The sequence below is a fragment of the Lactuca saligna genome, chromosome 3 (assembly GCF_052625555.1).
Source record: "Lactuca saligna cultivar CGN05327 chromosome 3, ASM5262555v1, whole genome shotgun sequence".
Lineage (NCBI taxonomy): Eukaryota > Viridiplantae > Streptophyta > Magnoliopsida > Asterales > Asteraceae > Lactuca > Lactuca saligna.
Genome location: NC_136419.1, coordinates 51,463,905 through 51,535,993, shown reverse-complemented (window position 1 = coordinate 51,535,993; position 72,089 = coordinate 51,463,905). Strand labels below are relative to the sequence as shown.

Sequence of the window (72,089 nt, the reverse complement as noted above, 5' to 3'; positions counted from 1 at the left end):
ATGTATGTTTAATGTTTAATTGTATTATTTTTACGTATTTATATATTCTTTACATATAAATAATACAATTAAACATTTAATATACATAAAAATACATAAACATCTATATAAGAAAACTAAAAAAATACATAAACATGCAAAAATATATATAAATTCATAATACATAAAAAACACATAAAACACACAAAAAATATGTAAAATACTTTAAAAAAATACATATAAATACGTAAAAAAATACGTTTATACATGTAAAATACATAAATATACAAAAACATCTATATAAAAAACTTTAAAAAAAAATACGTATACATAAAAATATGTAAAATACTTAATGTCACACCCGAAAACCGAGAACGACGGAAACGTTAAGAGGCGGAGGACGTCATGTAATGTATCACAACAATGCAAAGTAGTAAACAAGCAACAACGTCATATATTTCATTAATAGTATAATTTTAAGTACATGTGAGTTCTTTCATAATATATATCTACATAACAAATATTCAAAATAAAAGATGAGTCTTGACTGCTCCGTCTTCACAAAACCTGGTCGTCGTACCTGTCTGTGACCTGAGAATACAAGTTATTTTGAAAGCGAGTATCAGCAATAAAGCTGGTGAATTCATAAGTATTTATGTGACTTTGATTTGTAAAATTGTAATGAAAGACCTGTAAATGTTTGAAGGAAAGTTTGTATCAATGAACAGTTTGTAAGTAATTGTAAACGTTTGAAAACCCTAGAAAATCCCATATTTTCTACTAGTATAAAAAGTAGCCTTCTACCAAGATCCGACTGTTTTGAATGTTTGCTTTTAGAAATCCAATATTTGTTCATAAGTGGGTGGTAGTCTAAAAGTCCCAAAACTGAAATGCAATAGTATTTTTCATGTCTAAAATAGTACATTTGTATATGTAATAAATTGTTAAGGCAATTGATAACCCCGTAAATCAACGTGTTCTTAATACTCCATGCGAGCTTTATAACCATACTAATGACCCAGACAGCCTGTAACAACGTTCTTCAGGCGTTGGAAAGTTATGACGTTTGTCACCCCAAGTCTGCCGACCTAGCCGTAGCTAACAACTTAGGTGTGGGATTGTCAATCCCGTATAGATCTATATACAAGTATCACGCTCCCCCTACAAGGGATTATGGTATATAATACAGGACTTAAAATGCATGCTCGAAAGTACGTGAAATGTCTCACATCACTTAGTATAAAACAGATTTACGTATGAAAATGTCTATTTGTTCTTGTATATGAAAATATTTCTATGCTATAGTACTTGTAGTATGTAAAATTTCATGAATAGCTAGTAAACTATCTATGTAATTGTATCTCTTCATATAGTATGTAATGTGTTCATATTTCATATAGTATGTAATGTATGAGTATAGACTCATGAATGAACTGACTCTTGTGTGATTCCTTGTATTTGGAATAGTAAGTAGTATCTCCTAACTATACCTATTATAGTTACTAGTATTGTACATGTATAACCGAAGTATGCCTTTGCTACCCAAAGGTACTGAACCAACTGACGGAACTTTTAAGTTTATATATGTATACATGATATATATAACTAATATTTAGACGGCATTCAGACGAATAACTGATGCCCTAAGGCCACATCCCAACGAGGAAAAGGAAATAAAGCGAGCTAGCCGTCCTAAGTCCTTTAAACATTACTTATATAACTATGCATATATGGGCATGCATTTTACAATATAAAAGTATAAAAGAAGTTTTGTAATACCTTTGAAAAGATTAATAACGAAGAAATGATGACTTGATGTCAGTGTATAAGATGATTTGAAAGTAGTTTGTTTGATAAGAACAGTTTAAAGTATCAGAAATCCTTTGTTTGAAACACAATTGTAACAGGGTTTAAAAGGAAACAAACAGTATGTAAGACAGTTTGATAACGAGTTTTAAACATGTATAAATGCTTGAGAAATTCATTTGAAGTAATATGTTTGGTAAAACAGCTAAACGTGTAGTAAATCCATTTGTATACTAGTTATAAATCTCATATGATTGATTAATTAACAGCAAGTATAGCAAAAGATTTATGTTTTTCGCACGAGGATAATCATATGTTTACTTGTATTCCCCCCCCCCCCCTAAAAGAGTATAAAAGCATTTATAAAGTATTTGAAAAATATAGTTGTAGGGCTATGAACTTACTTGATAGATTGAAGAAAGCGAGACGAAAACCGAGCAGAACTTCTACTCGAGAAAGCGGATTTCTCGGGATTCTCAGGAATATCGGGAATCTCGGGAGCGAAAAACTTCCTTCCCAACTTGGATATGAAAACCGGGACTTCGGGATGGCTCCGAGGGTTTAAACGCAGAGCTTCGGCCCAAGGAAGAAAAGAATTGAGCAAAAATGGTCGGCACCCTCGCATCCTTTTATAGGGGCTGAAAGCCTCGCATACGCGGGGCGTACTAGTGAGGGAACGCTAGGCGTACGTAACATCATCGCTTACCGCATCCTTGGACGGAGCATCGAAGCGACGTGGACGAACCGGAGCATAGCATCCGAGTACGTTGGGCGTAAATCGTCTCGGTGTGTGTGCTACGGACTTTGTAAAATCCGTAACTTTCGCATATGAGCTCCGATTTTGATGTTCATTATATCCACGCGAAGGTGAGAAAATACTCTACAACTTTCATGTAGACTTCATCGGCTAATTTTTAATTATATATTTTTAATAGGCTGGGACACAAAAAGTCCGTTTAAAATCCATAACTTCTTCATCCGATGTCCGTTTCTGTCAGAATTTTTACCGTTGTGCTACCATTGACGAGATCTTTGATTCTCGTTTAGGTTGTGTCGGCCATAAATCACTCGATCACTGTTTTGAGTTTTAGCTGTCTACTGCCACTTCGGAATTTAGAAAAATCATAACTTCCTCTTACGAAGTTAGATTTGGACGTTCTTTTTATGTATGCTCACGGTTTAACGAAATCTACGACTTTCGTTTAGACATCTAAGGCTAAAAATTATTGTATTGAAACTTCGCGTTTTACGTCTATCAGCGTTGTCGGTTTTTGCTGCGAATCTTAGATTGGTCATAACTTCTTCGTTATAACTCGGATTGTAGTGTTCTTTATATGTACGAAAACCTTGATACGATTCCTACCACTTTATTTAACTCGAATAAGATTTTAGGAAAGTTAAATTTTGACCTAAGTTTAACTGGTGTTACATTATATTGTCTCGAAATGTCGGGTTGTCACACTTAAAAATAGAAATAAATAAGTAAAAATATACGTTTATACATTTAAAATACATAAAAATACGTAAATATATACATAAAAAAACATTAAAAAAAATACAAAAAAACGTAAAAATAAATATAGATATGTAAAAAATATGTTTATACATTACATAAAATTTTGACGAAAACTGCAAAAAAATCGCATTATTTTCGAAAAATTAACAATTTGGTCTCATGACTTGATGAACAGGTCAAAAAGGGCTAAAGTGAATAAATTAATAGGTTTCTTGGTCTTTTCTATTCAAAATGTAAAAAAGTCATGACTTTTTTATTTAAAAAATAAAATTTAGGACTTTATTAAAAATTTGACCAAAATATTAAGATTTTTCTAAAGATACCCAAAAAATAATTAAAAATTACAAAAAATAATTGTTGACCGGTTGAATCCAAGCCTCGAAATTCAATTGGTCGTCAACCTCTGTCGTAACCACCGCAAATAGCCACGACCACGACTCACGACGGCACACCGGGATGGTGTGCACGATCGTAGTCCGTGGCCACATATACCACAGATAGATTCGTGCTTTGTATACTTTTTGGCCTAATTGTCAAGTTGTGTATGAATCTTCACATGCACAACAAATTAAAATTCTGTGTATGTAAATATTCTGGATATGAGTTCAATTTCAAACCACGCACAACGTTATTTGACCATATTATTGGTCTTCGTCGTTACCCTTAAAATCAATCGAGCTTAGATCATTTATTATAATGGGAAACTCTTTTATGAATAAGATGGCTTCTTTTTATCCTTACACGATTTTGATTCTTTTGACTTATTGAACTTTTATATCTTTTGGGTTTGTACAATTCTAGATAGTTCATAAAGAGGGTTTCATTTTGCTTCTTTGTGGTTTTATGTCTATTGGAGTGGTGATGTTTTATCCACATTTCAACTACAAATTTGAATGAAAATATTTATTAATTATATATTTATATTTTATATCAACTGTTACACGTACATCTTTGACCTCCAATTTTAGACATTGACTAAGATGGATGTAGGTACACAGTGGAAACTTGACACCAGCCTGGTCACTTAAAAAACAAAATATATGCATAATATTACATAATATAATATGATTTTTAAAGGTAGACTTTTAAGTGATTTATAGCTATAATGAAACTTATATTCAAACGTCTTATGAACAATAAATGCCGATGTCCATTGTCCAATAATACCTAGCTAATATTTGTGAAATATGTAATCGATAAACGTATAACAAAAACCTCCGTTCAGATTTATATTTAAAGACTTCAATTATATCCAATGATGATGAAGACTATATAATTGTGTTATTTTATTATTTTAGGTTTGTGTTTTTTCAGTTGGGAGTGATATATTTTTTTTACTCTTTTATGTAAAAAAATCTAAATTTTCAGTTTAATTTAAATTAACAAAGAATTTAATTGTTGTTGTTCTTATTGTTTTTATTTAGTATATTAATTGTTTTAAAACTAATAATTATTATTTATATTAATAAATATATATTTTTTTAAAGATATGTATAACAAATTGAAAGACGGCCCGAGGCGAGTGACAATACGGAGGAGGTGAAATGTCGATCCACACATAATATTATAATTATACATAAAAGATAAAAGATGAATATAACACATAGGTTTCATGTATGTTAGAATAATAATTTGGTTAACGTTAATGAAAACAATCTAACTTGTATTATGTTGGGAAATATAAATGTAAAAATCAATATTTTTACTCATATATTTTGAACCGGAATATTTGTAATTTACAAGAACGTTTCATGCTAATCAACATCAAAAGTAATAAATATGAAAATATATATATATATATATATATATATATATATATATATATATATATATATATATATATATATATATATATATATATATATATATGAGGAAAATATAGATATTTGAGTTAGTAGTTATAAAATACAATACTGTTAACTGTTATTATGTGTGATGTTAACAATTGCTATATATGTGCATAAAATTAAAACCTTCTAGAAATTTTTTGTAACAATTCAAAACTAAATAATTATACAAACATAAAATATCTTACCAAATAATTCAAATAAATCATAATAAAGTATATCAATCAAAGTTGTAGTGAAATTAATATATAAATAATGCCAACTTAAAAAATATTACTAAATTTTTAGAAGTATAGTATGAAAAATGTAAATAATAACGAAAAATAACGCTCTTGTTTTGACAATACTACATTTTAATAACATTACGAGTACAAAATATACAAACAAATATACTAACATATAACCAAAGCAAATCATAATAACGATTTTTTATAAATAATAACCGATGATTTATCGATAACACAACGGAATTTCACTTAGGATGACCACGAGGGTGACTAATAGGGATGTCAATGGGGGCAAACGGGATGCGGAGTGCCTACCCCCGTTCCCGCCCCTGAAATTAAAACGGGGTTAACCTTGTAACCGCCCTGTCCCCACCCCCAATATTTTTTAAAAAATTTCCCCAAACGGAACTGGGCCCCCACGGGAACGGGGTTCCACGGGACTTTTTGACATCCCTAGTGACTAAGGTAGTGTTTGTTTTTTGTCTGCAAATCTGTGTAGCCTCTTTTGTCTGCGCTGCGCAGACCACGCGCAGACATTAGCCTTCGCAGATTGTTTGTTTTTTTGAAGACTACAGACCTAAAAATGTCTGCGGGTCCTCTTCTTGGCGCATATATGAATCAGAGTCTTCTAACATTTGCAGACATCTTTTAGCCTAAAAAAACATATATATCTTTATTTTTATAAAGTTTTTTTTTTTTAATTTATATTTTTTCCAACTTTATTAATGATAAACAATTTGAAAAAAAATACAAAGCTTAAAAAAAACGTTCGATTATACAAACATGATATTTTTGACAAATTTGTAAATAAAGATTTATTACAATAATAGTTGTTGAAGTTTTTCATATAAATATGAAAAAAAAAATCATAATATAATCTTTTTTTTTTGCCAAATTTTGTAAAATATTATTTAATACAGTATCGTTAATTTCTCTAAAAAATACTTATGGTACGTTTTTAATGGATTTAATTGAAAAAAATTGAAGTTCATTTCCGTCCATTTATTTATCAAATTTTTTGATTACTAATTATAATGTTTAGTTATAACTTTGCAACCAAAGTTGTTGGTTTTTATCAAATATATACGTTAATTCATACTATTTTTTTTATTTTTTATACAATAATACATAAAAGTTGATTTAGATTCGTTAATTATTTATAAAAACTCATAAAAATATTAAAAAATCACTTTGAAGTAAAAAAAAATCAGTTTATTTATATTTCAATTTATTTTAGTAACTCGCAGATGTTAAAAAACAAACAGTCTTATTTTTTCAGACTGCAGACGTTTGATCTACCTCTTCTACTGCAGAGGTCTACATATATGGTTCGCAGACTGTAGACATTTTGCCTCAGAAAAAACAAACAACACCTAAAGCATTGTTTGTAAATGTACGACAAAACGTTTTTATGTATTAAATAAAATCAAAATGATGAATCACCTCGAGGAAGTCTCTTTAAGGTTTGACAAAACCGTTGCAGTTTTTGGTTGGGAGAATTGGAGGTACCGACAATATATGGAACATTATTCCCTTGTATGTGATACCACATAAATTCATGGTTCAAACTTCAACGGGTTATCTAAGTTCCACACTTCACGACTATGCATTCGTTATTTGTAAGTTACACATATATACTTGTATTATAGTGAGTTGAAAGAGTTGAAATTCCAAATGCTTATGAATAAAAGAATAAAAAACTGCACATATGGTCACTGTGGTTAGTTTAAAATTGTCATTTTGATTCAAAAAGGTTTGGACTAGCATCAGAAGTTCAATCTTTTTCATTTTGTTACGATTTTGGTCCAATTTGATTTAAACTTTTTTCAAATGATAGATTACCCTTATTAATTTCTTTTTCTATTTCTTTTATAATTTTATTGTATTTCTTATTAAAAACTAAATCAAAAAAATATACAACTACATCCTACCCCACTCTCATACCTCTAGAAACACTAACACAATCTCTCTCTCTCTCTCTCTCTGTTGGACCAACACCTCCTACCGACCATCGTCGTCGGACCACCACCACTTGACGGACCACCATCGTCTGTTGTGTGACATCCCCAATTTCACGGTCAGAAAATACCGATTGGTTTATGCTTTATTTGAAAATCAGAGTATCCTTTTGAGAAATATGTTGCGAAATTTGTTCTCAAAAATATAATAAGTAAATTATTAAAGCATTCCCGAAGGAATGAGTTTTCGTTATATTAAAAACACTGGGATGTCATTGTTAATACAGTATATAAGCATAAACAGAAATAGTACATGTCTTACAATATCTATTATTCTAATGGCATATAATCCATAAATCTCTCATTAGATTGACACTCGTGTGCTCTTTTACCACTACATTTAATGCGAGCAACTGAGTGGGTCAGGCTTGGGAGCCTGGTAAGCACATAGGGTTTTCAACCAACAATAACTAAGTTTATTAACTTTATCAAATCATTCAACCCGATTACCCGTTATCCTCACTTTCTGTCCCTAAAGCATCTAATTCAAAGGACCTAGCCCAATGATCATCATCGAAAGGGGATTCCACAACAATATATGTCAATAAGGAAACCATAGGGGGGACGGAGTACATCGGTGAACACATCGTTCACAAACACCTACGGGTTGCGAGCCCGCTAACGTTCCACTAGATAGTCTAGAATAGTTTGTGGTCATCATCTATACTTCGCTATATGACTAAATCAACTTAAACATCAAGTCCTCTCATCATTTATTTCATCAACTATATCATTTACCCATCTTTACCTATCATAATTATATGCATAAAATACATATATTGTTTATTACAAATAAAACATGTATATTTTGTTCATCTAGCATAAATATCACGAACACAAATAATATTACACATAGCACGTAATTTATATTAAATATTTCATATCTATGTGTTATATGAAAGTAACTCTGCACTCACTTGTTAAAGTAATGACTCCAAACTCGGGCAGCGCTTCGCTTCTAACAAATTTATTTTCCTTCGACGAAACTTAATATCATTATCACTAATTAGTCTAATATTTATTGCGACTAACTATTAGCTCAAGGTCTATGAGCTATATTTTTTATATGTGTTAAACAATACTTTTCAACTACTATGTACAGACAGGAGTCATACATGAAATATCGGAGGGCATGAGCATTTTGACATTTAAGTTGTTCTGAAATCCAACAACCCTATGCGACCCTTCAAACTAGATTCCCTGTACTGCGAGCAGTTAAAAGGTATTATAATAACACTTTGTATAATTTATAACGTTTAGCACATATATTGTTTATAGGTTCATAATAACGATAATGAACTTAAACATAAGTTATACTTAAAGTAAGGTAAGCACAACTCACTTACAAAGGGGGTTAGCTAGGAGCTGGGCTCTGCGGGGGCAGAACTTCTGAGCCGAAAGATCTTCTTCTCGGAGCCTTCTCTCGCTCCAGGACTCGCCTCTAGTACTTAGGAAGTACCATTGGTAATTTAATACCATTAATATTATTTTAGTGTAAAAGGATTAAATTTTTTGATCAAAAGTGATCTTGTTGAATATTGAACAAGTTAGGATGGTGCAGGAGTGCACACTTGTTCAAGTTTTTCAAGATTCAAAGTACACTGTTATTTAGGGGTGAAACCCCTAAATGAATGGGGTCCGGGGGAAACACCCCTGGGAGCGGGGTCTAAGGGGCATCAAAGAGCCCCTAGTTGGGGTCGAACTGCCAGGTCAGCGCGAATTTTTTATTTATTTGGGGGTATGTTGCTATATAAAAAAAATAAATCCAAAATACAATTTTAGAAAGTTGACCATTTTTTCCCTAAGATCCTTTTTATGACAGGTATTAGTAGTTTTGATGATAGTTTGTAACTGTCTTGTGCCAGTTCTACACAGGAATCGTATAGCCATTTTTTGTCATTTTCTGGTACATCTTCTTGAAGAACATTTTTCACATACATTCTCTGATTTCGTTCTTTGAATTTCATCCAATTGAGTGTTCGATCTATACCATCGAAATACTTCAATTTGATAGTGAATCATGACTTTCAGAGCGTCTAACCAATTTGTTTATCCCCTATTTCTAGCAAGTACTAGGGAAGGGGAGGGGTTAAGAGGAGTAATTGAGAGAGAAAGAATGGGAGATGTGTGAAGAAAATGGAAGAACCTCGCATCTATTTATAGGCTGCATCAGAGTATGCTGCACATACGAGGGCCATATATTAGCATCCGAAGCGAAGCCGTGGAGAGAAAGCGAGGGATGAGATTTAGCTTCGTGTCGGTCCTCGCATTAGCTTATGCTTAACTTCTAAATTCCGTAACTTTCGCATACAAGCTTCGTTTTTGACATTATTTATATCCACGCGTAGGTGGAAACGTAATCTACAACTTTCGTTTAGCTTCGGCTAATTTTGATTTTATTTTTAAAGTTATATTTTAACAGGCTTAGACAGATAAAGTCCATTAAAAATTCATAACTTTGTCATTCGACGTTCGTTTTCATCTGTCTTTACATCATTGAGTTCCTATTAATGAGATATTCAATTCTCGTATAGGTTGTGTCGGCTAGAAATCGATCGATCTAAAATTCAAATTCCGGATTGCATACTACTATGCCAAATTTTAGAAAAATCATAACTTCTTCATACGAAATCAGATTTGGACGTTCTTTTTATGCATGCTTTCGGTTTAATATATACTACAACTTTTGTTTAGATCGCTATAGCTAAAAAGTATTTTATCAAAAATTCATTTTTTACGATTCACAGCGTCGTGTTGTTTTAGTCGTAAAATTTCGACGTGTCATAACTTCTTCGTTATAAGTTGGATTTCAACGTTCCTTATATCCTCGAAACCCTTGTTACGACTACTTTAACTTTCTTCTTAGATATTGGATCTATCTATTATTTTGTTTTTGATGCATAATTTTATTATTATTTTATTACATCGTTATAATCACGTACATTGCACATAAACCGCATAATACTCAAATATTAATTCTTCATTACTTCAAAATAGGTTATAATTTTTTACCATAACTATTACATCATTATAATCATGTTTAGCCTAGAAACACAGATGTTACATGCCGACCTATCCTAGTCATCGAAGACTTTTTGTTCGCCAGACCACCAAAAAACCACCTCCGGCGACGTAGATCTGAATTTCCGACAATGTAAATCTAAACTACTGCTATCTACTGGTCTTTTCCTTAAATGCCATCACTGTCGAAAAACCCTAGATCTCCGGTGGAACCCTACCAGATATTGAAACCGATTTGTCGATCTATCTCGAGGTGACAACGATGCCATGTGATGACGACACTACCGGAGAATATGGATGGTGGCGATGACTCGATTTTCAAACCATGTCAACGTAGATTTGAGAAAGGGGCATCATAGATCTAAAAAATAGGGCAACTCGAAGCTAGGGTGGCGGGCTACGTTGCTGTCAGAGACGATCTGCAAATGACCGACACTTTTTCGTCTTCTTTTGTACAAATCTGAGGTGGTTTCAGGTGGCGTTCCAATGGTTGTGACAACTCGAGGGGTGTTCCAGAGACTGGTGGTCAACGGTGGGTTTTCTGACGGCGGTGCCATGTACGGTGGTGGTGGTGGTGGTGATAGAGACCGATAGCCGACAGTGATGATATATAATGGTGGCAACAAGGGTTTTTTTTAAATGTGTTGTAAGTGTTCTTGAGTGTTTATGAATGTGAGAGGCGGGAGGGTTTTTTTTTTTTTAAATTATAAAAAAACAGGAAGGGAAAAATCTCTCTTTTATTTTCTTTTAATTAGAAAACTATTTAATTAAATAAAAAACTGAAAAAAGATAAAAGTATGGGTAAAATCATCATTATAAAAAAGTTCAAAGCAAATTAGATCAAACTCGTAATAAAATGAAAAGTTTGGACTATTGGTGTTAGTTCAAACATTTTTGGACCAAAGTAACAATTTTGAGCTAACCATATGGACCATTTGTGCAGTTTTGTCATAAAAGAATTATAACTGAGAGTTAAAAGAAATTACTTTTTTTAATAGCGAACTTTTTTTAAAAGCGACCAACGGGAGGCTGGAACGCAAAAGAGTAAAAAAAGAGGAAAAAAAAAAAGAAAGGAAATGAAAACTAAGTTCGAAATTCAAACACAACTAGAGAAAGAAAAAGATATGCAAAAGAACACCAAGTCTTCGAATACTGGTGTAAGTAGCCAATAATCACAGCACCATGAATATGTAGCCATAAGAAGCTGTGTGAGCACTATTAGAACATTCACGATAAGTACTTGAATTCCATCAAGCATCTTAGAAGTAAGAGATGATAAAGTTTGTCACTTCCAAGATACAACCAAGTCTGAAGCAATTAAGTCACAAACCCGCCAAGTTCCATGATTTCCAACAAGGGGGTAAAATTGTCCATTCACATCACATCAGTGTAAATAATGATTTATAAAATCAGCATCAAAATATTTGCATATATATGAAGTGATCTTAGCAAGTCTTAATCAAATAACTCTCAAGACTGCCAAGTTACATGTCTTCTAGCAAAGGCTAAAATCATTTATTCCTTTATTTTTGGATAGACTGCTATCCTCCGATCACGCAACAACAGGTATATGTAAGTGTAGATGTTATATTACACCTGGTATAAGATTGAAGGTTCAATTGTGATCGAGTGAGCAGGAAAGAGTTTCGATAAACCATATATCGAGAACTACAGAGAACTAGAACATGAATACACCAACATGGTCAAACAGGATGAACAAGATAGCAAAAAAGAACACACACCAACATCAAGTATACATCCCCCCACCCTACCCCAATGTACACGAAAGAACACATCTAAAAAATGTTTAACTGCAACACAAGCCTATATATAGATCTTCCTCGAGAATTGAAACACACACCAAACCAACACTAGCTGCAGTAAACATAACACCAAAGAACACCAAGATTACCCAGTCCCATCCCACCCATCCACTTAGTGAACCGTGAAAGGGAATAAAAACCATTTTTACCAAACCAAAGATAGCCCTCTACCTCTGTTTTTTCGCTAGAGGAACGAAGTTGCTTTTATTTTAGCAACAAACTTACCTTGTGATGTGAAAGTCAAATTAAAAACAAGATCATTTCTTACCTTCTATATGAACCAAATAGTGTCCAGAATAACAGCGTGCATGATTTTCTTTTGCAATGGAGTTTGTATAAAGCAGTGTGAAGTAGATAAGAGTTGTTCCATTGAAACAATCTCAAAAGTCTTTATTTTACACCAACCTTCCAATAATGCCCAAACTTCTTTTACCTATCGACAAAATAGAAATAGATGAATTTCTGTCTCTTCCTCAACACCACAAAAAGCACAAAGAGTATAGGGTAAAGTGATCCTACGTTTTCAAATTTCTACCATGGAATGTAAACGATTAAGTACCACACACCATCCCAAAAAATTAATTTTTATAGGTACAAAGGTGTTCCAAAAGTGCTTGAATGGTGGGTTAGTATATAAGTACGATTCTTATAGGCGGTGTAAGGAACTAACTATGAAAGTACCCGATGTATCTGCCAACCATTTCCATCTATCTTCAGAAAAGGTGAGGTTAGTATCCTGCAAGATTAAATCACAGCAAGATAATTCAATTTTTTCCATATCCGAAGATGGTGATCTTTCCCAGCTCCATTTCCATTCAAGTGTATCACCAATTTTTTGATATCTGTCAGAGAGCACACATTGTTTGCTTTAAAGGCCCATTCCCAAACTAATTTTAGAATCAGAAAGAAGTCAGATTACCCTTACCCAAATCTTTTTTGATTAGCTCAACAAATTGAATTTTGTACACCGCAAAATCCTTGGTAACACTTACAATGTTTTTTTCCATACACATCGGATTTCTAACCTGACGGGGAAGAATTTCCATACCCGCTTCGTGTAACATCCCAAGTTCAGAAGCAAGAGTTCAGGGGTGTAAAGTGTACATTGAGGGAGCTACTCGACGAGTTGGTGCGGTTACTCATCGAGTCGGAGTAGGATTTGGTCGCAAGTTAAGTCACCAACTCACCGAGTTGGTAGCTGGACTCGACGAGTTGGTTCTGGGAAGAGAAAACCCTAATCTTAGGGTTTTCACCCTATTTAAAGGATCTATTGCCCACCCCTCAACCCCTTATGACCCTTTTGAGATCCAGAAACCCTAAATCATGAGTGAGATTCCTTGGAAGCATTTTGGAGCCTAGATAAGTGATTTTGTGAAGAGATCTTGAAGATCAAGAAGCTTGGATCAAGGAGATTTGTGGAGTGTGACATCCCCAAAATCACGGTCAGAAAAGACCGGTTTTGTTTATACTTTATTTCAAAATCAGAGTTATCTTTTAATAAAAGGGTTGCGGAATTTGTCCCAAAACAATAATATGATAAAGATTTATCAAAAGCATTTCCATAGAAATGTATTTCATTAAAAGACTCGGGATGTCATGTTCGTACGGATCAAAAGTATAAACAGTACAATATAAGCCTTACTACATTATTTCATATCTACAGGCCTATATCCGTAATCCCTCGTCCAAAACATCACACCTATGCTCATGCGCCACTACCTGTAATGCATAAAACTGAGTGGGTCAGGCTTGGGAGCCTGGTGAGCACATAGGGTTTTCAACCCACAATAAATAAGTTTATTAATTTCATCAATCAACAATAACCCGATTACCCGTTCCCGTTATCCTCACTTTACGTCCCTAAACACCTATCATAAGGGACCTAGCCTAAGGATCATCATCGGGACGAACACTACTGCTAAGGGGATTCCTCAGCAATAAATGTCCTAATAGGCAACCATGTGGGGGATGGAGTACACCGGTGAACGCATCGTTCACAACACCTACAGGTTGCGAGCCTGCTAGTGTTCCACTGGACTGTCTAGAAGAGTCCGTGGTCGTCATCTATACTCCGCTAGATGACTGGATCAACAACAACAACATCGAGGCCTCTCATCATTTTATCACACATCACCTATTACATCTACCCATGTTTTACCCCAACATTTTCGTAGATATAAAATACATATACAGTTTAAATCATTGAAAACATGTATAACAACGTTCATCTAACGTAGATAGCAAGTATTCAGATAATATGCACACATAGCACGTAATTTATATAAAATACTTCATATCTATGTGTAAGCTGAAAGTAACTATGCACTCACCGGAAAAGGTGGTGATTCCGAACTCAGACAGCGCTTCGCTTCTTAAAAAGAATTTTTTTCTTCGACGAAACCTAGTATTATTACCACTAGAGTTTAGTTTATTATTCGTCGAGACTAATTAATAGTCTAGCTATTATTATTATTATTATTATTATTATTATATAAGCGTCAAAAAAATACTTATATAACCCATAATAATAGCCCAAGTATTTATTATAAGTTCCTAATAACGTTACTATAATTAAATAAAAGTTATATTAAAAATAACGTAGGCGTAGCTCACTTACAGCGGGTTTTATAGAAAACCGGGCTTTGCTTGGAGCAGCGTTCCCGAGCCGAAAATCTCTTCTTCTCAGAGCCTTCGAGCACTCTGGGGCTTCCGCCTCGTGCTAGGGAGGTTCCCTAGGCTTTTCGGGGGATTTCGGGGCTAGAGAGAGGTTCTAGAGAGAGAGAGTAAAGAGAAGAAAGAATGGGAAAGGTGTGAAGAAAATGAGGGTGGGAGAGGTGGTATTTATAGGGTGAAATGTGGCTGAACTTGGTGCCACATGTCACCATCTGGTGGCAAGCCTTGGGGAGAAAGCAATGGCCAAGATTGTGCCACATCACCCATTTTCGCACAACACACTTCCGACTTCTAAAATTCGTAACTTTCACATACGACCTCCGTTTTTGACGTTCTTTATATCCACGCGTAGGTAATAATAAGATCTACAACTTTCATTTTGACACCGTCAGCTAATTCTCGACCGATCTTAAATTTAACAGTACAAGGAGATTATACTGTTAAACGTCTGCGTAAAATTAATAACTTCTACATACGGACTCTGTTTTTGTCTGTCTTTTTACCGTTGATTTCCTATTAATGAGATCTTCAACTCTCATTTACGTTGCATAAGCCAAAAACCGCTCGAACTAAAATTCGAGTTTCAGGCCGTGCACTGCTAAGCCGAATCTTAGAAAAATCATAACTTCTTCATACGAAGTCAGATTTGGGCGTTCTTTTTATCGATGTTCTTAGTTTAACATATTCTACGACTTTTGTTTAGATTGCTAAGGCTAAAAAGTCTTCTATCGTAAATTCACTATTTACGTCTCCCGGTGTCGTGTCGGTTTTGCCGTAAAACTTCGGTGGGCCATAACTTCTTCGTTATAGCTCGGATTTCGGCATTCTTTATATGTACGGAAACCTTGAGACATATTCTACAACTTTATATAGAGATATCGGGATTATCTCACACTTTAATTTTGACACTCATTTTTATTCTTTATTAATTATACATTTATAATTAAATAATAAACACATAAACACACATAATTCACATAATAATCAAATATTTCATATTTATTACTTCAAAAAGAGTTACAATAGTTGACCTAGACTATTACATTGACAAAACTGCTTAGCCCTGAAAACCCGGGCGTTACATGGAGCTTCGGATTATTCTTCAGTGGGAGGTCGTTTTGGAGGTAATGAATCATTATCTTGGCCTTCTCCTTTCTAGATCCATCTTTAATGGAGTTTTAGGGTTTTTTTTGGTGATAATATGATGATATTTTGGTGCAAGAGTTAGATATGGAGTTGAAACTCCAGATCTGAGTTCTATTTGGATTTAATATGCAAAAAGCCCTTTGAATTGCTATGCAAAATCCATCCCCCATGAATTAAGTTCCTTTATAGCTTGGTTTTTGAATTTTGGGACATGAAGGCATGTAAAGGTAGAAACTTTATGTTGCTAATGCACTCTAGGGACCCAGATATATTGTTTGGAGCAAAGGAGTAGCTCTGTATCTTTCGATTATGGGAATAGCCATATGAACTCGACGAGTCTGGGAGATGACTCGGTGATTTGGGTCAGGGTTTGGTTCGATTAAGTTTCAAGTGAACTCGGCGAGTCTGGGAGATGACTCGGCGAGTTGGTCTGGGGTTTCAGGCACTGAGTCACGTAGTGACTCGGCGAGTCGGTTGGGAACTCAACGAGTCGAGTCGTTTATGGTGGGTTTCAGAGTTAAGTGAACTTGGAGAGTCACCAGGTTGACACGGCGTATAGGGTCAACCAGTAAGGTTGACTTTGACCAAGAGGTGACCAGTTGACTTTTGAGGGTATGTTGGTAATTCTGGTTCTGATGGTTATGGTTTCATTGGAGTAACAGGTGGTGGTGTTCGTGGTAGTGATCGGGAGTTTTGATTCTATCTCTCTAGCTCGGCAAGTGCAAGGTGACTTATCCTCACTATATCAAAAGGGTCAAAGGCACCAAGGTCGGACCTTTATCGGATGGGAATCCGGGTATTTGTTTGATATGTTATTGAGTTGCTAGATCTGCATCCTGGTAATTAGGATGGTATTATGTTAGCGACCCGTTAGGTCGGTATCCTGGTTAGGATGTTGTTATGTTGTATGATCTGATAGAACCGTTTGTTTGGCTGAGGCTTGTTATGTGATTACCTGTTTTATGTGTACATGGTTGTTTGACTAAGGTTGGGTTGAGGTGGGTCCTGCTCTGTGCTGTAGGCCAACATACCCAGGGTGGACCAATCATACTGTAGACTCAGAGGGTGGACCAGTCACATTGTAGACACGAGATGCATGGTTGTTCTATATTGCGATATGTTATGAGTGTGGTTATATGTGGTTGGTATTTTGGGGGTAACTCACTAAGATTTCGGTCTTACAGTTTCAGTGTTTTGTTTCAGGTACTTCAGGAGATCGTGGCAAGGCAAAGGTGGGATCGTTTTGCTCCTCATTTTTACACTGACGTTTCTGGGATACTCTGATAATAAACAAACTGAAAACCTTTTTGTAATAATTAATGGATTTGGGTTGTTTTTGAAAAGTTTAAATTTATTGGAAATTTTATGGATGTTACAAGTTGGTATCAGAGTCTTGGTTTGAGTGAATTAGATGAACATTCGTGTGAATTGATGTGCACAATAGTACCCACTAATTTTATAATTTATAACCTAACTAACTTAACTAACTAAAATGCACCTACGCAGTGTACCTAGTCGAATTATAGAATAGTTGGGTAAGTCGGGTGTCGATCACAGGGAATGGTGTTTACTAATTAATTTATATACTACTAAATTAACCTAATTACTAGCAAAGGAAGGGTTTTTTTTATCTAATTTTACAAGTTTAGATGAACTTAATTCTTTAACACAAACTCAATCAATAAACAGAACACTTCTGTTAGTTCGAATTCGCTTTCACTCAATGGTTATACATTAGCTATGACTATTACTGTTGGTTACCGATTAATGAAGTATTATAAATTTAGTTCTAAATCTACTAATTATTAATCAATTCATGTAAATCTATGTATGGTCACACAATAGTTAACACAGAATCAATTATTAAATAAGATTGGAGCCATGAAAGATTGAATAATCAAAACACAATTCCAATCATAATATGAGTTCTCTAGCACAACTTAATTCAATGATTTAATTACTTATCTAAGATTGGTTTGATCTTAGCTCTAATAAACTAGTGTTCACTATATTATTAGGTATTCAAATTCATGCAGATTTGTATTCACTAACTACACAGAACAAGAATTTAAAGCAATCAAATATTTAATTTAAGCATGCTAGGTAAAATCAATCAACACAAGCATATTACCAACAAGTAAAGTCAAATCTAATGCATTAAAACCATGAGTTCCAGCTTCATCTAGCTAACAGAAGCAACTAGATTTAGTTGGACATACTAACAACTAAACAAACAAAAACCATAATCAAAGACATGTTTAATTGTACCAAATAAGTAAACTAAATTAAGGATCTTCTAATCTTTTGGTGTTGAAACCCTTTTCCAGAACCTTACTTCTACTGTAAATTGTCTCATGGAACCTTCTTTCTTTAGCCAAAAGTCTCTCCAATCGTAATGGAGAAGGGTTTATATATTTTCTGGAAAAGTCACGGTCCACGTCGTGGCAGGAATCTCCACGTGGTGGTTAAGGAGCTATCCGTATCAGGCAAGGCTTTCTCCTTCACGTAAAATTATCTTCTAGAATATTCATGCAACATCGTGGTTTACTCGGCCACGTCGTGGTTTCAGTTGAATCCGTGAATTCCTTCACCTTTTGTACTCCAAGTCTCCAATGCTCCATATATTGTCACTTCTGATCCCTCTCTTTGAAAACGCTTTATTTTGGCTGTAAATAACATTTTATCTTTATAAGTAGCATAATTCGGTGCAAATAACCAAAATATTAAATAAAATGTAGATCAATATTGCCTAAAACTATGTATAAATATGGCAATATCAAAATACCCCACACTTAGGCTTTGCTTGCCCTCAAGAAAATCTACTTATTTAAACTTAAACCTTCATCACTAGCATCACATAGAACAAACAAATTCCAGCTCATCCATTATGCCAATACCTCAACGTATGCATTTGTGTCTAATTTTTTTTCCTAAATGACTCCCCCATACTTTAAATACTCACTATCTTCATAAACACTCGCCCACTTCTTCCGAACAATGCTCATTTTATGCAACCCTCTCAATCCATCCCCGAAAATCCTACTTAACATCAAGGTATTTTTGTAAAGCTACCCAAGCATACATAAACTAAAGAATTGCAACTTTTTAGAAGATACCACATCTTGGAGCTATTGAATTCTTCTTTCTTTGATGTTTGATCTTTGACTTCTTTGAATTTACTTCTTTCATGATTTTTGGCATCTTCAACTTTCAACTGTTAGAATTTTGATCTGTTGATCTTCAAAATTTGATACTTTTATGCTCCAAAATTCTTCAATTTCTTTACTTGTGGTAATCTCTCTCTCTTTCTCTCTCTCTCTCTCTCTCTCTCTCTCTCTCTTTACATGTATCTCACTTTTTTATATCACTCAAAAACCTACATGCTTAAGCAGGGGCGCTTAACTTCAATATTTATTGGTTAAGACATATCTTTCTGGGATACATTTCAGGTTTAGGTTGCTAAACATATCGCATTCCTCAAACTAAGCGAGATTGTGTTTTTGTTCCAATGTTTCACTAAAATAAGGGAGACCACAGATGCACTATAACGTGTATTGGTTCAACTAAACATTTGAGCTCTCATCAGATCATCCCATATAATACTAGCAACTGTAGCTCAAATTATTACTACTAGATTCAATTATTAAAATTTTTAAATTTTCCAAGTTTTCTAGATAATATAAATTTACCAAATTTTCTAGCAATTTATTTTTTCTGCCCCTACCCGACACTTATTACATACAATGCCCTCATTGTATGCATAAAATAAATAAAAATTAAGAAAAAGGGAGAAAAATGAACAGACTTCCCTGGGATAGCGGCGTGATCATCTCCAAAAGTGTGGAAAACGTGCATCTCGAATATGGACCTCTTTAAAATAAGAACTCGGTCTTGAAGCCACTGTATATGGTGGAGGAAAACGAGCCACAATAGTCTTTAAAAATGACCCCAAGAAGATGCGCGGAAAGCTATATGGGAAAACACCCAATGGTCTTCAAAATAGTGAAAAAAAAATAGAAAACATGTCGTGGTATCGTATAAAAATGCGAACAGACTATCCCAGTTATAGCAATCCACGACGTGAAAATATACGCACGACGTCGTGGAAATTGGTCCTTCAGAAAATTAAATTTTTTTTACTTCTTCATTCAAACTAGCACCTCGACTAACGTCTTAATAGGTTAAGACTCTTCCAATGTTGTATAAAATAAGACACTTGTTGACTCTATCCTCTCTCTCTCTTGAACGCACCCCACACTTATTTCAAATTGTGGGTCACGACTCTTGACTCGACCTTATTCCTGCTAAAGACTCCTTAGCAACTTGTAATCAAACAACAAAAAGAACTAAAAGAGTAACATAATAGTTTACCAAAGTCTTACATCAACAAACTAAGTTCAAAAATTAACTAACACCACACACACAAAAAAATCAAACTAAAAACTTAAACATAAAATGAATTAATCATCATCCTCTCGTCTCTACACTCCACTCGGTCCTTCCCCATCGTCCCTCGGGATCCACAACTCTTCCCATGTTGGAATGTAAGGATATTGCGGTGGCACAGCGGGCGGTCGCACCACACCCATGTGGGAAAACATTGCCTCCAAAATTTGTGTGTTATAATTCATCCCACCACAGATATTATCCAGATATGATCCAACCCGGGTTTGAAACGGGTCAGTGGGTACTCCTCCCGGATGATGGTCTCTCTTAACTTCTACCCGGTCTCTAACGTTTCTCCGTATTCTCGCAGGAGGTTGTTCGGGTTGTTCTATCTCTAGCTCTCCATCTTCCGGGGGTATAACATAACCTCCCCCGACATCGACCACCACGTGCATAACACCCAAAAACTGAATAGTCAAATCATTGTTTGGCAAACGGGTAAGGTTCCGCACAAACTCATGGGACAAAATCCCGTATGACCGGGCAAGACGGGTGACCAAATGTCTACCTGTGATTGGACCTCCTTGTCGTGAACTGACCGCTTTCTTTCCCAAAAACCTTGCTAGCATGTAAGGAATATCACAACACACCCCGGGAGTAATAATACTCCACAAAAAGAGAAAATCTCGTAAAGAAACCTTATCACCATGATGTTTATGATTGATAGAAAATGTGATAAGGCGATGAAAAAAACGATGCACCGGGTTCGGAATTTATGCTTCACTTGAATCACGAGAATTGTACTCATGATTTGCGATAGTGCGCCAAAATTGAACATCAAAATACCGGGTGCAAAATCCCAAACACAACCAAGTAAAAACGAAACAAAGAACAAGGATTGAGTCTCCACTTCTGTATAGATCCCCATGCACCATGCAAATTCCGGGAGACTACATTCCCGATACACCCTGCCCAACCGGAAAACTAGTGCCCGGTTATAATCAAAATCAAGGGTGCGTTCTTCAAAGTTCACAGTGGAGAAAAACTCCACTGATAATTCCCGGTACATGGGTTCTTGGATTGCGAACAAGTTCCTCCATCCATGGCAAGTAAAGGAAAAATGGTCTCCCTCGTATACCTTCGTCCAATGACGCTCCAATTCAACAACCATTCCAACACCGCCAAGCCATCCCCAGTCAACAATCGGAGCTATAGCAAACTCCTTATTGTATAACCATCCCATTCGGTTCTGATAAGACGTCAACAAGGCCCGTGAAATGGTTAGCGGAAACCGATATAACGGATGGATATTTGAGACATCAATTGGGTCATTGTCCTGTTAAACAGCCCTTCTAGGTTCCATCTTCCTGCAATGGTCAAAAACAAACCAAAACAAAAACAAAACACCTAAAGTATGTTATAAAAAACAAAACAGAAAACTGGTCGCCCAGGAATCACGTTGTGGCTTGGCACGCCACGTCGTGGTCTCGCAGTCGTGTCATAAACTGCCCTCGATCAAAATACAATCCAGATCTAGCAAATTTAACACTTGGGGTTTGATCCTTCTAATATTTTAAGAGCATTCAAAGTAAAAAATTTAACCAATATAACCAATTTGAAACAATTTAATTTCTAAAGAAACCCTAACCAACTAAATACATCAAATTGGGACAAATAGCAACTATTAGAGCATGAAACACATACCCGATCGGATAAAAGGACAAGAGAATGCAACAGATTTGGAAGAAAAGTGAAAAAAATTGGTTGTGGGGACTCCTTTCGTTCGTGCGGCAATAAACAAATGGGGAACACTTGTGGTTAAAGGGTTTAAGAACTGTTTCCCCCCCCCCCCCCCCCCCCCCCCCGGGTTGACGTTTTTAAAGGCCACGTCATGGAAGGCGTTACCACAACGTGTTCTTCATAATACATTAGTATGTTCAGGTCTCAAATAGTCCCCATGTTCTGCCTAAGATCACGACTTGGTGCATTTGGCCACGACGTGGATTATGTCTGGTCAACAAAATAAAGTTAACTAAAAAAAATTAAGTTCATTGTGTTCCATTTATTATCCAAGCACCCCACAACAAAATTTTTACCACTTAACAGTATTTAGACGATGAGTTGATAGCTTCCCTAATCAAAAACTCAAAAACTCAAAAAAAAAAAAAAAAAAAGGAAAAGAAAATGCAAACCAAACTCGGGTTGCCTCCCGAGAAGCGCTTCTTTTTTGATGGAGTCATGAGCCAGACTCCGTGCCTCCTACGTTGAATCATCTGAAGATTCCACCACTAGGATCTTTTGCTCCTTGAAACGTCTCTTGTAAGCATGCACTCGACGAATATACGCCTTTTTAGAATTTTCCTTTTTTGCTTTAACTTCGTCTCCATCGATCTTGCGTTTGATCCCTTGAATCTTCAATTCTTCATCATCTTTAAGCTCCATAGTATCCTTCTCTTCTTTCACCATTGGACTTGTTACTTTTTATGTAACCTCCTATTCGTCACTCGACATCTCATCATCTTCCTTACTTACCCAAGAAGTTGGATTTGTGTAGGAAATGACTTCAACTAAAAATAGAACAGATGCTCTTGGTTTTTTTCTTTTAACTTGTTGAATTGTTTTGATTTCTTCTTCCATAAGTTTCTCTAATTCTTCAAGTTCATTGTCTTCATCAATGTTGAAAACCTCTTCTTGAGCATGATCCCCTTGGAAATAATCTTCTATTCCAAAAATTCCCTTCTCATCCCTAACTCTCAAGGTGAGTTTGGACTCGTGTATATCACCCAGAGCTCCAGCAGTGTTAAGTAACGGGCGACCAAGAATAATCGGTACATTGGTATCTTCTTTCATATCCAAAACCACAAAGTCTATTAGAAAAATGAATTTCCCAATTTTCAAGAGAATATCTTCCACAATGCCTTGGGCAGTGTCACTGAATGGTTTGCCATGTGAATAGTCATCTTTGTAGCCTTCAACTTCGGAATATTCAACTTTTGATAAAAACGAATAAGGCATCAAATTTATGCTAGCCCCAAAATCGGCTAAAGCATAAACCTTCAAATTATTCCCAAACTCACATGGGAGAGTGAGTCGTCCAGGATCCCCCATCTTCTTAGGTATCTCTCCCAACACCGCTTTTGAGCTTTGCTCACTTAGAATCACCTCACAATTCTCCTTTAATTGTTGATGAGTGTCTAACAAGTCTTGTAGGAACTTAGCATATTCTGGAACTTTTGCAAGCGAATCAATAAAAGGAGTATTAATAGGAATACCCTTCAATTGCTTGATAAACTCCAGATGTTCTCTTTCCAGTGGACTGAGATTAGCTCTAGATGGGAATGGAAAAGGTGGTTTATAAATCGAGATGGTTTCTAAAATTTTTAGATCAGACCGAGGCCACGACGTGGCCATATGATTCCCACGACGTGGTTTCTGTATTTCAGCTACATTTTTGTTCTCGAATTTTGGCTTCTTTGGCTTTGGATCAAGCTGTTGTGGCTCCTCTTCTAAGGCTTCTAGGAACTCAAAAATCGCTTCTTCTTCAATATCTATGGCCATTACGTGAGATTGGGTCTTCTTTTCAGGATCTTTCGGGAACATCTTCTCATTAACCAAAGTGGTAAGTTGACCAAGTTATACTTCACGGTTATTTATGGAGGCTTGCTGATTCTTTATTAATGCTTGCTGATATATCATCATTGCGTGATGATTCTTCATTTTAGTTCTTTGTTCTTCCATTGCAACGTTAGTAGTAGCATGTCTTTTTTCTGAAGCTTCCATAAACTTCATCAACATGGTCTCTAATTCAAATATCTTCTCAGCTAATGGTTTCTCTCTTTGGTAGAAGCCCCGACCAGTTTGTCTATATTTTTCTTCCTTTTGCTTCTTATATTCATCGTAAGGCATCCACTCTTTCTTTGGTTTCCTCCAGTCTTCATCATACTTGTCCCCACTCGAATAACAAACTTGAGCTTTCTTGTTTCCATATTCATCCTAGTTGCAATCTTTTGTCAAATGTGGGCCACTACATCTCTCGCAACCAACTCGAATTGCATGAATTGATTGGTCAATTTGTGTCAATCTCCTATCCATAGTGTTCAACATTGCCATCACAGCAGCCATCTCTTCAGTTTGTGCACCCCAACTCCATTCATGCCTTCATTCCTTGGACTGTGGTATTCACGAAAATGTTTTGCAAATTCTTTAACTAATTCCTTGACTTCGCCCGGATTTTTCTTTGTAAGTGGTCCTTGAGAATCAAGGAGTTGTCTTGTCATCACATTGACCCCGTCATAGAATATGGACACTTCTTGTTGAATGTTAAGGTCGTGTTGAGGACAATTCCTTAACAACCCTTTGTAATGCTCCCAAGCTTTGTAAAGTGACTCCCCCCGAGTTTTGCTCAAAATTGGCTATTGCCTTCTTGAGTTTAGCAATCTTGGATGGTGGACAAAATTGGTCTAGAAACTGCTCACACGTTTGAGCCCAAGTAGTTATTGTACCAGGTGGAAGTGCTTTTAACCAATCCTTTGCAGCTCCTTTGAAGGTAACGGGAACCATCCTTAGCAAGACGGTGTCTCTGTTAACATTTGGGACATTGAAGTAATCACCAGTGTCGTTCACTTCATCTAAGTGCTTGAACGCATCCTCATGATCTTTTCCATAGAATGGGATATCCTTTAGTGCGGAAAGGATATGTCCCTTTAGCTCGAATATGGCAGTGACAGGTATGGTAGGTTGTACTAAGCCTGGACCAACGTCATATCAAATTCTTTTTCTGTAAGCTCCCATGGACATTTCTTCAATATTCGCCATCTCGTTCCATGGCTCGTTCTCAGGTTCACTTGTATGTAATTGAAATTCAGGCTCGGTATCGTATTCGGACTCGGTTTGGATGGGTATTTGATTAAAGTGTTCAAGCTTGATCTTGTTCTTTGGAGATGAACTTGACTCCCCCGTTTTCTTCCCCGACTTCTTTAAGAACACTGACTTGAATTCTTGTAAAGGTGTCTTCTTTGGTGTTTGATCTTCTTTCATGCTCTTATCCTTCTTTTTGTGAACTGCAGACTCGGGATCTTCAAGTGGTGGCACCAAATGTGTGTTAGAGCCTCTGGTCATGAACTCCTGCAAAAACAAAAAAATAATAAAAAAAACGTAAAACTGAACTAAACTAAAAAAATATAAAAAAAATGGCAATCACAGTTTTCACTTCCTGGAATGGTACTCCGCGTCGTGACTTCTGTAACAAAAAAATAATAAACTATGCTTATAAAAATAACTTTTTGTGGGTTTTACCCCACAAAAAGGATCGATTAATCTAAACCAACTAAATAAACAATAAACTAAGCCGATTCCCCGACAACGTCGCCAAAAACTTGATGTGCACAATAGTACCCACTAATTTTATAATTTATAACCTAACTAACTTAACTAACTAAAATGCACCTAGGCAGTGTACCTAGTCGAATTATAGAATAGTTGGGTAAGTCGGGTGTCGATCACAAGGAACGGTGTTTACTTGATAGTTCGTATACGAAATGGACCTTACCTCCGATATGATCCTACCTGGTTGTGCCTTACTTGATAGATCGGGAAGTAGAATTTGAAATAATGATGAATCTATACTAATAATTAATCGCAATAAATATTAGACAAAAATTTAGTAATAATAATACTAGGTTGCGTCAATGGAAAAAACAATTGCGAGAAGCAAAGTGCTGTCCGAATTTCGAATCGCCACTTTACCAGGTGAGTACATAGCTCATTTCATGAACATAATTTTAATACAAGTATTAATAAACGTATTAAATATATGTTGAAAGTTTGTATGTGAGTTATATGCTTATTATCTAGAAATACGTGTTATATGTATATTTGATGATATACACTATCCGACACAGACATGGTTCTATATGTGTTAATATGTATTCACATGATAATAATAATATAAATATTATAAATGAGAAGATAAACGTATGTTAATACTTAATAGTCTGTATAAAATATTACACTAAATTAGGATAATGTTGTCGAAACAAAGTTGGTATTGAAAGTTGATTATAAGCATTGTAGGCTTGTCAGTGATGAAATAAGACTTAAAAGAGATGCTTAGTTCAATTAAGTTTGGATATTGGGTAGCATCTTATTAAGGGTATTTGTGTGATCAGAATAGAGAGTAGAAACTCAGTTCGAGGAGATTGATGATCAATGGAGTATGTCCTAGGTATAAAGGTACTTTCTATGTACCAAGTCTTTTTCAAAGCTTTGTATCTCAGGTGCTGCTTGTGCTAGGGTAATATTATGTTTTGGGGTATGAGTCCTACACATAGCAGGGTACTATAATGTGCCCGGAGTACTATCATGTACAAAGTCCTTTTTGACACTATTATGTTTCGGAGTATGGGAGCATACGGGAGTACTTTATTAGTATTTCCCCATACATTTCTTTTGATGAGCTTTGTGTGTCAGTGTTTCCTTTCACGAAGTAATTGAAGGAACTTCGTACACTGCCTAATAGAATGTATTAGTAATAAACCACTACTAGGTATGTCTGATGTTATATTATCGGATAGGGTGAGTCTGGGGGAAAAATACCTCACGGTGTTAGACCTCTGCTAGGCACAATTATCTTGATAACCACCCATGACTTAATTGTCTTGTTGTTTTTACGAACGGAGTTTCGTGGTGAAACTTATTTCATTCCCCTGATTTAATGTATTTATTGATCCTCGTTTGCTGCCAGGGAATTTCCGAAGCAACGTCGTCAGTTTGTTATTCATATTGATCCTTTAGGCTAGATCTTGTAAGATCGTTGTATAAAATCAGTACGTGAGAATCGACGAGATGGGATAAATTGTTTTAGAGATATGTTATATCCGTGTTAAGGATAATAGCTGGTTTTGCAGGTTGGAGATATACATTATTATCACATTATGGGATTGAAATCTCTATGTATTCAGCAGGTTTCCCAACCTAACCCACTTAGTTTACTGTATCACAGGTGATATTAAAGATACAGTCTGTTGAGGGATTCAAGGAGTTTTAAGCCATTAGTTTAATTACCGTAAGACTTGTAATATTTCGTTACACTTATGTTTTTGTATTGACGATGACATACTAATGTTTTAATATAAATAAAATACATTTCATCAGAAATGTTTTGATAATATCATTATCATATTTTATGGGAAAATATTCCGCAATATTATTCTTCAAAAAGGAAACTTTGATTTTTAAATAAGTATAAACAAATCGGTTTTTTTTTGCCATGAAATTGAGGATGTCACATTATACCCCTAAATATTCCAATATTACATGCTTTAGACATTACGACATTGAGGGCTTCCATAGCTAATACAAAGCGAAAATGTGATAATGGATCACCTTGTTTGACACATTTTTCCATCGAGAATACATTCGTGAGTGAACCATTCACTAGAACAGAAGTCCGAGCAAATTGCAGACGCCCCATGATGCATTGATTCCAGCGATGAGGAAAGCCATGACATCGTATTGAGAATGGTGGGAAAGATAGACTCCCTACACTAAAGTAAAAATAACTTTTTAAAAAGCATTTACAAATAATATCACTATCAATTCTCAATAATTAGAGTTCAAATAATTTTCAAATACTTAAATACATATAAAACTTATTCCATGTAAAACTATATCGTGATTTCGAAATATGTAAAGCGAATTAACTTCTAATGGTATCTAATTAGCAAGACCCTTTTATAAGAAAATCTTTATAACTAATATCACTATTATTAATGAATTCTTTTCATGATGGCATGGTGGAATAAGTAGAAAATTATAAACCATAACTAATTGGATACTTAGATTAACATACATATAACCTTCACATTTCTAATGATACCTCCCCCACTTAACTTCTTTCTACTCCACTTTAATTTCGTTTCCTTCTAAAATTAAATGTTAGAATCTAATTTCGTATTATTTTTTAATAGGCGTGCAATCCATGATTATGATTTGATATTAGTGTTTAATTAAAGACACATCTCCAAATAAACACAAGCTATGTTTTTTAAAGATTTTAATATTAATTGAAATATATATATATATATATATATATATATATATATATATATAGTTTTAAAATTTATAAAACCTTGAACTCGTTATTTTATTTTCAGATAATTTCTAATTAAAATCATATATATATATATATATATATATATATATATATATATATATATATATATATATATATATATATATGATTTTAATTAGAAATTATCTGAAAATAAAATAACGAGTTCAAGGTTTTATAAATTTTAAAACAATTCAAAAAGTTTTAGATTTAAAAAATTAAAATAGAATAAGCTATTTTGTTTGTTTTAGAAACATAAAGACCCTCTTCACACTACATACACCACCCAATAATTATCACATTCACACACAATATATATGAATCTAATTCCATTATTACACTAAACCCCATCCATCTTCCTCTCCTTCTCTCTCTCTCTCTCTCTCTCTCTCTCTCTCTCTCTCTCTCTCTCTCTCTCTCTCTCTCTCTCTCTCTCTCCATCTTTCTTACACAAACTTAGTGTGTATTCATGTTCATGCAGGTTTAGAGAAGGGTAGAATTGGAATAAAAATGATGTATACCCTTCTTCTACTTCATATTTTGGCTTTGTTCGGAGCTGTTTTGGGGGATGTAGGGCTCGTGAGTCCATCTCAATTGGAAATGTTTGTGGATGAAATTCCAGATATGCCCAGAATCAAAGGCTACGATATTCATCATGGTGTTCCTGTTTCCAAGACTCTCAAAATCTCCATGTTTCAAAAGTATTGGGTATCCCTTCAATCTTGCGTTCTTTCTTTAATCTAATTTATCACTTTATTCTTTGTACTATTTTATCGTTGTTTAAAGTTACAACAACTTTCATTTATGATTAATGAATTTTCCTCAACATTGTTTAGCAACTTCTGCTATGATCTATTAATTTTCTCATAATCAAAATAGTGTACTTTCATTTATTTTTTTGTCCTAGAAAACTTATATTTTTAAATATATTACAGATTTATCGGCAGATGAAGCTTGTCGTTACAAATTAAAAGCTGCAACCCTTATTTGATAATAACAATGCATTTTCTAAAATAAAAAATGATTACACATACAATTTTTTTCTTACAATTGACATTTTTTTCACTTGTGGGTCATAATAAGTGGAAGAGTCTTTGTGTTTGAAAATTTATCGTCACTAGTTATTGCAACAATTGATAACAAGAATAAATCCAAAAAATTTTGGTTTGAGCTGTTACAATTTTTATCTTGTCGATGCTCTTTATTTTCCTTTTTTAATATTATTAATTTTGATTTACAAGATTTTTCTGTTTAGTACATATGAATAAATTTTCTGAACATTTTTGACTGCCTATAATTAAGAGAATTATATATATCTGATCAAAGGTTGAATTTACTTTTTTTTTTAAATTAAAAGCATGTTTTAAAAAAAAATAGTATATTTATTTGATTAAAATATGGGAAAATATTTATACTTGGGAATAGTCACTTTGGTGGGTGACATCCAACTCATACATACCTCTGCAAAAACAAGACAAGTTTCATTTTTTTCACAGCCCCACTTTTGTCTTTTCATATTCTTTCAGAAAGCCTTAAATAAGTAAAAGCCATAAAGGTTTCTTGTGATTATTATCTTTTTTTTTTTTTTATAATTAAATAAGTAAAAGCCAACTTATTTCTATATTTTTATAATTTTATATTCTCACAGAAATTTCACAAGGATCTCCCGCTAACCAAAGTGTTCGCATTCGGTGAGACGAAGCGCACAGCAACAGTCCCTGGTCCTACAATCGAAACTGTCCACGGTGTCAGCACTCACGTGACGTGGCATAATCTCCTCCCTTCAAAACACATACTTCCCTGGGACCCCACTATCCCAACGGCTATCCCTCGTACAAAAATCGGCGTTCCGACGGTGGTTCACCTCCACGGCGGAATCGACGAACCAGAAAGCGACGGAAACTCAAACTCATGGTTCACAGCTCGATTTAAAGAACGAGGGCCCACGTGGACTAAAAAGACTTATCACTACCATAACCAACAACAACCAGGAAACTTGTATTATCACGATCACGCCATGGGGTTGACCAGAGTCAACCTTCTTGCAGGGTTGTTCGGAGCATACATCATCCGTCATCACGACGTTGAATCCCCACTCGGTTTACCCTCCGGCGATGAATTTGATCGGCCGTTGGTTGTTTTCGACCGGAGCTTTTTAACCAACGGATCCCTTTACATGGATCCCACCGGAAACAACCCAAGTATACACCCACAATGGCAGCCGGAATACTTCGGAGATGCCATTGTTGTCAACGGAAAAGTATGGCCCTATATGAATGTTCGCCGGAGAAAATACCGGTTTCGTATCATCAACGCTAGTAACGCTAGGTTTTTTAAGTTCTTTTTCAGCAACGGTCTAAGATTCATCCACGTGGGATCTGACTCAGTCTATAGCGAAGAATCAGTATTCACAAAAGAGATACTCTTGGGCCCATCTGAGATAGCTGACGTGGTTGTTGACTTTTCAAAGTCAAAATCAAATTCGGTTATTTTACAAAACGGGGCGGCTTACCCATACCCAGGTGGAGACCCGGTCAACGAAACCAACGGAAAAGTCATGAAATTCGTCATCAATAGTAAACGTGAGTTTGATTCATCGAGGGTTCCTAAAAATCTACTAAAATATCCAATGCCAGATTTATCAACAGTGTCAAAAACACGTTACATTGCTATGTATGAGTACACAAGTGCAATTGATGAGCCAACTCATCTGTATATAAATGCGATGTCGTATGATGATCGAGTAACTGAGAAACCTAAGGTGGGAACCACAGAAATATGGAATGTGATCAATCTAACGGAGGATAATCACCCGTTGCATATCCATCTTGGATTGTTCAAAGTGTTGGATCAGACAAATATAACCGATATAGAAAAGTTTAGAGAATGTATGACAAAATTAAACAATGCTGAAAAATGCCAAATTGAAAAATACGCACGTGGGGAAAAACTAAGTGTGGTACCTTATGAAAAAGGATGGAAGAATGTGTATAAGATGCAACCAGGATACGTCACTAAGATCGTTGTCAAGTTTGCTTATGTGCATACAAATGCTTCGTATCCTTTTGATGCAACTGCAGAGCCTGGCTACGTTTATCATTGCCATGTAAGTTTTTTTGTGTTGATATATTTCTATTTACTTATGAGTAGATACATATTTCTATTTACTTAGTCGATTTTAAAATTGTTTATATATTTTTATTTTTGTGTTGCAGATATTGGATCATGAAGATAATGTAATGATGAGGCCTTTGAAATTGGTCAAGTAATTGAAAATAGTCTTGGACTCGTGCCATTATCATGTTTGGAGTTTAGATAAATGGGGGGTGACATGAGAAACACAATAAGCAATATATGATATATATATATGATGTTCATAATTAATGAGAGTTGCCTTTACCTATTTCCCCCTTAAAATTGAAAGTTCATGAATATGTCAAATTTTTGAACATTTTCAAGGTTATTTTTACGAACTAGCTAAAAATTATCTGATAGTTGAAAACCTAATTGTTAAATAAAAAACTAGCTAATAGTTGAAAAGTTAGGTGATAAAAATTGACGTTTGAAAAAACTAGCTGAAAAATATAAAATAATATAAAAAAGTATTTTTAAAAAATGTGTTTTATAATTAATTAAGAGATATATTTGAAAAAAAAAATTTAATTATAAAAAACTACTCCAAGTAGTTTTTTAAAAACGATATCTTATAAACTAACTGATAAGCTACTTTTTGGTTTCTTAAACATAAAATTTTAAAAAAATTCAAAAAATAAACTAGCTTATCAGCATGCTGTGGTGCGCAAAACACAACACAAACATTGGGTTGGGATATATTTTTTTGTTATTTTTTAGTTTAATTAAGTACAAAATTCTTCTATAACTTAACCATAAAAATTTTGCATTTTCTAAAAATCACCTCTATTGGATATGTTTTTTCGAATTATAAACAAAACAAAAAAAATCTATAGTATGCAACTTTTATATTTTAACGATCTATATGACTTTCTAATGATTTAACAAAAGTTTTTTTTTATTATCTTTTGAAAAAAAAAGACCTTAACCAACCATTGTCTGTCAAAGGATTAGGGTGTCAAATTTCCCGTTCATGCTTTGGGACTAAAGCCTATAATTTGACAGATGTCATTGTTTTTCATCTTCCACAATCCACCCATTGTCGTCATTGACCTTCAATTAACAGAGCAAAATCGGCGGCACCTCTTCAATGATAATACACAAAAAATGAGATTACAAATTTGTAGGGTTAATATAAACATTGATAATTATAATATATTCACAAAATATAGTAGTACATATTCTAATGTTTACATAAGGAACAAAAACATATTCTCAAACACAAAACCTATTAGATACATAATAATCTAATTTGCCTAAATACAGAAGCTTAACTGTATTTCATAATTATTATACATATGAAGTCATAGGCAGAATCTCTCAAGATCAACTTGAATGTGTATGAAAGTGTGACACATAAACACATTCTCAATCGAGAATAGGGATGTAAGATGTTCGTGGGGCTAAATCGGTACTAAATCAGATGGTACCTGTTTGTTTTTTTGTTTGTCAATATGAACACTGAAGAGTGAAGACCGAAATGTAAAGGGAAAATGACTTAGGAGGATAACTACCTCTTACCTGAGTTCACATATTGGCAACTTCTTTTTTGTACATAATAAAGCAACTAACTTGTTTTAATTGTTTAAATTACACCAATATTACCGGCTAATATCTGTTTTAACCAGTAAGTCAAAGGGAAAATGACTTAGGAGGGTAACTACCTCTTATCCGTGTTCACATATTGGCAACTTCTTATTTTTTGTAAATAAGAAAGCAACTAATTTGTTTTAACTGTGTAACATCTCAAAAACCATGACTAAAAATTTCGTTTTTAATTTAATACTAAACCATAATTGTCAAACCATTAATTTAATACTCCGGCATCGGGCCCCACCCGACATCAGGCCCCGTCTGGCATCGAGCCCCGCTCGGTATACAAATCTGTCTCTCTTAGGCCCCGCCTGTCTCCAGGTCCCGCCTGCTAAACACATACAATCATATAACATGCTAACACATAAAGAAACATACTTCACTGTATCCTTGTCCTAAGAAACATACTCTGCTAATAATGAGATACGGAACATCGTCCGTACTCAACTAGTGATGAGATACGGGACCTCGCCCACACTCACCTCCCTACCAGGCACATACAAGTATCACACACACAACAAGTATAATTTAACATGCAAACATTCCTCGGGCACCCGCCCGACATCGGACCTTGGTCTGGAATAACATACTAGCATACAATGCCAAGGGCTAACCCCCGAATCTTCCTACTCATAGACTACATGGGCTGGCATTGTGGCCTTAGACCCATTCACACAGTGAGGAGACTCACCTTGCACTGCTGAAGCCCTGGCTGGAACTAGCTGAGTACGGACGAAGTTCTGTATCTCATTATTAGCAGAGTATGTTTCTTAGGACAGGGATACAATATAGTATGTTTCTTTATGTGTTAGCATGTTATATGATTGTATGTGTTTAGCGGGCGGGGCCCGGAGACAGACGGGGCCTAAGAGAGACAAATTTGTATACCGAGCGGGGCTCAATGCCAAGCGGGGCTCGATGTCGGAGTATTAAATTAATGATTTGACAATTATGGTTTTAGTATTAAATTAAAAACGAAATTTCTAGTCATGATTTTTGGGATGTTACATAGTTAAAACAAGTTAGTTGCTTTCTTATGTACAAAATATAAGAAGTTGTCAATATGTCAACACGGATAAGAGGTAGGTACCCTCCTAAGTCATTTTCCCTTTGAGTTACCGGTTAAAACAAGTATTAGCCGGTAATATTAGTGTAACTTAAACAGTTAAAACAAGTTAGTTGCTTTATTATGTACAAAAAAGAAGAAGTTGCCAATATGTGAACACGGATAAAAGTTAGTTACCCTCCTAAGTCATTTTCCCAAATGTTAATGAGTGTTGGGACCGATTCGGGTCATTTGATAACGATACCATGTCAAACCGATACACATACAGTGTTTGTAAGTAAGGCCCGGGTTCTCATGGATCATGGAAAAAAGATGACCTTTTCACCGATACACGATTTGCATATTTGTTCATGGGTCATGGATTCATGCATGTAGATCCATGTCAATATCCAATAATACTTGTTTTCCAAAGTTTATTATGGCCCAAGAAGGAAACCAAAAGCAATGGATATCGGTTCTAGTTCTACATCTGTTTTTTTTTTTGAGTAATTGATTGGTACTCACCTATTGTCTTTAGCCCCCTTAAATCTTTTCACCGATACATTCTAAAAAACAGATGTTACACCGGTCTATAATGGTTTAATCCGGTCTATAATGGTTTAATTAGAAGGTAATTTTTAACTTTAACGACTAATTGCTCAAAAAATAATAATAATACTTAAGTGACTAAATTAGTAAATTTACCAAACTGCGTTGTTATAGAGTAGCATTTTCCCTTTTAATGATACCATGTTTTGTTTATTGTTTTTTTTGGCTCATATTGCTTTTCAATGTTTCTTCAATTAAAATTAAACTTTTCTTTCTTTTAAAAATATTTTTCCTCAAAATTTTCATTAAATTTAATATGCAAATGCAAATTGAAATTTATGAACTATGTTTATACCAAAACATATGAAACGGATAATGTACGAGTATCAATGCGTAAAAGATGAAAATGACTAGTTTGTTCTTTTCATGCAATCTTCCAACTTGTTATTCGTAATTTCGTATTCACGCACCAAGTTGATCCATTAAACCACCTCCTTTTTGACCCCTAGATTTGCAAAAATATTATTAAAATGATGAAAAACATTTAGTTATATAAAAGTTGGTTGATCTAATCATAAGAAAAAAAAATATTATATATATAGTTATGAGTTATGACAAAGCTGCAAAAAAAGTCGATTTGTATTTTTTCAGAAAAAAGTTTTAAATAACTAAATTTTTGGAATGATGGTTATTAATTTATTTTTAGTAAATTTAGTTGTAGTTTTGGTTGATGTCTAAACTAATCTATGGATTTTTTAATATTTTTATAATTATTTAATAGATATTAAAAAGAAATAGCTCCCTCGCTCACTCTCTCTAATTAATTTTTTTTGGAATGATGGTTATTTTCTGGAACGGTTCCATTATGGTGGATGCAGTGACGTTTTTTCTAACATTTGTACCACTATGTAAAATGAAAAATATGTCACCGACAACACCTACTACGAAATGTTGGGTCCGTTCATGATTATTTTTAGTAAATTTAGTTGTAGTTTTGGTTGATGTTTAAACTAATCTATGTTTATGGATTTTTAAATATTTTTATAATAATTTAATAGATATTAAAAAGAAATCTCTCTCTCTCTCTCTCTCTCTATATATATATATATATATATATATATATATATATATATATATATATATATATATATATATATATAAGTTGATGGATTGGATCTTAAAAAATTATCTAAAGAGTCCTCAAAAGAATGTCAGATATTTTTTTAGGTAATACGTTTATTGTAATGTTTTCTCACTTGCTATTCAATGATTTGTGGGCAAAACCTTTGACACATGATGTTGATACAATCTTCACTACCCCTTGTGCCTTTTGAAAGATATATGATGTGTTAGACTGTATGGTACGGGCAATCAAAAAAACTCCGTTGAATTGTGAGGCAAATTTCAGGGGTGGTGTTCCAACTCACAACGTCGTTGTGAGGCAAAATTAAAGAAGAAAACCAGAAGAAATTGGAGAAGAAACGCCCGTTCCACCTGATGGTAACGAGCACGAATTGTAACTTGACAAGAAGCAACGAGAAGGGGGGCGGTGTTCCCTCGTCACGATGGCGTTTCTGATTTTCACCTCAGCAAAGTTGCTTCTCGTGTGTCCCATACCGCGTGCTCTTATGGGTTTTTATGGTGGACCTATTTTTTACTTAATAATATGATAGTATTTTTAGTTTGAACGATTGACCAAAATCGCAAACAATCTTATTGAAAAGAATCACCAATTCAAAAGTTTAGTGGTTTAGATATTTTTCTTGAAAAATTACATACCATATAAAAATCATTTTTGCAGTTTTGTCTATATTTATTTATTTTAATTATTAGGATAACAATATTATGTTTATAGCAAATAAATATTAATGTAAAAAATTCATTATTTATAAATAAGTAAAATTTATTAATAATACCATAAAGTCTTATAATTAATAGACCTTTACTAATTATATTAGTGAGTACGATTAAAAAAACCAGAAAATTGTTCAATTATAAATAGTCAGCGAAGGTAATTGGCGATAGAGTCGTGCCAGAAGCCACCTGATTCCAAGATTAACGACAAATTTCTAAGGACAAATTCCAAAATACGTGTGTGTGTGTGTATATATATATATATATATATATATATATATATATATATATATATATATATATATATATATATATATATATAGGTGTGTTCAATTGAAAAAAATAAAAAATATTGAGAATGAGGGAATCATTATCAGCCACTCATTTTATTCAAGCATAAAAAGACACGGTGACAAACTTGTAAATATGAGAACAACCTTCAATCTCAAATACGTATCTGTAGTTCAAACCCATTCATCGTTCATCATCCAAATTTCTTCTCCAACTTTCAACAATCATCCAGATTTCTTCAATTAAACCATAATCAACATCATCCAGTGCTAATCAATCATCGATCTTCGTTAATAATCAACACGATTCAACATTTAACAACAAAAATTCGTTTTTGGTTCTTTTAATTCAACATTCAATTGTGCTTGAATACGATCAGATCTTCAGTATCTATGATACTATACTCTCAACGTTATTAGATCAGCATCATCGATAATCAACAAAAATCAACTTCATATCATTCATTCAACATTGATTATCAAATAAAACTTGAAAATTGAGGTTAGAAAAATATTAAATCGTTTTTTTTTTTGAAAAATTTCATATAATTCTCTATCAATCTACTCTTTTGTAGATTTAAATAGTCAAAATATCATGTTTCTAACATTTTTAAAAAAGTTAAATTGTATGCACTCCAACTGTTTGATGAAATGCATGAACTAAATTAGCACGTTATATTCATATATGAATATATTTTCTCAGTATATGATTATTAAAACAAAAAACCAAATATGCAAGTCCGTATGTTATTCATATGTGAATAACATATAAAAATTACATATATTTGTGAAAATACTTTGTAATATTCATATGTGAATATACTGTGTAATATTCATATGTGAATATACTGTGTAATATTCATAAGTGAATATATCATCTAATATTCACAAATGAATATACAATGTAGGGCTATGCAAAAAACCGCACAAACCGCCCGCACCACACCAAACATCACCGCATAATGCGGTTTAGAATTTTGCGGTGCGGTTTGCGGTTCATCATTTTATCAAACCGCACTATGCGGTGTGGTTTGCGGTTTGTATTTATAAAACTACGGTTCAAACCACACCGCACCGCATGTTATATATATATATATATATATATATATATATATATATATATATATATACTTTTTTTCTTTATTTTGTTATAACTTCAAATCACGATTTAGAAATGATGTATATAAATATATTTCTTACAATAAACAAATATCTATAACGTAACATTAAATCACTATTAGATCAATTATCTCATGGTTTACAAGAATATATCAATTATAACGGCAATATAAAGCAATAACAATGATATTTACAAAACTATAGTAACATGAGTCACAATTTATTAAAAACGATTTAACTCGAAAATTGTATTTGTTTTTATAAAATGAAAGCAATCATTTTTTTAACCCGATCAGGTTTTTGGTTTTTTGATAGATTTAATGTTAAACAACTCATCAAACCGCATAAACCGCAACTAAACCGCACCGCATCATGCGGTTTTGAACATCTGTGGTGCGGTTTGCGGTTTCTAAAATATTCAAACCGTATATGCGGTGCGGTTTGCGGTTTTGACTTGAAACCGCACCAAACTGCATCGCGCACACCCCTAATACTATGTAATATTCACATTTGATATACCATGTAATATTATGTAATATTCAGATATGAAAATATTATCTAATATTCATAAGTGAATATATCATCTAATATTCACAACTAAATATACTATGTAATATTCATAAGTAAATGAATCGTCTAATATTTAAATATGAATATATTATGTTTATTATATGCTATATTCATATATGAATGATAGTTAAACTGTAAAAAAAAAAAAAAAATTAATCTTAGTTTTTATTCATAATTGAATAACGAATGTACTGTAGTAAAAATCTGATTCATTTTTATTCACTTATGAATTATGATAGCTGAACATATAAAAAAAATAAATTTTTTATTTTATCTTAAAACTATATCAATATATGGATGTCTATTTGTAGAGAATAAAAAATCATGAATTTTGGTATATTTAAAATCATTTTTCGATAAAAATAGTTTCTTAAAAATTAAAAAAATCGAAAAAAGTATTTTTTGTATAGATTAAGGTAATGATTAGCATAGTTTAAGGAAACATGTTTTGTTACATGTCTATTCCTTTCCCATTTCTGCTGGTATGACGGAGGTTTTTACGGCAAAAATAAATGAGTGACTGAAAATGATTCCCTCATTCTCAACCTTTTTTTTTCTCAATTGAACCCTCCTATATATATATATATATATATATATATATATATATATATATATATATATATATATATATATATATATATATATATATATATATAGTCAAGATCAAATAAGAAGGAAATTTTTGGTAGGAAGGTAAGAAGTTTTTTTTCTACATATGTTTTTCACGAACAAACAAAATGAATCATTTGTAAGATGATTCACAAGAAAAAATTCTCAAAAAAACATTTCGATTATTCATTTATATAATGATTTTGTTGTTATTCACTAAAATTGTCATAAAAGTGATTTTTTTCTTAATTTACTTAAAAATGAATCATAAAGATGTTTTTTTGAAAATTTTTTCTTGTGAATCATCTTACCAATGAATCATCTAGTGATTTATTTTTTTTGTTCATAAAAAAAATATGTAGAAAAAAAACTTCTTACCTTCCTACAAAAAAAAATTTCTTACCGGATCTATATATATATATATATATATATATATATATATATATATATATATATATATATATATATATATATATATATATATATATATATATATATATATATATATATATATATATATATATGATCGTATTGGTTGGAATGAGAGATTGACAATTAGATGGAGATTCTTTTCATGTTGCTGATACAGTATAACTAGATATGCATCAAGTTTTATTTTTGTACAAATGTGTTCATGAGAATTGAGATTTAAATATATCTATTTGCATGAAAAGAATTTTGATCGGAGAATAGCATGATGCTACATTTTAATTGTGACCACTGATTTTGTCATTAGGGAGTTTTCGTTTGGTACATGTTTAATGCAATTTGGAATATAGTATCATTATGGATAAGAATGATCCGATCCTACTGTTATTTATGCATCCATTATATTGGTGATTAGATGTCATTATCATATTTATATTTGTATTGAAATTGTATTTTTAAGATAGCATCATAACAACAATTTTTTTTATTATATTTTAAAAGTGAAGAGCGGCACAACCTTCAAACATCATGTGCCGCTACTTTTAGCAGAATTTTAAAAATATAAATTATCTATCTGTTCAAAGGTTATTGTCATAAATTTATCAAACTTGATATCAAACTATCTTCTTTTTTCGTATTTAGGTTCTACTCTGTGACACTTGTTCATCCTACAATCGTAACAACATTTTAGTTTTTAATAGATTTTCTATAACTTATAACAGGAAAAATATATGATGGGTTTAAAGTTTTTTCAGGGAATAATAATAAATTTCATTTTTGGTTGTTGCTCGAAAAATAATGTTTTGTTTTTGGGTAGATTCTTATACGTATTTTACTTTTCTCCATCTTGAAAAACATGTTTCTATGTTTTTTTTAGAATGGTAAATATATGTATGAAATTTAACCCATGAGTTTATTGTTTTCGTAGGCTAGTCCCAACCTGCAATAACATATTTGTATTTGTATGTATTTATGCAATGTAACATTTTATTTTATTTTTTAATCTTAAATTGTGTATTCAATTCCTTTTACAAAATTATCATTCTTTTTTAAAAGAAAAAAAAAATACCTATTTTCCAATTCCATAATATTTATGTTTCAACTTGAGCATCTAAATATACACCATTACACCCAATACGTTTTGCTTAAAGTACCAATGTGAATTTATTTAAAGTCAAACGAAAACGAGTAAAGATTCGACGGTGCATGGACGATGACGTTCTTGGATATCTTTTTTCCTATAAATGGGACAGCTCACAACAATGAAATATTTTGATACATAAAATTAATATATTTAATTCAACTATTTCGCCATATTAGGGGTGACAACTATTGACACGACATGACAAAATAAACGACACGAAACGAAATTGGTACGAAAATTAAATTCGAATTCGTGTTTGTGTTGTGTTCGTGTCAAATGTAAAAAACACGATGTCATGTCGTGTTGTATTCGTGTTCAAAATTCAATACGAAATTGACACGATTTAGCATTTATTTGTCGTGTTTTTCGTGTTTATTGTGTTTTTCGAGTTAGATATGATTAAATATTAATTAAATAAACTAAGTTTTATATTATGTTATCTTTGGCGTGTCGTGTCGTGTTGTCGTTTTTAATTGGTTCGTTTTCATGTTAGTTAAAAAAAAAAACACAATATTGTATCGTATTGTGTTCCTGTTAGAAAAAATCTTTTCGTGTCGTGTCGTGTCAGACAGAAACACGACACGATGATTAGATTTGACACCTCTGCCATATATCACCATAATTATGATAGGAGTAATGTATCTAGTTAAAAATATAAGTGGATGTGTAGATATTTATCTTAAGATGAAAATAATATAAATTTTTAGAGAACCAAAACTATGTTTAGATTTTTCATTTTCCCAAATAACGATTGTTCGACATTTATTATTTTAAATTCCCTTTAATTGTAGCTGAGGATTTTTAAATTTCAAGATATACAAAGAAAATACATTTTTGTTTAAAATAGGATATAGTGGTCATATCTATAATTTATAGCAGAGTAAATTTATTAACAATAAATAATCAAATACAAACTTATAAAATGTGTAGGTTAGAAACTTAAAAAAAAAAAAAAAACTAATTGGACAAAAAAAACGTAGATAATAAATGGTCCATGGCCATGGATTATAGTTCTTATTTGAGCACAAATATATTTAAAATAGAAATTAATAATCATCTTAAAGTAATATTGTTATCTAAATTATTACTTTTGTTTAGCATAATATCGGTATTTGATTATTTTCTTAAAGTTCACATGATCTTAATCTAGTATCGCTCATCAATTTGGACAATGTTTGTACTTAAGTGTTGAATTTAAAATGCTCCAATTGAATTACTTATGAATAAGAGTCAATTAATTATGTATTTTTTACGAATTATACACATTTACAATATGATTTCCTCTGAACTTTAAACTTGTAGCGAAAAGTTTTTGAAAACTTTCGAAAAGAGCTTTGAATAACATTTGGCAAAAGCAGTATACGTGTAAAACTCACCATAAAAACCTTTGTTTATGTGTGTAAGTTTAAAACGTATATTTTAAAATTAAAAATAAATTTATTTTAAAAGCTGTTTTAAGTTTAGTTATAATATTAGGTTGTCTTTAAAAAATTGCGTATTTACTAATTATATAGTTCGTACTATTTTTATTTTAATAAAATCAAAAATTGTAAACAATTAATTGTCGATCACTTTTATATAACTACAAGTTACGTCAACTCATTTCCCTTCTTTGATTACTAATCTAGAACATACGTTTTAAATAATTTCAAAGACATTGTCTAAAATAAGTTGACCAAATTTATGTTTTTGGGTATGATTTGTTAAATATTAAATACATGTTTTGTTGGATAAATACAGCCTAGTTGCCAACAAACTTTTGAATACTTATCGTATTCCTTCATGTAATATTCCCCCTTACAACTGTCTTCTTCTCTTTCACCAAAAACACGCATTTTCTCCTTCAAAAATCATTGCCTACAAAATCAATTTTGATTGATTCCAATTTTCATGAGATTTAACAAATCCTAAGGAGCCAATTCCTCGCTGTTGCTCCTTGAATAGCGGCTGTTCACGGAGGAGGAGAAGAATCCACCACCGCCACCGATGGCCGGCGACGACTCCACCACCATTGTATCCGAAATTCAGTCTCTTCTCCGCCTAGTCCGCGATGTAGCGCGAACCACTGCCACCGGATTCACAGGAGGTTTCAAGAAGGACTGTACAGACCTTTCTAGAAGAGTAGCTTTGTTGTCGTATTTATTGGAAGAAATTAGGGATTTTCAAGGTGATTTGATGCCGTTGGATATGGCGTGTTCTTCGTCATCGTCTCCTTCTTCCTTATCTGAGCTAACCACCGCTCTTCAAGCTGCTAATCGATTGCTTCAATCTGCAGGAAGCTTCGATCACAATATTTCCGCTGTAAGTATATCCACAATTTTGTCGATTCGATGGAGGAAATTTCAGCTAATAGATTCTAAGTTCGTAGTTTAGAAATTGAATGCGTCATAATTACGCTGCATTTAACTTGTTTCTGTTTGACTGAATTTACAAATTTTTTCGATTGAATTAGTCAAGCATATTATCGTATGAGGCTATGAGCCTTCTAGTTTCTTTCTCCTGATAGTCTTCTAATTACTTGTGATTAAAGGAAGGAACAGCCGAGAAATTCGCATGTCAATTCCAAGGTGTCACATGGAAATTGGAAAAAGCGTTAGCTAACTTACCATATGATCGTTTTGACATATCAGAAGAAGTTAAAGAACAAGTAAGATTCAAACATCAAACACTTGTTCATATACATATCTTGCAATGAAATATTATTATTCTCAATCCTTGTGTTTTTTAGGTTGATTTAGTAAGAGTTCAATTGAAAAGAGCAACAGAACGATATGGTGGACAACAAGATCCAATCCTATTATTGGCAACAGAGTCTGATTCTTTTCAAATAATCAACATTCATGATGATGATGATGGAGTTAAATCAAAAGTGGGAAGTTTTACAAATGAAAATCTTCCAAAAGATTTAGAGCTTGTGACTGAATCAACCCTATTAAAAACTACTCATGATGTACAAACTTCTCCTGTGATTCCAGTTGACTTCCTTTGCCCTATTTCACTAGAAATCATCAAAGATCCTGTCATCGTGTCCACAGGGCAGGTATGGCGTATCATAATTTCATAAAATTTCTCCTTTTCTTTTAAATTTATTTGCATCTAATCATTTATATTATGTTACAGACTTATGAGAGATCCTACATACAAAGATGGATCAATGGCGGAAACACAACATGCCCAAAAACGCGCCAAAAACTTCGAAACCTAACTCTTACACCAAACTATGTCTTGAGAAATTTAATCACTCAATGGTGTACAATTCATAAAATTGAACACTCAACTTTGTTACCAAACAGAAGGTTAAAAGACAGCGATGGATCGTTTCTTGATGTAAGCATTGAATCAATCATTCAAAGCCTCTCGAGTCAATCTATTGAAGAACGAAGGGCAGCATTGTCAAAAATCCGATGTTTATCAAAAAGAATCACAGAAAACCGAATGATTATCGCTGAATCAGGAGGGATTCCGATTCTCGTTGGGTTATTAACATCCGAAGATGTCACCACACAAGAACACGCAGTGACATCGATTTTAAACCTCTCGATATACGACAACAACAGAGGATTAATAATGCTAGAAAACGCAGTACCTTCTCTTGTTCAACTTCTCAAATCCGGAACCATGGAAACACGAGAAAACGCCGCCGCGACGCTTTTCAGCTTATCGCTCTCCGACGAAAACAAGATCGTAATCGGCGGATCCGGTGCGATTCCGGCGTTGGTTGATTTACTTGAGAACGGGAGTAGAAGAGGGAAGAACGACGCTGCGACGGCGTTGTTTAATCTCTGTATTTATCAAGGAAATAAAGGGAGGGCGGTTAGGGCTGGGATTGTTTCGGTGCTGCTTAAAATGTTGACGGATGTGAATAGCGCCATGGTTGATGAAGCTTTGACTTTACTTTCGATTCTTGCTAGCCACAACGAAGCTAAATCGGCTATGGTGAGAGCTCAAATTATTCCTAATTTGATTGATTTTGTAAAATCCGGGATTCCGAGAAACAAGGAGAACGCTGCTTCGATTTTGCTTTCGTTGTGTAAGCGAGACGATGAGAATATTGGGTGTGTGATCAGACTTGAGGCATTGACGCCATTGATGGAGCTTGCTGATAATGGTAGTGAGCGAGGTAGACGAAAGGCTAACTTGTTGTTGGGACATATTGAAAGGTTTCGACAAAATCTGGAACATTTACAAGTACGCGTTGACTGACTTATTTATCTCATTTTTTATTTCTTTACACGATTCTTTAGTTGAAGAAAAACCAAAGAGGTGAAGCAACTTCTTGTGCTTTTCTTTGTGTATTCTTGTTGGTCAATAGTTGATTTGATATTTGTTATTATTTGGTTGATATAGAGTATAGAGGATAACATTTGTGTTTGTTTAAAAATTAATTAATACCCAAGTTTGTAGTTTATGCACAGTTTTTTTTTTAACCGGTAATCTAATCTATACCTAAACTAATAATATTTATTCTATCTATCCATCACGAAACTTGAACCCTCCACCTCAAAGAGGAAGGGTACCACCTGATACCGCTGGGATACACAGTTGATTGGTGTTGTTATGTTGTATATTAACCTAATCATAAATCATCAAATTATTATTAGGAATCAATTTCATCTTTCCATGTTTATTGACTTTATTCCCTCTCTCTACATTTTCATATGTGGAGATTCTTTCTGAAAGTTGGAGGTGGACAAAAGCCGGGCCTAATTAGGTCTTAACGGGTTATAATTAGTCATGGTTTTATTGTTTTAAGCAAAACTATTTTGTAACATTTTCGGATTCAAACTGTTTTCAGTAAAAAAAGAAAAAAGTGGAACTTTTGAACAATTTAAAATCAATCTAAGAAAATCCTGTTATAGCCCGGTTTTTTTAAACATGCTTTCTATTTGGTAAAAATATGGTTAATCCAGTTGGTTCGGATAAATCCGTCGAGTTTACAAAAACTCGATTGTTCCTCAAGCCAGTTTCGTGTTGTTTTCAGTTCGAATGCAGATAACTAATTTTATGTCTATCTTTAACCGATCATCGTGTAATTATTTGTAAGTCTTAAGTTATGTTTGACAAACTATATAAAAACAACATGAAACTATTTGATAAGCTAGCTGAGAAATATAAAACAACATAAAAAGTCATGTACGAAAATGATTCAATATTATAAGATAAATATGTAAATCATCAAATTAAATTAAAGAAAATAAAAAATAACATTTACCCGATTATTTGTGTTTAAGTGAAATTTGGTGCATCCCATGTCGTAATTGAAATATCATCACAAATTTTTCACATCTCATGTCGTGACTGTCGAATATTATTATGACAAAATCTTAAATGATTATCTTGTTCATCTGTGGGCATATAATTATGTTGTTGAACAATGTTGATATTCATCTATCAAGTCATTTATTCAAATAATGTATGAAGGGTAAATGTCGTCATTTTCCACCTTTGTTCTAGGGGTGAGCGTTTGGACCGGACCGGTTACGGAGAATATTGTGGACCATGGACCAGACCGGATGAGTCGTGTCCGGGTTCAGGTCCAGGTTTTGCGGTTCTTGGACCAGTTCGGATCGGTAAGAATTTAACACAAACATAAATATATTGTCATCTAAATCTAACATGTTTACCAACTAACATATATATCAAGTTACCAACAAAAGTTAACACTCTTAAGTACTTAACATAAACATACAAAAGTAATTAGCGTAACACCAAAAATCATAGTTTAAATTTTAAAATCAATCCAACTAACAAACATCATAATCTAATCTTCTATTGGCTTTCTTCCCATATCATTATCCTTTAAATGTAACATGTTTAAAGCTTGTGTAATCTCTACATAAACATAAAATGAAAATGTTGTTAGAATTTAATAAAAAGTAATGATTGTATAAAAAAAAAACGAGTATATATTTTTTACCCAAAACTATATCACCATCCATCAAGATGTCGTCAACGTTGTCAATTATTGGATTTGTAGACTTTCTCACCCAATCTTGAGTGTCTGACAAAGCTTCAATTATAAACGTCGATAAACTAGTTTGATACTCACTTACAATTCTACAACATATGATAAACGTGGACTCAGACGCCACCCTTGAGATTTGTATCGCCAATATGTAAGAGTTAAATTGTAACTACATTAATTTATAAAGAAACTATGTAACACTAAAAAAAGAGTAATCACCTTTTGCCATCTGAGCAACTGTCGGGAACCTAATCGCGTTTACTCTTCACCAACCGAGAATTGAAAAATATTTTTTTTATAATTAACTATAGCTCTTTCAAATAGGTTCGTAACTCATTATCCATTGGATCTGGTACTCTAACAAGGTCCCTTTCATATTATTTATCTGTTAAAGATACATAAAATTCAGAAGTACAGTCTAAAATAATTGTTGAAAAACTAAAATATTTCAGCTTTGTTATTCTAACTTTAATTGATTGTAAATCATTGAATATAAGATGAAAAATAACAAAATTGTAGTCTAAAATCATCAACAAACTCTAAATTATACGTTTAAAAAAACCGTATGTCAATCCAACTAAAAACGAATGAGATATGTTTGTTTAAACAATTTTACAAAATACATAATTTTAATTTATTGTTGAAAAACTGAAATATTTCAGCTTTGATATCCCAACTTTGATTGATTGTAACTCATTGGATATAACACCAAAAAAAACAAAATTATAGTCTAAAATCATCTAGAAACTCTAAATTACTCGTTAGAAAAAACCGCATGTCAATCTGACTTAAAACGAATGAGATATGCTGGTTTAAACAATTTTACATAATACAAAATTCAATTTATTGCTGAAGAGCTAAAATTTTCAGCTTTGATATCCCAACTTTGATTGATTCTAACTGATTGAATGTAACACCAAAAACAACAAAATTATAGCTAAAATCAACTACAAACTCTAAATTATAAGCTGAAAAAACCGCATATCAATCCGATTTAAAACGAACGAGATATGTTTGTTTAAAAATTTAACTTTATTTTTATAAATAAGTCAGTCCAACCGGTTTTTACCCGAAACCGGACAGGTAAAAAAACCGGACCGGAACGCCCTCAAATCCTAGAATTGAGAACCGATCTGGGGGTCCAAAAAAACGGTTTAGTCTGGTCCGATCTACATGTCAAAATGCTCACCCCTACTCTGTTCTATATTTTCCAATTGGCATCTATTCAATATTGTTCACCTCTTTTTTCAACACTCCCAACGAGCTTTCAGTTGAACTTCGAAAAAATGAATGTGCACGATTGAAAGCCTCTTGGGCATTAGTAGTAAACACATGTTCAAACTGTGACTATGATATATGAGATGTGGATATGATGTAAAATATCATTTTGGGTTAGGCTATCATTTGTCTACTATGTAATATTTTTCTATATGAATAGATGAGATTGATTTATATAGTAATACCAATATGTAGTTTCATATGTGTATAGTTTCGATCAACTGAATGAAACAATCAAGAAAATCAAAAGAATGCATACATGATGATGGTAAACAAGACTTCAACGATGCCTTCTTTATAAAAATTAGTACGGTGCTGTGTTTCTCTAACATAAATCAATAACATTGATAATGAATCGATTTATAGAAATTAATGGTGGAGGGAGAATATTCTTGCGGTTTAGAGGGGAATTGGATCAGATATATAATAATTTGGGATAATCACGTTGTTGATTGTTTGATATTGTACCTATCTCTTAGCTATTTTTAAAGGGCATAACTGGGAAAACATAAAAAGCTCCTTCAAACATTCATTGGAGTATCTTATCAACTATTTTTTTGGCTTGACAAACATGACAATCCCAAAAGGCTCGAAAAATAATCTAGTTGTGGTGTGTCAAACACAACCTATAACACCCAAAATCCAGAGCTCCAATAAAAGAAAGAAAAACCCCAGGTCAAGAGGTCTAATCGTCAAGTCCAAGGGGGTGGCTCGACGAGTAGGAGTGAGTTTTTGTGACGCGGGTTAAGTGACCTACTCGGTGAGTTGGAGGACCAACTCGGCGAGTTGGTCTGGGTTTGGAAAACCCTAAATTCGGGCTTTTGACCCCTATTTAAGTATCTTATTCTCCTCTCATTAGCCTCATTTCGAACCTACACTACCCAAACCCTAAACCACGGAGATTTATTGCCTTCCATGAGCTTGTGAGCCATCTTTGAGCGTTCTTGAGTGTTTTGAAGCTTGAAGAAGAAGGAGAAAATTTGGGTGTTCAAGAGAGGGATTGTAGATCCAAAAAAAAACTCTTCATCCTCTTCATATTCTGTAAGAAAGTTCCAACCTCGATTATTATGCACTTAGATCTCTTCATCCTCCTTTGTGAGGGATTTTGGTCCCAGAACCCTAGCATGTGAGAAATGGATGTCCCAAAGGCTTAGGTTTTCAGATCTAGAACCATTAAGGGTTTTTATAGCATAAAGGTGCAAGCTTTATGCCATAGGAATCCCCATGCAAGCAAAGGAGTAATCTTTTGGCCTTTTTAGCTCAAAAGGCCATGCATGGAAGGAAAAAGCCAGAAGTTTGCATGGCTATGAGATGTTTGGGTCCAGATCTATGTTTGGGTGCAATGGATTAGTTTATAGTTGTCTTATGGACCAAAATCTAGGTCCTTAAGAGTTAGGGATGGAGTGAAATCCTTCAAGCAAGCATATTTTTGGGTAAAGTTGGAAACTTTCCCCTTCTAAGGTCATTTCCAAGGTGTATTCGAAGTTTGGAGTTGGGATCTGAAGCATAAGGGCGTAACCCATTAAGTTAGCTCATCAGACTGAGGGACTCTGCGAGTCAGGGAGGGACTCCACAAGTCGAGGTGGTTTGTCCCGATTTTGTATGCATGAACTCAACAAGTCCAAGGAGTGACTCGACGAGTTGATGGGATAAGTCGCGACCTTGAGTGGCCAGGGAGCTCGACAAGTCAGGGGTTGACTCGACGAGTTGGGTTACTAATTCAGGATCATTAATTTTGGAACTCGACGTGTTGATGGAAAATCGGTGCGTTTTTTACCGTTGACTTTGACCTTGTCCAGAGTTGACCTAGCTTGACCTTTGAGGGTATTTTTGGTCTAAGTGTTATTTTGGTATTGATAGCACAGGGAGACGAAGGAGTAGCAGTTTGGGATTCGTCGGTTAGCACTCAGTGGAGTATCAGCAGTACGACCTGAGTCTCCTCACTGTTTATATGGGTCGAAGGCACCAATGTCGACCCATATGGTTTATGTATGATAGGAAGACCCAGGGATTAGCCTTAGACAATATGTATGAAAGACCAGGAGGTGGTTTCTGGCACCTTATATGTTATTATGTATGGTAGGAAGACCCGGGGGTTAGCCCTAGGCATTATGTATGAAAGAACAGGAGGTGGCTCTGATGCGTGCAATAAGCTACACCTAATTTTATATTTATAACCTAAGTAACTCAACTAACTAAATTGCACCTAGGCAGTGTACTTAGTCAAATTATAGAATAGTGCCTTTAACCCACAAGTACAATGAGGAAAACTCACCTCACAATTCGAAAATATAGTTGAACAAGTCACTGCTCCATGCTGCCTCTACCAGTCACATATACAATAAACAGTAGTCTAGTCTCAAAACTATTTCCCAAAATACCCAAAATTCCCTTAAGTCAATCTTGGTCAAACCCCAGGTTAAAGATCAAAGCCAGTAAGACAAAAAGTCAAAGACAGTCAAACTAACTGAGTACGCCCAACGTACTCAGTCTCTAAGTTGAGCGTAGTTGAGACTTAGCCAAAAAAACACGAGAATCTAACCTAGTACGTGCAACATACCCTTTGGCAAACCCAACGTACTTTGTCTAAATTGTATTCTCCTCATTAATTTCACAAGTACTTTCCATCCAAACTAAGATCTAGCCCCAAAACATTGTCTTCAGTCATAAAATTTCCACCTTTATGACTTTCCTTGGCCAGAAAAATGTCCAAAATCTAAAACCCTAACTTATTAATCCATTAAGACATCATAACTCTTTCATGGAAGGTAGAAGGACCAACATCACATTTTTATTGTTTCTAATAGCTACATAATGGATAAAGTTTCCAACTTTATCCATTAGGATGATCCAAACAACCAAGATCTAGTCTTTAAGTCTCAAAGGGACCAAAAAAGCATCTTTCTTAACTTAATCCATTAAGTCCAAGTCTCCAACCTTCATATCTAAATCAATATGATATTTAGATGCATAAAGTTTCCAGCTTTATCCATAACAAGTTCACAAACTTTCAAGATCTAAACTTTATGCACCAAAGTGAGCAAAAAGCTCATAAAACCCAAAATTAGCAAGATCTAGCAAATGCATCATCAAGATTCAAGTTTTATACCTTCTGGAGTTAAGAAAAACAATATAGGCTCTAGATCCAAAAGCTTGAGCTTCAACAATCAACAAAGTTGAACTTCTCTTTCATCCAAAATGCACTCAAAACATTTAAAAAGGCTCAAGATTTGCTCTAGGGGGTTAGGGTTTCGAGTTAGAGGCTCAAGAGGGTGGAGGTTGATGTGAAGGACCACAAGGCTTTATAGTCCTTAAATATGGCTCAAAACCACGAAAATAGGGTTTTTACTCTGTGGCAGTACATCCAGCGTAACGCCCTAAAAACACGACTTCCTTAGCTAGTACGCCCAAAGTACTCCTAGTGTACGCCCAACATACTACTAGACATTGTTCTTCTAACTTAACTTTAAACAACAATAACTTCTTCATTCCAATTCCGTATTCGACGATCTTTATATCCACGGAAAGGCATCGACGAGCTCTAAAACTCTATCTTGATAACTATGACTAAAAGCATATTAAACTAAAATCCTTAATTTATACACGAAGCTCGAAACATGATGTTATATAGATGTTCCATCTCACCTGCCACCGCAACCACCGCCGGCCGCTGACCCATCAACTGATAAGGACCAAATAGTTACTGAATTGCGAAACGATGTATGTCAGTTGAAAAATGAGCTTAGTGAATGTCGCGAGCAGTTGAGGTCATGTGATGAGCGTTTAGCATAGCATGAGGTTATTTTAGCCAATCTTCTAAAAATTATCAATAACAATCCCGGAGACGATTTTGGTATTATGGGACCATGATTACATGTCAAACACACCCAAAAAGCCGTTGCATGATGGCCCTGAGCAACCGTCTCCATTTATTCATTAGTCGAATGTAAAAGAGATTTTGTTCGATCAATACAAAACGCCCTAGCTAGCACTTGGGCATTCTATTCGCCAAAAAGTTATGTTTTTATGGTATAAGTCCAAATGGATACAAATGAAGAGGAAATGTGTTATATGACAACAACAAGCACCGTTGGATAATCTCTTAAAACCTGCCACACACCCTCTTTATAAACAAAAGGATGGTTCAGTGTTGTTTTACTCACCGTTTTTTAATTGCTATTCCGACGATTGAATTTTGGGCACGCTTATATGCAGATAGTCACACAGGGTGGTTGGAATGTAACGTAAGTAACATTATTAGCCTGCTCATTTACATACTACGCTTCTACTAACAACACTCAACTACAAATATTTTAAATTGGAATAACATCATGTCGTGGATCTCATTACTAGTAGAGCGTAGACATGATGACGCTCGGTGGACGGTTGTACCGACAACTTTCAACACTAATACATTTGATTGGAGTGATATGGCTGACGGATCCTTTTACCCAGTTTGGGCAAAATATGATACGGTATAATCGTGTTTAGATTACATTCCCTAAGTATATATGTACCATGATGTTATTTGATATTTAATTATTTCTAACTTTTTTTTTTGTAACTTTACACTTCAATCAATATACCAATTGCTCACTGGTTTTTGGATGCTTTGAATTTGAAAACATTCCAAGTGACAAGATACGCTAGTCATTAGAAGAGCGGCTACTTTTCCGAAACCAATGATTGGTATATCAGTATGTGAGCTCACATCCATAAACTGCTAGTTGGTATCAACAATCGGGGTACCGAACCAAGTGTTTTAATCTCACTTGAGAGTTTCAACACGACTCTTGAAAAGGCGCCCCAAGTACCACAATAGATTGAAAGTAGAGGGGATTGTATAATGTTTTTGTGTTGGTTCCTAGAAGCGTTAATCATTGGGAAGTCGTATTCTATAGACGGTCAAAGCGGTCCATGGGCTATGTCATATCGTAAACGATTGAAGAAAATATTTTGGGATACAAGGAATAAGATGATTTGAAAATTATAATATAAGATGTAATATTATTTCAAACTAATACCTATAGTTTATTTATTTGGTTTTTGTTGATTTTAGGACTACCGGTTCTATTTTCGACATTATATAAGCAAAACCTTCTAAAAAAAAAAAAAAAAAAATACACGAATGCCGGTCCAAAATAATGAGGCCACATGTTACACGAAAAAATAAAAGGTTAAATGTATTCCAGATCCATGGTCCGGAATCGCACTCCGAAAATCCAAAGACCGCTTCAAAACAATGTGTTTCGGACAATATGGTTACTTTATGAAAAATTAAAAAAAAAACTTTTTGTTATTTTTGTGAAATATATCGTTCATAAAGGTTAGATTACTCAATTTCCCTAAAAAAACTTAATTATTTAACGTCCAAGTAAAACCAAAATAAAATCAAAGGAACTATGGTCAATATTAAATTTAAAATAAAAAACTTGATTTAAGAAAAAAAAACACATAATAATATACACAAAAATTGTAATTGATTTTTTTTTTCTAAATTTCTTTTGATTAAAAGTGAGATTTTATTTTATTTATGAAAAAATCATACGTTAAAATTTGTAATGTTTTCTAAAAAAAACAATATAAATTTAATCTAAATCTTTTGGGCATGTTCAGACACACATCATTTGGAAGCTTTTAAAACATCGTTCGACCACAGGAACGTTTAACTTTTAACCTAAATAAATCGTTCCAAAATCAAACACTATCTGCTACTCGTTATTCGTTTCCCGTTATCTCAATATCGTTTTGTAATTAAATACTTTTTCACCCACAATCTTTTAATAATACTAATATTTGAATTTTAAAAATACTATTATGTTAGTTTGTATTGGGCTTCAAAAATATTTGATTAGCTTGAATTGTTCGTCAAAGAATGAAAGATTCCCGGCCATGGCAAATCCTTCCCGAAATTCGCTGAAAATATCATATAAAAAATCAGGGAACGAGCTATAGAAATTCGCCAGAATTAGATCAATGTTCGGTTGTATGGGGTACAATGCGTATTTGTCATAGTTCGATTCCGATGGGGGGCGACGACGACTCCACCGCAACTATGCAGGCAATTCAGTCATCAGTCTCTTCTCCACCTAGTCCACGATGAAGCACGGACCTCCGCCACCGGATTCAATGGACGCTTCAAGAAGGAGTGCACGGACCTTTCCAGAATAGTCGCCTTGTTGTCGCATTTTGGGGAAGAAATTTGGGATTTTCAAGCTGATAGTGGGCCCTTGCATTTGGCGTGTTTTTCGTCATCGTTTTTGTCTTCCATATCTCAACTAACGGCAGCTCTTACAGCTGCTAAAATGTTGCTTCAGTCTGCAGGAACCATCGATCACGATACTTTCCCTGTAAGTTTATCCATTCGTTAATTAACTTAATTTTGTATAGTTTAGAAATTGAGTGTAAATCGATCGATTATTTTTTTATCTGATTTAATTTACATTCATCGACATATAATTACAGAAAACAGAAGCCCTAGAATTCCCTTCTCAATTCCATAGTGTTACCTGCATCTAATCTTTGTGTAGTATGTTACAGACTTATGAGAGATCATGCATAGAAAGATGGATCAATCGTGGGAATACAACATGCCCAAAAACTTAAAAACCTGGATCTTACTCCAAACTGTGAGTTGAGAAGTTTGATAGCTCAGTGGTGTAAAGATCATGATGTTGAAAAACCAAGGACTAAGGGCATGCGACATTATCATCATGTGCATATGTTTTGACTTAATTTTCTTACTTTGGTTTATTATCACACTTTTATTTTATTAAGAAATTTTTAAATGATATTGTTTTTCATTTAGATAAGACTTTTTATTTAGTGACTTTTGTAGTGTAGACCATTACGTAGAATAATTTTGATCTATTTTTGGATCAACATTATTATATACATTGCGATTATCATATTTCTAACCTTTTGGATAAATAGATACGGATTTAGGGGGTGTTTGGGATTGCCGTTGAAAATAGCTTATTTGCTTATTGGCTTTTTGAAAAGCTAATAAGCCAAAAAAAGTGTTTGGCAAACTCAAAAGCACTTTTCAGAATGGTTTTTCTATAGGCTTCAATAAGCACTTTTTAATAAGCATGGAAAACGTGGTTTTTTGAAACTGCTTATGACTTTTCAGCCAAAATAACTTCAAAAAGCACTTTTTAAGCCAAACACTTTTTAACTTATTGACTTATTGACTTTTTCACTGTAAAAGCTTATCCAAACACTTTTTAAAAAACTCTTTTTACCACCACTATAAGCAAATAAGCACTTTTATCTAAAAACACTTTTCTAGTTAAAAAAGCACTCCCAAACACCCTCTTAGTATATTTTGGTATGAGATGGAATGTAAACAAATGCGATATGAAACGCTCCATTGCTTATTTATTTATTTATGGGAAAATTCGTGAAATGACCAAAAAGGAAGGGTTGTTTGAAGAAAATAACCAAGAATAGAAGTTTTCGAAAAATGACCATAACTTTTGTAGAGATGGCCCTCTGAGGAAATGACATGGTGGGGAAAAAGACAAAAAAGATTATAAAATTTTAATTATGTCTATGGTTCATTGTTTCATAGAGATGCTCTGTGCGAATCTGTTCTTCAGAGATTAATCCTCTGATGAATTGTTATTTGCTAAAACATGGACTATGTTGACTAAGGGGTTGTCTGTTTTTTTGAAGCAAAAATCTATAAAGTTTGCAGATCACTTCTGCAACCCTCTACAGTAGAAAAGGTGGCCCAAACGGTTGCAGATTGTAATTAGGCCTGACAATGGAGTAGGTTTGGATTGGATTAGCCTTGATCCAAACCCGTTAAGCAATTTTCAAATGATAATCCAAACCCGACCCGTAACCAACATGGTTTTGAATGATTAAACTCGATCCTTATCCACCGGATCAACAGATTTCAATCCTTTTACCCGATCCATTTATAATATTAAGTTTAGGCTTAATTATTCATTAAAACACATATAACATGATCACTAAAACCAAACAACATTCACTCCAAAACAAACATCAGTTATAGCTATATAAATAACTTTTCCAATGTATTATGATGTGGAATGTCGATCACTCGGTTATAGCCTTTTCTTTTTCTTCTTTGAATCTTGACTAAAAATCTTTTATTCTTGCTCTTGAGTCTTGATTGTGGAATGTCGATTTCATAGTCAATTTCAAAAGATTATAGAGTCGATTATATAAGAAGTCGACTTCAATCGGCAATTTGGATTAAGAACTGAACTGGAAAGTTGAAGTAGAACGTCTAACAATCTAACTCATTGACTCCTATATGTGAAGATTAATAAATGCATTATTAGTTATAAATAATTAATTTAGATTTCAAAATTTTATATAGGGTGGGTCATAAACGGATCGGATTGATAGTAATCCATACCCGACCCTTTTAATAAAATGGTTAATGGGTATAGGTCGCTAACGGGTAAACGAATCATAAAATATGGTCCAAATCCATTAATTATACACGGGTTTGGATCGGATCAGGGTCAAAACCCGCCCCGTTATCAGGTCTAATTGTAATAAGAAGCGTGTTTGTTTTTTTTAACATCTGCATGCTACTGCAGATATTAAAAAGTTAAAATAACTGATTTTATAATCCGAAAATAGTTTTTTAATACCAAAAATTTAATAATGTATAACATTTCGGCAAGAATTTATGATATTTCAGCAAAATAATGATATTTTAACAAAAAAAAAGATATTTTAGCATAAAATAATGATATTTCATCAACAAATTATTCAATATAAAAAGAAAAAAGAAAAAAAATTCAACAAGAATAAAGAAAAAAAACGAAAAAAAAATGTGAAATAAGATTTTATCAATATATAATCAATGTTTTAGCAAGAAAAAAGAAAAAGATGAGGTTGGAAGAGGCAAAACAAGTGTCGCCTCAAAAAGAAAACGCGTAGAGGTTTTTTAATCCGAAGACTTCTAAAAAACAAACAACTGTAAGATAAAAATTGTTGCGCGTGTGGTGCGCCGCGCAACAATAAAAGGTTTGAAGATGTTTTTTTTTTTCCTGAAAACAAACAGCACCTAAGTCGTCGAAAAAAATAAACTTAGAAACATAATTTTATAGTTTAAATTGTTATTTTGAATCAATGATATGTGTTAAATGTTGATACCTCATTAGATTTAGAAAAAAACAAATACCAAAATCGTTATTAGGTCATGTTTTAACGAAGAACAATTCCTGAAAAGAGTACCTCTAAAAAAAAATCCACAAAGGGTATTTCTGTGGAACGATTCACCCTCTGCAGAATTAAAATTTTAGAATTTTTGTCTTTTTCCCCGCAACGTCATTTCCATAAAGAGTTTTCTTGTTCCTTAGAACTAAAGGACTTCCGCGGAAGCCCTCTCTACGGAAGTCGTGGTCATTTTTCAAAAACTCCTAATTATTTGTCATTTTCTTCCAATAGCCATTCCTTTTGGTTATTTCACAAATTTTCCCTTTATTTATTTTTGTATTTCACCCATAGAGATGAATTGTTTTTAGAAGTCTAACTCCTAATTAGAAAATAAATAAATTAAAGTATAATGTGATAATTGAGTATATGTTTTACAATAAAATGATTAACAAGAAAAATTTGAAAAATACACGATACTATAATATACGAATAATGAAGGTATGTTGATAGTTCTTGCATTTAGCCCTTTAAAATAGGTTAAATTTCGTATATGTCTTTAATAATATATATATATATATATATATATATATATATATATATATATATATATATATATATATATATATATATATATATATATATATATTACAAATGACCATCCTCGTTCTTCCCTTGCTCTGAACTCAAAATAATGTACTTTACTAATTACAAAAAACCCACCAAAAATGAGAGTTTAAGTAGAAAATTTCAATCTTGAGTAGTTGGTTATGAGTCGATCCAAAGCATCTTTTATACAAACAAAAAAAAAAAATCTTTTGAATTTCTCAAAACCAAGGAACGAAAGTGTGAAAAAAAAAAATGGAACCTGTAAAAGCTTAGGGTTGGTGGGGGATAGTGGTGAGCAAAAACCAAAATCAAGCTTGTGAACCTGTTTAACCTAAAACCATAATCGATGGTTGTAGGGATTTCTCGAGTTTCTTGTTGGAAAGTGAAACCCAAAGCAAAGGAAAAAGGAGATGATTAATTGCAAATAGAGACGGATGCAAAGGAAGAACGTGGGAGGAGAAAACCATCGCGGTTGACCGATTAACCCTAATTCTTGAGTTATTAAGAGGGAAGAGTTTAATACGTTCTTGCTCTTCTTTGCTTTTCTTTAGCTAGTATATAGACTATAAATTCGCACACTAAAAGACTCAACAACATGTTTCATGTTTCATATTATTAACATCTCCAAAACCAAACAATCCAAAAAAAAAAATCCACATAAATCATTATTACACTCAAAATCAAATTTTTATGTATCATATAATGATACACAACTAAGCTCGTTTTGTGCGTCTTCCAACTTCAAGTGCCAACTCTGTATCGATTTTCAGAGATATATCAAGTGCTTTCACCGAGTGTGTCAACGCTCCACTGCATACATTACATTAAAAAAAAAAAAAATAGAAATCAATTTTCTTTTCTCGTGAAAAATTAATTTATAAAATTTTAATAATTCCATGATTACCTTGATATATATGTCACCCCCGTTTGCCCAATCTTGTGTACAGTTTCCAACGTAACATTTCCAGAAGCCTGTTTTTACACACCAAAATATATAATAAAACTCTCCATCTTTTACATTTTTTTTTTATTTTTAAATTTAAACATTTTTACCTCAGTTTCAAACCTCCCATTAATTATTCCTACAGCTTCTTTAAGCATTGACACGTCAACATCCCCATCGCCTTGAGGCACAACCATATTATCCAACATTATTCTACTCAAAAATGTTTTATTCTCATCAGCATAACGTAACACCTCATGTATTTCCTCAAATGTCCTTGTCTCCACCTTTTCAATAAAAAAAAAAATGGTTTCGATATTTAAAAGGGAAAGAAACAAACAAACTCATTGAAATTGAAATTGAAATTACCTCAACGCCCATTTGAAGATTGTTGTTGGTCAAATAAAGGTCAACGGATTTAAGGGCATTTGAGACACTTCCAGATATGGAGATATGATTGTCTTTTATCATCACCATATCAAATAAACCCATTCTGTGATTCTTCCCTCCACCTATCAATACCTGTTGATGTGTTAGTAAAATGATCATAAATAAAATTAGGGTTTATGTGAATAGGATCAAAGGGTAAAAAAGTAAAACTACACCGCCCACTTATCCACCAATCGCAATGCTGGTGCAGTTTTTCTTGTTTCCAATATGCTCGCAGGGTTTGCAGCTTCTGCCATCGCCTATAATAAATAAATAAATAAATAAATAACAAAAATAATATTATAATGGTTATAGATTATCATTATTATTATTATTGTTTTTTATAAAGTTAAATAATGTTATTGTTACCTTTGTGAGTGTGGCTATGCCACTCATTCTTTGCATAAAATTTAGCACAACTCTTTCGGCTAACACAATACTATACGCCCTTCCTAAAAATGATTAAAAAGTAAAAATCGGTATATCACAATGTGTATATGATATAAATTGTTTTGATTATTTTTTGAATATTTTGTTTATTGTTTACCATAAACTTTGCCGAATTTCAGTCCTTTAAAAACACTATCTCCATCTTTTTTATACCATTCCACCTGAAATTAATAACATTCGGTAAATGTAATACAAGTTTTTTTTTTTTTTTTTTTTTTTATATTGGTGAAGATATTTATTTTGTGAATGAAGTACAAACTACCTTTAATGTGGGATCCACTTCGTTAAATATCATTTCAGCAAGTGAAATCCCTGCGATAATTCCATCATCTTTGGCTAGAAAATAAGCTTCAACTTCCATCTCAGTTGGAATAGTGGCCAAACAAGTTACATCCCCTACATTCATGATTTCAAAATACAAAGTCAACAAAAATTTGACATTTAATCTTTACCCCTTTTTGAAAATCAACAACTTCAATGTACATATCTTTCAAATTAACACTATGACCTACAAAGTCAAATGTTACATTTAATCTAGGCCTAATCGAGCAATGTTTGCTTTCCCCTATTATTGACGTTAACTACATCTTTAATGTAAATAGTTTTTAAATAATTGGATTGTGACAAAATGAGTAAAAATGTCGAACAGATATTGGACCTTTATCTCCAGCATCTTCAGAAAGTGCTAGCTTAATGACGCCTTGCAAATCGTAAGTAGGGTGCACAGGAGGCTTCACCATAGCAGACTGAATCGATTTTCCATGGTTAATGGTTGTAGTTGCTGCCATTTTAACAACTAGCCTGCTTCTAGAGCGAGAACTGCATCAACAATAAAGCTACTTTCACATACATACAGAAGAATAGCATATTCGAATGAAAAAAAGTTATGGCATTGAAGAATATCAATCGAACCTTGAAGAAGCTGTAAGTAAACTAGCAGGGGATACTAATTGAGAAAGTTGAATTCCAAACATTACTGAACTTATGATATCTCCTTCTTTCCCTGCATGCAATGGAGTAAAACTCTGATTGATTGATTTCGATGCGTCTTTCAAAAGCAACAAACACAATAAAGCACATAATTCAGAATAAAATTGAGCTTCGACTTTAATAGTCAATTTGGGAGAATCAAATTGTATAGGGTTTTTGGGTAAGCAATACAGAAAAAATCCCAAATCCCAAATCTCCAAATCAAGATTTCTTTACAGCTGAAACACACATCAAAAATCGATTCTTTGATGATGGGTGTCGCCGGTGGAGAGAAGAAAGCCACTCGTACCTGTGGAGTAGTCACCGGCGGAGATGCTAGTTGTCGCCGGCGGAGGTGGAGGTGGAGGACAAGCCGGCGAGGGTGTTTTCTCGTGAAGTCGTGAGAGTGTGATGTTGAAGAAAAGTGAGGCGTGAAAATGAGTTTGCACTTGGAAAAGTTCTTAGGCCTTTTTTGATTCTCTTCAAAAACAGACGTCTTTTTTGAAACACATTAGTGGTAAAAAAAGATATTCTACAGAAGAAAACAAACAAAGAAACACCATCTATATGTTCGTGTATTACAACCCTAAACTTATTTCATTTGTTTATTTCAAGTAGTGTTTGTTATTATTTCTTTCAGGATAATAATTAAAATGACAATATATTTTTTTGATTTGTACAAATTTGTTTTTTTTTTTTTTTTTTTCGGTTTATATTTATCTTTTCAACTTGTTTAGCTCTACATATTTAGGTCATAACTTCATATGACCGACTACTTTAGATAAGCTGGAAAAAATTACTTAAAAAGGTAATATATTTCTCATTTTGTATACACTTAATCCTTAATATTTTTTTTGTATATTTAGTCTTTGATATTTTTTTATTGCAAAATAAGTCTTTGTTGTTTTTGTTCATATTCAATACTTATGACCGGTTTTTTTAGGTTTTTCTCACGACATATTATATGAGACAATCATTAATAAGATGTTTAGAGTTATTCATGTTTAAGGCAACCACGACATCGATTGTTTAGTTGCGTAGTTCTTGTGGTTTGTTTCAGGTTTTGTGTTCTAAACGTCATAACTTCTTCAAACAATCACGGATTTAACAATCTTTATATTCACATGTTCGCAAGGATGGTTCTAAGGGGTTCTCGGTGTGACACCGGCAACCCCTAACTTTTCTGGCCGCAATGAATTTTTTTTTGATTTTTCAGTTTTTTCTACCTAATTATTATGTATCGGCAACACATATTCATCCTGGCAACACCTACCATGTATTCTTGCGTCCGTCATTGCATGTTCGTATTTGAGTCTACTACAATTTTCATTTAAATTATTCCTGTTAAAAAACAATATATTTTTAATTACGGTTTTATAAAAAAAGTGTTCATACATACATTCATAAAGAACGCATGGATATAAAACAGTAAGTAAAATGTATTATTTTTTAACGAAAGTAATCTAAATGAAAGTTATAGTAGACTCAAATACGAACCCGTGGATATAAAGATCGTTAATATCTATGATTGTTTGAAGAAGTTTTGACATTCGTAACACAAGACTTAAGTCAAACCACAAGAACTAATCATCCAAGCAGTCGAGGCAGCGATGACCATAAGCATGAACATCCTCGGATACCTTATTAATGATTGTCTCATGTAGGATGTTGTAAGAAAAACCTAAAAAAAAAAAAAAAAAAAAAAAAAAAGACTGGTCATAAGTACTGAATGTGTACAAAAACAACAATAACTGATATTGCAACAAAAAAAATACTAAGGACAAAATACGCCAAAAAAATGTTAAGGATTAAATATGTACAAAATAAGAAATACATTACCCTTTTAAGCCATATTTTTCAGTTTACTTGAAGTAGTCGGTCATAAGGAACAAATGTGTACAGTTAAATAAGTTCAAGGGGGTAAATATAGATGAAAAAAAACTCAATAACTAAATGTATACAAATTAAAAAATATTTTACCCTTTTAAGTCAATATCCATTTCTTTTATTTGAAAAGACAAAATTCAAAAAGTTATCAATATTTTCAGTCTTTTATTGAAGGAGTGTTGTTTTTTTTACCACAAAACTCTTAAAATTGTCACCGTATGACTACTAACATTCTAATCGTGCTAATTGAATCTTTTAAACTTTCAAATTTATCATCATTTTGCCATTAGGACGGCTTTAGATTGTTACCTAGTTGCCACGAAGACAATTTTTTACCACCTTCATACATATGAAGTTGGCAAGATATCTACATAAAATTCAAAAACAAAAATATTTAAAATAAGTTTAATCTTTAGGGGGACCAATATATATATATATATATATATATATATATATATATATATATATATATATATATATATATATATATATATATATATATATATATATATATATATATATATATATATATATATATATATATATATATATATATATTCAATGACGGGTTTGAAGGTGGTTTGATGTCATATATAACCTTCTTGATTGTCTTTACAATGTCCATTCCTTCAACAATCTATCTGAATACGACATATTTGCCATCGAGACCCTACTATCCTCCCCACAAGCTTGTTTTATAAATTGCAAAGTTGTTTATCTTTACTGGTTTCCGGATTTTATTTGCATTTACCGACATGTTTGTTTAAACTATAAGTTTAGTTTTCTTTAGTATGGATCAACATTAAGGATAGTTTCGCACTACTTATATTTAGCATGCTTAGTTCTCACTCGATATTCATTATCTAGCCAAACCTCGTCAAATATGTTCCAAAAATTAGCTTCCGGTGATGCCTGCTTTTTCTTTGGCTTTGGCAATGACATTTTATCTTCTTTTCCTTAGTGTTAACAAATGTTAGCGGTATATATATATATATATATATATATATATATATATATATATATATATATATATATATATATATATATATATATATATATATATATATATATATATATATATATATATATTATGTATTGTATTTTTATGTAGTAGTATTTTATTGTGTGGCCCATGTATAGTTAGTCAAAAAATGGTCTTTGGTCTAATGGTAAGAAGTGAATCTCTCATATGAGAGGTCATGGGTTCAATTCTCCTATGAGACATAGGTGATATTTAGGAGTTTGTTAGATAGTTTGTCTCTAGGTTCTTAGATTTTCACAAAAAATTGCTTCTATCCTACTCAATACATCCTACTATCCATCAATATCTCACCATCAGGCCCAAAATAAAATCGTTTTATTCTACTGTCGATCTTATATCACTATCACACACAAGAAAATAACTTTCAAATCATAACCTTATTTTATCCATTATTTTCCAAAGCCCCTACCAAAATTTTATCCATTATTTTCCAAAGCCCCTACCAAAATAATGGTTATAGGAAGTTGGGTTCCTTCTTCATCAATGAAAAAAAAAAAAAAAAAAAAAAAAAAAAAAAACTCAAAATCAAGTAAGTCCAAAATTTCGTATGCTTTTTATATTGTAAAGGTAATTCTTCAATGTAATTAATCTTGTAATCTTCATTTCGTTATTATTTTGGAACGAATGATTTTTATTTAAAAACTAGCAAGCAAGAAGCTAGAAAAGACTCATTATAACAAAATAGAAGCTAAAGTAGAGTTGTGTAACCAAGAACTCTAACCTAGCTTAGCTTTATTACACCTATTGTAAATAAATAAATAAATAAATAAACTCAATATCTATCCCATCATCGAAAATGAAGGATTTCCTAGGTAAAACCATTCCAAAAATAATGGAATTATTCCAAAGACACTAAAATATAGTGACTATAGGACCACAACATCAAAAGCTTTCTGTTGTCTTCCCCACAACGTGACTGTATGAAACCAAGAAGCTCCAGATTGTACATAATGATATATCATTGTTATTAATGTTATAAAATTGTAATCAAGATTCTTGAATGACATTGATGTTGTAATTTTGATTCTCAAATCTCATTGATTGATGATATATTTATTGAATGACGTCGTTATTGTTGATTGGTGATGAATGGTACCATCATTATTAGATGTTGATATATTTTTTTCAATCTTGAAATCTTGATGTTATTCTTGTTTAATGATGTTGAAATCTTGATGTAGTTTATTTGATATGATATAAGTAATGTTTTTTGTATTATAGGATGATGATATATTTATTGAATCCATCACAACCATATTATTGATGATGATGATTCCAACTAGGAGTTATATATATATATATATATATATATATATATATATATATATATATATATATATATATATATATATATATATATATATATATATATATATATATATATATATATATTGTTTGTGTGACCCATGTATAGTTAGCCCACATTTAGCCTTTATCATATTTTTAATATATATTTGGTGGAATGTTATTATTCAATTGATGGGAAATCATTTGTCAACATGGTATCAGGCCATTAAACAACTCTAGTTGTATTTTCTCCCCTTCTCGATCTCTTATTTTCTTTTTTGTTATGTCCTCTCCTTCCAGTAGACATTCAAACATAATTTGTCTACTTCTTCACCATTTCTTCTCTAAAATGACCTTTCCTATTGATAAGATGTATAGAATCACCAACATCAAGTCTTATATTCCTTTAATTCTTGATTTAGATAGGTCAAACTATAATGTATGACACAACTTTTTCAAGAACCACTATATTGCCTACAAGGTCTTTGGCTATATCGATGAAACCAATCATAAACCAACCGATCAAGACCGATGTATTGCATATTCAATTTTCAAACAATAGCTATTTGGAACTCTCTCTCAACCTCTCATTTAAACCATACTGATACCCGATGCAACAGTTGCTCAACTATGGAAAGCCCTTGAGGAAACTTTTCGTGACAATAAGGAGGCCAATGCAATTAAACTCAAGAATCAAGTCAAAAACATCGTTATAGATGATTTCACTGTTATGGAATACTACACACGCATCAAAACCGTCTCTAATTTTCTAGCCAACATCGGTTCCTGTAACGCCCTCGTTTATCGTTAGTCAAGTTACGAATATGTATGTATGTCGTTCGACAATTGAAATCTTCTATGAATAAATAACATTAAATTATTCAAAATAAAAGATTATTTAGGATAAATAATCGAAATAAAAGTCGTAGTAATTAGAAAAATGAACTCGTGAATATAAAGAATGCCTAAATCCAAATTTGTGAGAAAAAGTTATGATTTTTCGAAGTTTCAGCGTAACAGTATATGACTTAGAAACAACAGTTGAAATCAGTCGATTGTTAGGAAAAACAATCTAAACGAGAAGTGAAGATCTCGTCAATACCTATATGTCGGTATAAAGATAGTCGAAAGTTGTACTACTTGTAGATAGCTACATATGGATATAAAGAAAATTGAAAATGGAGCTCATATGAAGAAGATATGAAGTTTAAAAAAAAAATAAAGTTTTTGCGCTCCCTGACAAGAGGTGCGGCGTGCCTCTGACCACCACCAGATTTCTGCCACGTGCCACCACCTAGAGAAAGCCACATCACCCTTCTCCAACCATGGGTGCGGCGTGCATCGACAAAAGGTGCGACACACCTTCTTCCCCAGCTTATATAAAGATGTGTTTGGCAGCTCATTTCTCACAAACTTTCATCTATAACTCTCTGGAACCTCTTCCACCCCTTAGCCCCTTTACTCCCTAATTCTTGACCACTTTAGCGAGGCCGTGCGGCATCAGTGAGCTAGAGAAAAAGAAGTTCCTTGTTCAGAGTTATGTACACACGATGACCGGCTCTCGCTAGAAAACTCTGTAACTTAGGCTACATTTATTTTAATTTAAGTGTAACTTATATTTATAGTCATAATCGTTATTATAAACCTATAAATAAGATTTATCAGTAATTCCAAGTCATTATACTGATTGATCTACTTATAGGAGTGATGTCTATGTTGGATTTAGTGAGGTGTTTAAAGTGGGATTCCCAAACAGTATACTTTGTATACCAAATGGACCCTTTCACCGATATGCTCATACCTAGTTATTCTTTATTTGATAGATCTTGATGTAGACATTGGTATTATTGGGGAATTTAGACTATCATTATTATAGTCACAAGGAATATGAAAATAAACTAAGACTTCGTGTTATATACTTCTAGGTCTTTTGAAAAAGTGTTAAGGCAAAGTGTTGTCCTAACCTCGAATCACCCACTTTTGTCAAGTATGTGCGTAATTACTTTCAAAAACATAATTTAATAAAAGTATTTATTAAATGCTAATTGTATTAATTATACTATGTGCTACTTGTATAACTATAATAGAACTACTTATTAGGAACTATGTTAGAATCGGATTTTCCCTTAGATACACTATGAGTTAGTTATGGACTTATAATTTATAAAAGGTGCTTAGTTCCAAATAAGTTGAATATTGGATAGGTCTCATTATGGGGTAGAGTGTGAGATCAGAGTAGAGTGTAGTAGTCCTCCTCTTTTTGTATGACCAGAACTAATGGGTCTAGATCAGACAACTGACAAGTATGTATGGGTCATCGACCACAGTATATGACAACACTTGACTATTCTATGTGGTCTAGTGAATTATGTTGCTAGTGTAGACTTATAATCCACACACGTAGGTAGAATGGGATACCATGTCTATCAATTACTCTGAATATTGGTTGCCTTTATATGAATTACACTGGCCAAGGACTCCCCTAGCTGCGTAATCAAATAGTTGCTCAAACGATTCATTAGGTAAGGAGATTCTTCCAGATAATCGTCGAATTAGGATTTATGAGAATCGATTAGGCAGGGTTGGTGGTATTAAATCAGATTATATACAACTATAATGTTTGTTTGTAGGAATGTTGCTATGATTTTTTTTTATTAAAATATTATGGTTTGCAAACCCTATGTATCTCACCAGGTTTCCCAAAACCTGACCCGCTCAATTTATATGCATCATAGGTAGAGGAAGTAAGGCTGTTGGAATCTAGTTAGGATGCCGAGTGAATAAGAGATGAACTTGTATTAGTATTCGATGACCTTTTTATTTTACGTTGTTACCCATGTTTGGATTAGGGGTGTAACTGAGCCGAGCTACTCGGGATCGACTCGTTAAAAGCTCGACTCGAAATCAAATTAAACGAGTCCGAGCCGAGTTCGAGCCTAAATATGAGGCTCGTTTATTAAACGAGCTCGAGCCGAGATTCAATTAGTGGGCTCGCGAGCCTAAACGAGCTTAAACGGGCATACATATATATATATATATATATATGTGTGTGTGTGTGTGTGTGTGTATATATATATATATATATATATATATATATATATATATATATATATATATATGCTCGTTTAAGCTCGTTTAGGCTCGCAGGCTCACTAAATTGTTCATGAGCTGAGCCCGAGCTTCATTTTAAGGCTCGAATCGAGCTTGAGCTTATTCAAAATTAAACGAGCCGAGCTCAAGCTTGGTCAGGCTCGGACTCGACTCAGCTCATTTACACCCCTAGTTTGGCTTAATGGTGACATCCATGGTCTTTTAATAAAATGAAATAACTTATGCTATCTTAAATTGTTTTAATTAAACCGGGATTTTTTGGCAACACAACAACTTAAAGCGTAAAGAAATTTTTTTAATTGTATATGAAAATAAGGGGATGTCACGGTTCCAAAGTTCCCAAACACACCTTTTCACCTGTGCTCTTAATGGTTTGTCATCAAAGTTTGATCACATCGTGATATGTGCATAATTAGTTAATCATTTAACATATTTTCTTAGTTATTTTTGGTCAGTTATGAGAATAATTTGGACAAAAGGTACTTAAAATGCTTTGAATTGTGTTTTCAATCCAAAAGATATGCTTGGAGGCAAAAAGGAGAAAAGGAAAGCAAGAGAAGATTAAAGGGTGTTAAGAAAGACATACTCGGCGAGTACATCGACCTTACTCGGCGAGTACACGATGAGATGCTAGAAGATATGTACGACTGTTAATCTGAAGACGGATAAGTATTGACATACTCGGCGAGTTGATTCTGCTACTCGCCGAGTACCCTCTGTTTTGAGATATCTTTATAAGACAAATCCTTATCACATGGGACAGAACCCCTGGCGAATTTTGGAGGATTAGCTGCGACTAAAAGGTTCAGAAGGCGTTGGAAAACCCTAAGCTTCAAGAGTTGGAAGAATTCAAGTAACTAGGTTGATTCTACCACTTAGACTTAGGAATTAAACATGTTCGCTTTCATATACTTTGTTTTTATGCTTGTTTCTACTGCAACTATGAGCTAAACTCGTTTTTGTTTCTGTTTGGGGAATACCAAGGAACTCCTATGGTTTAATTATTGAATTATGTTTAATTGTCTATTGGTGATTTATTAAATTAAGTTTGTTAAAGAACCTTATGTGTTAATCACTACTATCTTCTGTTAATTGGAAGGCAATTAGGTTGCATGAACATCACTTAATTGCTAACCTCATATGTCTATGTGAATGCTAAAACGTATGCTTGGAAGTAATGAATATGAAACTAAGATTAATAAGAAAATAGGAAGATTAATGTGTGAGCTTGTTGAGAAACCATCAGCAAGAGGTTAATTGAATTGATAACTTAATTGACCATTACAAATCTTATTTAATCCAAATAATTAATCTAGGGAATTAATTAGTTTAAACACTTGATCAACGCTTAAATTAGTTAATTGTCTAAGGGTTAGGAGTAATGAACATGAACCTAACTATTATACTTGGTAACCAATAGCAATTAATCTACCTTAACTTAAATAACCATAGGAGTGAATTGGTTGAACCTAAATAGAAACATCTTATCAAATTTGGTGAATAGTTGTTGCTTTAGTTAATTAGTTAAATTCAGCTTGCTTAAGTTTCTAGTCTTGCAAAACTAGAGAAAAACCATTTACTTTTATTATTTGTTTAGTTAAAATTAGCTATTAGTTTAATTTCCGTTCCCTGAGTTCGATACCTTACTTATCAATCTATACCACTTAAAGACAGGTTCACTGCCTTTGTGTGCTCAAATCATTAATAAAAAGTAGGGATAAAACTAGTTGAATTTACACACATCAAGTTTTTGGCGCCATTGCCGGGGAACGGTTCTAAATAATTAAGCTAATTCCTAATTTTTTCGATCCTTTGTGTGAGTTTACTTGCATAAAGTTCATTTATTGCAGTTTAGTAACTAGTAATTAGGTTTTAGTATCTGTTTTAGTTAGGTTTAAAACTTAGAATTTTTTTTTGAAAAATCACTGATACTCGCCGAGTGCATTCGCACCTACTCGGCGAGTAACAGCTTATTTAGGATTTTTTTTTCTTTTAGTTGTTTGCAATCTTTTTTGTTCTTTTTACGTTTTTTTTTTATTATTTTCAGGACTTTCATGACCAGAGGAGCAAACACACCACTGGTACCCCCATTTGAAGACCCCGAATCCGAATTGAAAAGAAACAAAGGGAAGGACGTGGAGAGTTCAAGCACACCAAGGAAATCACCATTGTCCAACTTGAAGACTGTTTTCGGGAAAAAGAAGAGCAGCAAATCAGGAGCTTCAAGCGCTTCCTTAATAATTGAAGAGCCAATTCAAGAAGAGATTAGATACGAAACCGAGGAAGAAGACGAGGCAAATTACGAACAAGACACCGAATCGGAGGAAGAGTTAGCATTCACAATGGCTAACATTGATGAAATTCCCATGGGAGAATGGAAGAAGAGGATGCGCGACGACCATGGCCCGGGACTTGTGCAACCCGCAATTCCCGCAACTGCCACCTTTGAGCTAAAAGGTCATATCCTAGCTTCACTCAAGGAGATACCTTTCTACGGGAAAGATCATGAAGATGCATACAAACATTTGGATGAAGTAAATGATGTTGCTGATTACTTCAACATTCCAAATGTCACCCGCGAAACTCAGCTGCTTCGGATGCTTCCGGTAACCTTCAAGGGTGCTGCTAAAGACTGGCTCAAATCGCTTCCTCCCGGGTCAGTCACTACTTGGGCTAGAATGAAGGAAGAATTTATAGATCACTTTTGCCCACCATCAAAGATAGCTAAGCTCAAGAAGGCCATTGCAAATTTTGAACAACAAGCTGGAGAGTCGTTATATGAAGCATGGGAGAGGTACAAAAGTCTGCTACGAAATTGCCCACACCATGATCTAAATAGCCAACAAGAAGTTTCCATCTTTTATGATGGAGTCAATGTCACGACCCGGCAGCTGTTTGACTCACAAGGCCCACTTACGAAGAAGCCACCCCTGGTGATCAAAGAATTAATTGAAGAATTCTCTAAACACTCTAGAGAATACCACAACCCAAGGAATGATGTCACGAGGGGAGCCGCGTACGCTGCTACTGAAGATTTATCCGCGGTCATGGCCATGTTAAAAACCATGGATAGAAGAATGGATAAAATGGATCAAACTATCCATGCCATACGGGTGGGTTGCGAGAATTGCAATGGACCTCACCTCACTAGAGATTGTGATTTGGATGAGCACGGCAACAAAAAGGCACAAGCATGCTATTCAAGCGGTGACCGGTATGATGAAGACTGGCGAAAACAAAAGAAGGAGTGGCTGCCTTACGAAGAGTACAAGAAGGCCAAGGAGGAGAAGTATAGGCAAAAAGGGAGAGGATTCTACCAAAAAGAGGAGCCGGTGCAAGAGAAGAAGCCAAGCTTGGAAGAGATGCTAACTAAATTTGTAGCGGCCTCCGAGAAAAGACACAGTGACCACGATGCTGCTATCCAGGAAACAAGAACAATGCTCAGGAACCAGCAAGCATCCATCCATAATATAGAAACTCAGCTTGGGCAACTCGCTCAACAATTAAACCAAAGGTCACCGGGTGAACTTCCTAGCAAAACCGAGAACAACCCACGAGGCGCGCAAGTGAACATTATTACCACAAGAAGTGGGAAGGTTATTACTCCCCTGGCCCCCATTCGTACTGAAGCGAATAAGGACTCACAGAAGGAAGAAACGGAAGCACAAGCTGAGAACCAACATTCACAATCTGAGAGACCTACTCGCCTAGTAGGACCGATGTACTCGGCGAGTACATCTGAAAAAACGAATGATCAGCCACCCGTGAAACCATACCAGCCTCCAATGCCGTACCCAGCCCGAGCCAAGAAGGAGAAGCAGGAAGAGGAGTATCAGAAATTCCTTGATCATATTAAAACTCTTCAAATAAACATTCCTTTTATCGAAGCCGTCATGCAAATGCCCAAGTATGCAAAGTTCCTTAAGGAACTCCTTACTAATAGAAGGAAGATGGAAGAGGTGCAGAAGGTCGTATTGAATGAGAATTGCTCCGCCGCCATGCTAAACAAATTACCAAAGAAGAAGGGTGATCCGGGGAGCTTAACTCTACCTTGCCAATTTGGCAACTTGCTGCCATTCATGCTTTAGCTGA

At 33.6% G+C, this 72,089-nt stretch overlaps 3 protein-coding genes and 2 non-coding genes across 6 annotated transcripts; 3 read left to right on the top strand and 2 right to left on the bottom strand.

Moving 5' to 3' along the window:
- The first annotated feature begins 24,765 nt into the window (after positions 1-24,765).
- On the top strand, positions 24,766-24,873 carry LOC145037959 (small nucleolar RNA R71). The gene has a single exon (XR_013679067.1). It is a non-coding gene; the product is annotated as a small nucleolar RNA R71 (small nucleolar RNA).
- Positions 24,874-28,896: 4,023 nt separating this feature from the next.
- LOC145036527 (multicopper oxidase LPR1-like) lies at positions 28,897-31,936 on the top strand. The gene is made up of 3 exons (XM_078984987.1): positions 28,897-29,260; positions 30,201-31,658; positions 31,768-31,936. The coding sequence occupies exons 1-3, from the start codon at positions 29,063-29,065 to the stop codon at positions 31,819-31,821; spliced, it is 1,710 nt and encodes a 569-aa protein (XP_078841113.1). The 5' UTR covers positions 28,897-29,062; the 3' UTR covers positions 31,822-31,936.
- A 10,714-nt stretch (positions 31,937-42,650) lies between these two features.
- LOC145036526 (U-box domain-containing protein 11-like) lies at positions 42,651-45,298 on the top strand. Its single transcript, XM_078984986.1, has 4 exons — positions 42,651-43,187; positions 43,417-43,533; positions 43,615-43,926; positions 44,007-45,298. The coding sequence occupies exons 1-4, from the start codon at positions 42,873-42,875 to the stop codon at positions 45,087-45,089; spliced, it is 1,827 nt and encodes a 608-aa protein (XP_078841112.1). The 5' UTR covers positions 42,651-42,872; the 3' UTR covers positions 45,090-45,298.
- Positions 45,299-58,463: 13,165 nt separating this feature from the next.
- Positions 58,464-61,165, bottom strand: QPT (quinolinate phoshoribosyltransferase). 2 transcript variants are annotated; one of them, XM_078984984.1, is made up of 11 exons: positions 60,981-61,165; positions 60,614-60,704; positions 60,360-60,520; positions 59,964-60,097; positions 59,799-59,862; positions 59,621-59,703; positions 59,428-59,511; positions 59,192-59,344; positions 58,933-59,109; positions 58,784-58,851; positions 58,464-58,689 (listed from the first exon to the last, which is right to left on the bottom strand). In XM_078984984.1, the coding sequence occupies exons 2-11, from the start codon at positions 60,673-60,675 to the stop codon at positions 58,593-58,595; spliced, it is 1,083 nt and encodes a 360-aa protein (XP_078841110.1). In that variant the 5' UTR covers positions 60,676-60,704; positions 60,981-61,165; the 3' UTR covers positions 58,464-58,592. The 2 variants fall into 2 exon arrangements, with proteins under 2 accessions (XP_078841110.1, XP_078841111.1); XM_078984985.1 differs by lacking the exon at positions 60,981-61,165 and having other exon boundaries at positions 60,614-60,725.
- A 9,558-nt stretch (positions 61,166-70,723) lies between these two features.
- LOC145038157 (small nucleolar RNA R71) lies at positions 70,724-70,830 on the bottom strand. Its single transcript, XR_013679222.1, has one exon. It is a non-coding gene; the product is annotated as a small nucleolar RNA R71 (small nucleolar RNA).
- Positions 70,831-72,089: the final 1,259 nt, after the last annotated feature.

What these genes read in the sequence shown, in the direction of transcription:
- LOC145036527 (XM_078984987.1), top strand. Translation starts at nt 29,063, where the DNA reads ATGATGTATACCCTTCTTCTACTTCATATTTTGGCTTTGTTCGGAGCT. An exon ending in CCATGTTTCAAAAGTATTGG is followed by an intron (nt 29,261 to 30,200) that starts GTATCCCTTCAA and finishes ATATTCTCACAG; the next exon opens with AAATTTCACAAGGATCTCCC. An exon ending in GCTACGTTTATCATTGCCAT is followed by an intron (nt 31,659 to 31,767) that starts GTAAGTTTTTTT and finishes TTTGTGTTGCAG; the next exon opens with ATATTGGATCATGAAGATAA.
- QPT (XM_078984984.1), bottom strand. Translation starts at nt 60,675, where the DNA reads ATGTTTGGAATTCAACTTTCTCAATTAGTATCCCCTGCTAGTTTACTT. An exon ending in TTACTTACAGCTTCTTCAAG is followed by an intron (nt 60,521 to 60,613) that starts GTTCGATTGATA and finishes TTGTTGATGCAG; the next exon opens with TTCTCGCTCTAGAAGCAGGC. An exon ending in GCATAGCCACACTCACAAAG is followed by an intron (nt 59,512 to 59,620) that starts GTAACAATAACA and finishes TATTTATTATAG; the next exon opens with GCGATGGCAGAAGCTGCAAA.
- LOC145036526 (XM_078984986.1), top strand. Translation starts at nt 42,873, where the DNA reads ATGGCCGGCGACGACTCCACCACCATTGTATCCGAAATTCAGTCTCTT. An exon ending in CAGAAGAAGTTAAAGAACAA is followed by an intron (nt 43,534 to 43,614) that starts GTAAGATTCAAA and finishes TGTGTTTTTTAG; the next exon opens with GTTGATTTAGTAAGAGTTCA. An exon ending in TCATCGTGTCCACAGGGCAG is followed by an intron (nt 43,927 to 44,006) that starts GTATGGCGTATC and finishes ATTATGTTACAG; the next exon opens with ACTTATGAGAGATCCTACAT.